Source organism: Ascaphus truei, chromosome 2 (assembly GCF_040206685.1).
Source record: "Ascaphus truei isolate aAscTru1 chromosome 2, aAscTru1.hap1, whole genome shotgun sequence".
Lineage (NCBI taxonomy): Eukaryota > Metazoa > Chordata > Amphibia > Anura > Ascaphidae > Ascaphus > Ascaphus truei.
Genome location: NC_134484.1, coordinates 61,735,317 through 61,801,226, shown reverse-complemented (window position 1 = coordinate 61,801,226; position 65,910 = coordinate 61,735,317). Strand labels below are relative to the sequence as shown.

At 43.3% G+C, this 65,910-nt stretch overlaps 2 protein-coding genes across 2 annotated transcripts; one reads left to right on the top strand and one right to left on the bottom strand.

Annotated features, from left to right (window-relative positions):
• Window positions 1-15,491: 15,491 nt before the first annotated feature.
• SLC25A32 (solute carrier family 25 member 32) lies at window positions 15,492-30,083 on the bottom strand. Its single transcript, XM_075582558.1, has 7 exons — window positions 29,730-30,083; window positions 26,501-26,651; window positions 21,864-21,949; window positions 19,447-19,607; window positions 19,228-19,341; window positions 16,786-16,931; window positions 15,492-16,065 (listed from the first exon to the last, which is right to left on the bottom strand). Exons 1-7 carry the CDS (start codon window positions 29,890-29,892, stop codon window positions 15,930-15,932), a joined length of 957 nt encoding a protein of 318 aa, XP_075438673.1. The 5' UTR covers window positions 29,893-30,083; the 3' UTR covers window positions 15,492-15,929.
• A 59-nt stretch (window positions 30,084-30,142) lies between these two features.
• Window positions 30,143-57,998, top strand: DCAF13 (DDB1 and CUL4 associated factor 13). Its single transcript, XM_075582557.1, has 11 exons — window positions 30,143-30,296; window positions 32,579-32,778; window positions 34,965-35,072; window positions 36,091-36,180; window positions 38,374-38,529; window positions 39,754-39,831; window positions 41,100-41,182; window positions 42,637-42,801; window positions 43,752-43,887; window positions 57,227-57,390; window positions 57,736-57,998. The coding sequence occupies exons 1-11, from the start codon at window positions 30,227-30,229 to the stop codon at window positions 57,821-57,823; spliced, it is 1,338 nt and encodes a 445-aa protein (XP_075438672.1). The 5' UTR covers window positions 30,143-30,226; the 3' UTR covers window positions 57,824-57,998.
• The last annotated feature ends 7,912 nt before the right edge of the window (window positions 57,999-65,910 follow it).

Genomic DNA, 65,910 nt, shown 5'->3' with positions numbered 1-65,910 from the left:
TGTTTCTAGCAGCACATTTTGAGGAGGATTCTTTACTGTCTACATCTGCAGGCGTCTGATTTTATCAGCGATCAGTCACTCACTCACCCACCCAGGCAGTCACTCACTCACCCACCCAGGCAGTCACTCAAAGGCAGTCACTCGAGGCAGGCAGTCACTCACCCACCCAGGCAGTTAATCACTGACTCACCCAGGCAGTCAGTCACTCACCCACCCAGGCAGTCAGTCACTCAAGGCAGTCACCCACCCACCCAGGCAGTCACTCACCCACCCAGGCAGTCACTCACCCACCCAGGCAGTCGAGGGCAGTCACTCACCCACCCAGTCAGTCACTCACCCACCCAGGCAGTCAGTCACTCACCCACCCAGGCAGTCACCCACACAGGCGGTCAGTCAGTCACCCACCCACCCTGGCAGTCAGTTAGTCAAAACCCTGAGAGTCAGTCACCCACCCATTCACCTTGGCAGTCAGTCAGTCAACCACCCACTGTGGCAGTCAGTCAGTCACCCACCCACCCTGACAGTTAGTCAGTAAAGACAGTCAGTCACCCACCCAGGCAGTCAATCACCCATATTTAACCGCTCCCACCCAGGCCCATACTTCACCCCCACCCCCTCACCACAGGCCTTTTGTTTCATTGGATGTAGCATTGGGTATCTTTGTCTTTTGTTGAAAACGTTAAAATAAACAGATTGCACTGTAATGTTTTTTTTCCGTATTACAATAAGAAGAAAACAGTTAAGTAAAAGTTGCACGCAACAATTTTTTTTTCATGGTAGGTGGGCTTTGGTTTGGGCAGGGGGGGGGGGGTCTTTCATTTGTCCTGGGCCCCATCATTTCTGTTGGCAGCCCTGGTCTCAGTGTTTTGCTGGAGAAAGTATGTGTCTGTGGGGAACAATCGTGCCTCTGCCAGGACCCTCATGGGATGGAGTCGCTGCACCATAAGAAGGAAACCCTGCCCTGTTGCTGCTTCGATATAGTACCAGCAGAGAGCCCTCAGACCTTCTGAAAGACCACAGGTAAGCTAAACCGCACAAGAGCACCCCACGTAGATACCAGATCTCCCGTAAGAGGGGGGACAAGTGCTACATAACATATGCAATGTAAAAAATAAAATACAAAATATACACACACACACACACACAAACACCCTCTAAGAATTTTACCACAGGGGTGATGGTGGGGGGGATGCTTAGGGCTGCTCCGACCCCATCTGTGTGGGAGCTGCTGCAGTGAATGCTCAGCCATGCGGGCGGGGAAACAGGCAGGAAGAATTGTGTGTGTGGAGTGACAGCACCACCCCCGCATCAGCCAGACAGCAGCATCACCTGGTGCGGAACTTGAGCCCGACCTGTGGCCTCCACCGGGCCCAATTTCCCTCACCGGCCGGCAGGGCCCCACACATTGCGTGGTTACACCACTTGTACATGTTTTGTCCTTATTTGTATGTCATTCTGTTTATATAATTAGCACATCTCTGTACTCATTGCACCACGCTGCAGAATATGCTGGCCCTTTACAAATAAACTATAAAAATAATAATTCTTTGCCACACTATTTGTGTTCAAATCAAGCCCCGACTCGTTACTTTTCACTTTACTCCACATTTTTGAACTATTTAATAGAAACTGTCTATCAGAAGATTTGACATTTTTAAGAGAATCATCAATCCATTTGGTTTCAGTTGGAATCTTATATTCTTTATCGAATGTATCACATGTATCCCCCCCCTCCCCCCCCGATCTCATCTAGGGACCTTTGTGGGAGAACTACACATATCACTAGGTGTGGTGCGTTACCTGTCAGGTTCACAGGAGGCTTGAGCCTCTGCTGATGGGAACCTGGGTTGTATCCTGGAACGATCTTCACAATAACAGCGCCTCCACCTGTGCAGGATTCTAAGTGTAGAATAACCCCTGACACAGGACCCACATACACAGTAACCACATACACAGTGTATTGGTAAAACAGTTTACTGTATGCAGATAAATAACATAACAACAATAACATCACCAACAATAGTGTCACCACTGTAACACTAATAGCACAACTGCCCGGTCGTCTCACAGGGCCTTTACCCCACACCTTATTCTCCCCCAATACCGTGTACCCAGAGTCCCGCACCCAAGTGTGGAACAGCGCTGCCCACTAAGATGAGGTGTATAGTTGGTGCAGATGCTTAGCTTGGAAATGATCCCTTGATCCAGACGGATGATCCTGCGTCGTGATCCGCCTCAGCGATGGGCAGCTCCCGCCTGGAGTGATCCACCATCAGAATGTCTCTGCCTCTGATGTTACAGATACTAATTCATCAACACAGCAGTGGCCAGGAATTCCACGCTTCCTGGCTGTGACCCTCACTGAAGCTGGCTCTACAGGACCCTGTCCCTATCCTAGGGGGCATCCCTGTAGCAGCCACAAGCTGAGGGTGAGTAGGGCCTAGCTGGGGCCTAAGGGGCGACTTATGACCTAGTGCAGAGGCTACTTGCCTCCCTGCACCTATACACCCTCCCCTCTCTCTGTCCCAGCTCCTACTAACTTCCTGACTCCCGCGCGCAACAATGTATCCCTTTTGCAGCAGGAGAATCTGTAAGTCCTATTGGCTGTAATGCAGCAGGTGATATGGGTGAAAGGGCAGTCCCCAGAGGCTTCTGGGTAATGTAGGTCCTTTAGAGCCTCTTTCCTATTAGGACTGAGTGCGCTATCTGTGCTGCGCATGCGCGACATTGTAATGGACGCCGCTACTCTTCTCTGCGCATGTGCGACTGTGTAATGGTCACCGCGTCGCACGTTCTCCTGTGCATGCGCGAACTGTCTGTAACGGACGTGCTCGCCACAAACCAGGACCGGACCACGGGGATGAGGTGGGGATGTGAATACACCGACCTTAGACCACAAAGTCGGTTCAGGATTGCGTAGTCCGTAGTCAATCGTAGCAGGGTCAGGGTTGGAGAAGCCAGGATAATCCATAGACACGCCAGGGTCAGGGTTGGAGACGGTAGGGTAGTTGATGTCCAGGCTGGAGTTCGGCAACAGGAAGTCAGGTACACACTGCTTCAGCGTAGCAGCTGAAGCACAGGAATGGTGAGGAGCGGGAGCGGCCCATGATAAGGTCTCTGCAAGGGGAAAATGCAGGTCTCAGGAACAAGGCAAGGCTGGCACTGGGGATCCAGCGCTTCAGCACAGGAAGCAGACCTCTGCCTGGGGTGAATGCAGTAGGTCTCAAGAACAAGGCAAAGCTAAGGCAATGTAGCTTGTGGCAAACACAGTTACATCCAAGTGAATCTTGGGTTATGCTCAGCAATGAGGGAAAAGGTGAGGCCAGTATAAGAAGGGCAGAAAGCCAATCCCAAGAGAGGGGTGTGTGGGAATTCCTCCAATGACAGAGCAGAGAAACAGAGCTGCAGTGATTGCAAGCACAGGTGATAGTGCTTGCAATTCCAAAGGGAGGTCTGTCTGAGAGCTCACCAACTCTGCAAGAGTGAGCTCCAAACAAACCCAGGAGTGGATTCTTCACACTGTCATGCCAACCCCAACATGGCCGGCGTACACCTTCTGCGCATGCACGAGCCTTTGTGCATGCGTGAATACTCTAAACATGGCGGCGCCCTGTAACTGATGTCGCCGGGATCCCCCGGCGATGCACTCGCCCCGGCAGCAGCCCCCACCCTGGCGGAGGTAAGGGAGAGGGTGACAAGGAACCAGGGAGCCAGCGGGGACCTGGCTACACGATATTTGATTCAGTAGAACAATTCCTTCCCTGCTGTTTAGACTTGCTCAGAACAATATTTCTGAGCCATTTTTTCTGATGATTGCTATATGCATGGAAATGAGGTGACCGATCAGTTGCGTTGCTAGAAATGAGCGGCCCCCATATTTTTGTAGATTCAAAATTAAATATACCGCAAACATATAAATATAGATTAAATATAAAATATAGATTACTTATCTATATGGGGGTGGACATTTTTGCCGTCCCCGTATTTTACCACCCTAGTCCTGGGCCTAATGGGAAAGCCACCACTGGAAAAGCTATTGAATCTCTTTGCGGATGGGTGCAGAGAGATTCCCACCCTCTACTTTACCGTAAAATAGAGGGTGGGAACCTCTCTGCACCCATCCACAATGAGATTCAATAGCTTTTTTTTCCTCAAATACTCCTTGGCTTTTTTCTCCAAAGTTGTGTAAAATTCACCATACACTTTAAATAAATCAGCAGAGTAATATAAAATAATACTGACTGCCATTTATTTCTCCCTCTCCCCATCCTCTCGCTCATCATACCTCCTCAACGCTCCCCCTCATCTGCACCGTGGATTGTTAAACATCTGCACTGAGATTGTTAAATATCTGCTCTCTCTCCCCCCTCGGATTTAATCTGAGTGCATGTTCTTAACAATCCAACTGCAGTTTATTAATCCACCACGTGGATCGTCAGTGATAGGAAAGGAATACGAAAAAGGCGAATCGCACTTTTTGAGATTGATTCATGGACCAAAGGAACCAGACGATTCCAGGCGGATCCAAAACTTTGGCCCATCTCTCTCTGTGAGTGCGTTACTAGAGGTATTTTAGTACCTGGATCTGCTTTATTTAACCATTGTTTCATCAGCTGCTTTATTCAAATACACAGATCTGACTGGGGAATCAACTGCTGCTACATAGTATGCCGTGCGATACTTCTCTTACTGTAAGTGTCTCAGCTGTTGAGTCAATCACTAAGTGGCTGTGACCCTCTCTTCGCTCCAATTTGAGAGCGTTACCAGAGGCATTGTAGGATCTCCTCATTTGTGTGCTTTACTGATCCAATATATGAATGCTAAGCCTTTACTGCCCCCAGCTATATCTCACAGCTCATTAGCCCCATATTGTGTTATTGCTATACACCTATTAAGATTTATTAAGCAATTGTGTTTCACAGCATTACCACTTTATCATACAGTACCATCCTATTTTTTAATTACTGTTCAGATTGACATACAGTGAAATATGATTTCATTGTATTTAATAAATGCTATGTTTTATTTTGTGGTTGGCAAAAAATGAATTCTTTAAGTTCCTTAAGAGCTCTTCTCTCTGCATAGATTGTTATTGATATGTGAGTATTTATTACATCATTTCTCAAAGTCTTGAAGTACCAATGTATAAAAAGATTCTACAAAATTACCCTTCGTTGGATAGAGAAAAAAAAAGTGACTCCGGTACAAAAGGTGAATGGATAAAAGCCATCTGGCGTGTCTGTATTTACAAATAAACTACAATAAAGGGAACCATCGAGGCAATCAAGGCACCCAATGGCGCTGGACTCAGCCAAGGGAGCAGTGAGGGCCTCAATTTAAAAAAGAAGAGAACAGCAGCACACTGCCAGGGAGCCAGGTGGTTAAAAATCAATAAGTTTATTAATCAAATAAGCATCACCCACGGGGGTAGTGCCACCCTCCTACGCGTTTTTGACTATCACGTTACATCAGTGTCTGTATGTGATTATGATTGATTTATTCCCTCATTACATTTCTTGTTTGGCTTATCTCTAGACTATTCTCTCATTGAGTGCTGGGAACCACTTGCACTGTCATTATTGTTAGGGAGAGGTTAGGGTCCCTCCTGGTTCCCGTTGCACCGCAGCTTATCATAATTATTTCTCCTATATCGATTTATTTGCTCCTAATAAATTTGTTCAGGTAAACAAAAAGGCCAAATGAGTTCAATTTAGATTTATCCGTGTGTTTCATAGTAATACATTACATGGTTAGGTAAATACATTTGAGACATATGGTTCCCTTCAACATAAATATATTTTAATCATAATCTGAGGGAAGGGAAAGCTATGTGCAGCCTGACGGACTGAGGGAAGGGAAAGCTATGTGCGGCCTGACGGACTGAGGGAAGGGAAAGCTATGTGCGGCCTGACGGACTGATGGAAGGGAAAGCTATGTGCAGGCTGATGGACGGAGGGAAGGGAAAGCTATGTGCAGCCTGACGGACTGAGGGAAGGGAAAGCAATGTGCGGCCTGACGGACAGAGGGAAGGGAAAGCTATGTGCGGCCTGACGGACTGAGGGAAGGGAAAGCTATGTGCGGCCTGATGGACTGAGGGAAGGTAAAGCTATGTGCAGCCTGATGGACTGAGGGAAGCGAAAACTACGTGCAGCCTGATGGACTGAAGGAAATTACATTTCCGGTAAGCTAAATATGATCTTTCCTTTCCGCCCATCTAGCAGCCCCATGGGCTTTATTACAGGAATAGCGAGGGATGGAAACAAAACAAGAAATGTATTTATTACAGCCTGTAATACTTTTCTAGCAAAGGTTGCTTATTAGGATTTTTGTAAATCCAACTTATAATGGATATGTAAAGGTATGGATATTTTTCCATATAGCCACCTTGCAGACCTGTTCTGCTGACACCTGTGCGTTCTCTGCCCAAAACGTTGCTACCACTCTTGTAGAATGGGCTTTTAGGCCTGTTGGTATCTGCATATTGAACGTTTGATATTCTAAGAGTATAGTCTGTATAATCCCTCTTGCAATAGTTCTTTTGGAAGCCTTCTCTCCTTTGTTTTTCCCAGAAAACAATATGATCAGGTTTTCTGACCTTCTGAGTTCTCTGCAGGTATTCCATCAGACTTCTTCTCACTTCCAGTGAATTTAGGTTCCTTTCCTTTTCATTTATTGGATGCGGACACAGTGAAGGTAAAAGGATTTTCCTGATTTGTGTGAAAGAAAGATGACACTTTGGGACGAAACTGAGGTATTGTCCTCAGCACCATTTTGTTTTCATGAAATGCAATCTAAGACTCCTTTATTGAAAGGACCTATATTTCACTGACTCATCTAGAAGTTGTCACTGTGATTAAGAACGTCACCTTTAAAGACAAGTTAATCATGTCTGTTTCCTGTAAGGGTTCAAACAGTGTATCGCATAGAACATTTAGTACTAGATTCAAATCCCATGCTGGAATTGGATCTCTGACTCTAGGTCTAATGTCCTGAATGGCTCTGACAAATCTCTTTATCAGAGGCCTATGTGCAATTGGTTGCATCCTGATTGCTCCAATATCTGAGATCTGAACCTTTAATGTGTTCGGTTTTAGACCTTTCTGGAAACCTTCCTGTAAAAACTCTAGGACCATGTTAATGGGCGCTGTTTCTAGATTGCTGCCTTTTGCTCTGCACCATTTAGTGAACTTTTTCCAAACTTTGGAGGTCATCTTTTTACTAGGTAGATACCTTGTTACAATCATTAGTGAATATAATCCTTGCTGCTTTATTATCTGCTTTCAGCTTCCAGACTGTCAATCTCAGTTTTTCTATGTTGGGATGGCATACTGGACCTTGAGACAGAAGATCATCCCTGTTCGTTAATATCAAGCATGGTTCTGCTGATAGATCCAACATGATTGCTGCCACCATCGCACGGTCCTACTTGATCTTTTTGAGGACTTGCGGAATCATTGGCCTGTTCAAAATCCCACTTCAGTGTCTTGTCTAGATGTTCTGGACAGTCTTTCCGGTAGAGGGAACAGAATCTGTTTACTTTTGCATTTCTCTTCGATCTTTGGTCGCCCCATTTGCAACTACTTGAGAAAAAAAAACTTCTTGATGGAGAGACCACTTCCTTGCAAAAATTCCCGATGGCTGAGGTAGTCTTCCAAGATATTTTCTATCCCCCTGATGTGCACTGCTAATCTCGTGAGAGAGTTGGTTTCTGCCCATGATAGTATTTTCATGGCTTCTCTTGAGTGCCAGACTTCTTGTACCCCCTTGACGGTTTGTGTACGTGACTATCACCACATTGTCTATCTGTATTCTGCTAGGCTTGAATTTTAATTGTGCTTCGAAAGCTTCCTGCACTTAGAAGACTGCCCTTAGTTCTAGCAGGGTTGATGGCAATCTCCTTTCTGCGTGATGCCATTGCCTTTGAATAGTGAGTTTCCACCAGTGTTCTCACATTCGAATTGACTGGTGTCTGTGGTGAGCACTGTCCTCTCTGGATTTTCCTTCTTCTCTGTTGTTGCCACCACCTTAGAGTAGTCCTGGTCCATAGAGATAGCAAACGCATAAAAACAAAAAAGAGAAGCGCAAGGAAAACCAATTCAATACAACTGATAATAACTTTATAGATAAATATAAAAGTTCAACACGTACGTCAATATGCAGTCTGGAATAAAAGATGGCACGATCCCCCTCACCCCACCGGATGGTAGGTTGTCCTAATCTGTAGATGGTAGCAGCACCCCATCGGTATGGAGCCGGTTTTAGAGATGACAGATAACACCACTGCCTGGGGCTACACCACTGCCCGCTGCGGAGCTCAAGCAGTGCACCTGTAGGTCACAGAAGGGGAAGGGGGGGGGAGGGCCTGGACCACGTCCTGCGTGTGACGTCACATGTCCTATGTAAGGACAATGTCAGGGTGGTTATCCATAAGGTCTGAGACCTGCCCCTTATATATGGGCAGGTATCTTTCAACTAACTCAGATCTTACTTTGATTGGCAGAAAATCATCTCGCATGTAATAGACTAAAAAAGACCACAATTAACTACATATATGCACACAAACAACAAAGAAAGAGCCAATAACAAATACAAGCAGTTATACACAATTATCCTTTACATGATAAAATACATAATAAATATATACATATATATGTTTTTAAAATAGAAATCCTCCCCTCCTATTCGATCTCCATATAATTTTGATCATACCTGCATTGCACATTTAAGACCCTAAACTCAATATAAATTGAACAAATTCCTTATTATTGAATTCATACATTGTTGAATCTCAAAAGGAGGAGACAATTAATACCACAAAAAAGATATTCCTATATAAAAGTATAAAAAAAATTGAAATGAATTCCATATATTCAAAACTAGTTAATGTTACTGAAGATTCGAACACAATGGCTGTTACTAGGGCTAAGGTGCATTTTGTATATATTTACATATTAAAAAAATATATATATCTATATATATATATAGATATATATATATAATACTGAGTTAAGTTATGGTGAGTAAAAAAAAGTGACAAAAACCCTCCACAGCAAAGCAAATATGCTAATGTAAATACAACTGTATGCCCATCTGCATGTCTTAGGCAGGTCTGCAACCCTGTCTTTCCCCATTATCACCCAGCACACAGCACTTCCACTGACCTGCCTAAGACATGCAGATGAGCATACAGTTGTATTTACATATACATATACATATATATATATATATATATATATATATATATATATATATATATATATATATATATATATATACATATACATATATATATATATATAATATATATAATATATAATATATATATATATATATTCTATACTTCTCAAGTGTGCCCTCTTGTGGCAATTCTTCCAAGTCCCTCAGAATATGCCATACAGTAGGTAATAAAAAGAGGCAGCCCTGTCGGGGATAAAAGGGGATTAATGACAGGGACAGATGTTTAATAGGTTACATGCATGTAGCTGATTGCCACCTTTAAAAATATGGGCAATAGGTATTTTTATTATTTATTTTTAAATTTTCAAAGTAATCAAATGCTTTGGAGGATTTTTTTTTTTACAATTACTAAATATATTATTATTTAAATGTTTTTTTGGGGGTGAAAAAGACCCATTTGGCATTTCTTAATGCCCCAATTAAATTGTTAGCTTTGCACTGAGATTTTTTTCCCTTTTTTACAAAGATGAATATTGAAGATATCATGAAACAGATAAACACATAGCTGGTATTGTATGCTTGAACCCAACATTCCCCCGAAAAAAATGCTAACCATTCGTTTTTCACAAGCAATAAACAAGTAAAACAATTAGAAGGGGATAGCTTCTAAAAAAGATAATTACACGGATTTGTTGTATAAAAATTAAAATGAAAAAATGTACCAGGTATGTTGGATGAACCCTTTAAACATTTAGGACCACAGAACCTGCTGTATATCCCTCACTGTACAGGCATACCCCGGTTTAAGGACACTCACTTTAAGTACACTCGGGAGTAAGGACATATCGCCCAATAGGCAAACGGCAGCTCGCGCATGCGCCTGTCAGCACGTCCTGAACAGCAATACTGGCTCCCTACCTGTACCGAAGCTACTATAGAGCCTGTAACACATGCGTTATTTACATCAGTTATGCACGGAAATGATGATTGCATTATAGTACATGCATCGATAAGTGGGAAAAAGGTAGTGCTTCACTTTAAGTACATTTTCGCTTTACATACATGCTATATAGGGCACACATCTACAGTGCACCTATAGAAATGACATTTAAAATGACTATGCATGCTGGGTGAGTTTATGAAACCTACCGGTTTAAGCTCCTATGTCACTCACTCACATACTATATACAGATTAGTTGGGCATAAAACATATTAAGGTTTAGAAATTGGAGATGCCTATTCATTAAAATGCCATAAGAAATGTTGAATACCACCATCAGTTTTCGCTCTGTGTCACTTTCAGCAATATATAAATTAGCATGCAAGAGTGTTTGTCACAAAATGACTATTACATGGTATGTGCAGAGCCACATCATAATTGATCAGTTATATTTCATCTACCCAAAGACCTGTAAGATGACTAGCTAGGGTGGTTCTCAAACCTCCTCTCTGCACCGTTACCATAGTACACCCCCCTCCCCCCTACTCACGCTCTCGCCTATCCATGTTATTTCCTCCTCTGCGTGGCCCCTTTCTCCCCCCCCCTAACCCCCACTGCCATGTGCTCCATTACCCAGCCGCAGCCAATCAGGATGGAGGAAACTGCCCCGCCCCATAGCAACGTCCCTGCTTTCTCCCAGCTCTGGAAGATCGGGGAAATCCCGCAGCAGCCTTTTGACTCTCACCGCAGCCTCGTATACCACGGAACCACTGTTGACAAAGATTGAGCTAGGCTATGTATATAAAAAGGCAGCTATATACAGTATAACAAGACTATATGCTTATACTTTAGTAAATTATGACGGTTAAACAAATCCATTTAAAATCAGTATTACTAAAACCTCTGACACCCCCAGCTAGGCCATGCTTTAGTGGAAAGAATAATTGTATGGCACTCAACACTAGTGAAGTGAATGTAATCCAATAAAACTCATGTGATATGGAAGTGAATGTGAAAAACAAAAATAAGTGTCTTACATAAAATCGTGATATAAGTGACTCAATAACACAAACTATAAAACAGTGAAATCAAGTGATATCAGTGAAATAATTAATAAATATATATATATGTACAGTATACTCCTCCGCTCGAAAACCCTAAAGCAGGACACGTTCCGATGCCCTCCAGTCAGTATCCAAAACAGCAGGGGAGCGCGGGATGTGTCACCAAAGGAGAAGGCGAGAAATGGACATAGTACAGTATTGCAAACCAAGGAGGATAGGTGTTGCAAAAAAACATTTTATATATATATATATATATATATATATATATATATATACACACACACACACACACACACACACACACACACACGGTGTAATGATAGCATATCCAAAACTGTGGCAAATGTGGGTGGATGGATACTTGGTTCAGCAGTACCCAAGAAAAAGAAGAGACTGGGATAGTGCAGACGGTATTTCAAAAAGGTATACATTTATCAACATAGGCCCCCTTACACTGCTGCCTTACATTAAGGTAGTCACATGGTACGGTAATTAAAGATGTAAACAGACGCCGCGTGACTCCCGGGAGCCGGTTGAGTCGCGCTCTCACCCACTCCAGGCCTCTGCTGCTTCCGGGTTCCAAGATCCGGTAGCCCGATGACGCGCATGACGTCAGTGGCACTTCTCCCAGCGCTAGGCCTCCACTCTGGATGTTGCTGCTTCACCAGATAGCCGGACTCAACGGGTTTTGCTGTGTATCGCTTCCTCAGGAGTCAATACAGCGATATACAGCGAAACCTGTGTGCCTTGATTAGCAGCAGCTACAGTAGGTGGATGTTAGCTACTATAGGATAATAGTGGGAGGATTGTGTTAAAGGAGTATGGAAGTGACTAAAAAGAAAACTTTAATAGACTCTTTGTTAAAATAAAACACACCCGTGACCAAGCAAAAAATAATATAGGACTTTTGTCAAGGCAAAACAACTCAAATAACTGATTTTTAATTTTCTTTAGAGCATTTCCCTGCTTCTGCTGACTTTAGGTACCAGCTTGATACTATCATCACGTTTGACATAACAAGAAAACATGAGGCCATGCCAACAGTCATTTAATACACCCGTTTTCTGTATGTAAATTGGCCGGTGGCAAGTTCCTAATAATTACTGTTAGAGTGCAAAGTGCTGATTCTCCCCCACAGTGTATGTAAGTTTTTATTTACATAGCGCCATCTATGTACATAGCAGTAATACAAGTGACATAATTGAAAACATAATGGGAATTAGCGCTTCAGACATAAAAAGTAACAGGAAAAGGAGTCCCTGCCCTGAAGAGCTTACAATCTAAGGCCTCGGCAGCGCTGAGCGGGCGCACTCACGCTGGCTGCTCTGAAACAAATTGGGGCAATGTAGGGGAAGGAGTAGCTCAGTGAGTAAAGACACTGACTGGCACTGAGTTTGAAGCAAGTCACTTTATCTCCCTGTGCCTCAGGCACCAAAACATAGATTGTAAGCTCCACAGGGCGGGGACCTGTGCCTGCAAAATGTCTCTGTAAAAGCGCTACGTAAAACTAGCAGCGCTATACAAGAACATGCTATAAAAAAAAAAAAAAAAATGCTCAACGCTTAGATGCAAATTTGATTTTGCCGCTCGCAAGCGCGTCATGTGAGCAGTTCGCCCAATGACGGCGAGCCAGCTCTGTGATGTCGTGGCTGCGCTCCCAGACGAGTGCGCACTAGCTGGCCACAAATCGCCCGGCCGAGCAAGGCGCAGCGCACGAGCGCCAGCTCCCTGCCTGGCCGCAGCCTAAGTGGTAAGTAGGGAGAACGTACAGAGACAGTAGGAGGGCGTTCTGGTAAGTGCGTCTGCAGGGGGCCACGGTCGCTGTATGAGGTGTATAGTATCAGCCGATGTATGGGGTGTATAGTATCAGCCATGGAGCTGCCCATATGCTTGGTACTATTTGTGTAGTGTTGACAGACTTATAATGTTCAAAGCTCAGCTGGTCTGGACAGCTGCACCACCAGTAAAAGTTCCATATGTCAAGTCTTGCCAAAAAGGTTTCACACACCCTACAGCCCCTTGCTATCTATCTACATACCTTATCAAATCAGTTGTGGGAAGCAGAATAAACAGCAAGATTATTTTTTCCTAATAGGATTACAATGTTTACATTTCATGAGATTTTCCCCCTTTCCATCGCCAACAACGGCAAATATTTACCACTACAATTGTAATATGTGCTTTCTAGGTATTTGTTGGACATGCATTTTTAAAGCCTTAGTGGTGTACTGTATGTACATTAAATACATCAGTACCTTTAATGGCTAACAACTCATTTGCATTGCATGGTACTGTAAGTTCCTTAAAGCTGCAGTGCAAGCAATATCCTACATGTTTATTTTTTTTTTTTTAAATAAATAAATCAGTTCTGTACTATGAGAAAATACTTTTTTTTTTTTAAATGCTACAATTTTTAAAGACTTTTTAATGTATTCTAATGTAACAAGCACTTTTGTTTCTATAGCAACCATTTACAAAGTCGCATCCCCTTCCTCTTCTGAGGCAGGCTCGAGCCCTGCCCTCTCTCTAGCAGTGCACCAACTGTATCTAGTGCCTGTCTGGTCACATGATCTTCCACACAGAACTTTGCATCTTGGGTAATCTTCTGCAGCCCTAACGGTGATATAAAGAACCCCCGAGCCGAATCTTCAGCGATCGATCACACGAGAACGGATCGGCAACTTCGCTAATCACGTGTCAGTGTGCAGATTGTATTGATGCACATATTGAATGGATTTTTTTTTTTAAACCGGCAGCTTTAGGCTACGGCCCCAGTATCAGCTGCTGCACGTGCATGGGTAAAAGCCGATCTGCGCTTAAGCTGCCAGGGGAAAAGACAAGAATGCGACAGGGGGGCGCGGCCATGAGGTCACATGACTGGTTCGCTCTCATTGGCTGAACCGCCGCCGTGACGTGGCCAGCACTCCGTCGCCACTAGCAAAGACTAAATTCGCGGGGGGCACGGGCAGCTACTGGGGCCGGTCCCACAGAGGGCCATACATTGTGTGCACCGCGCACGTCGTCGCGGACACCGGGACTCTGCCTTAAGAAGCAAAACTGTTTTTTTTCCCGTAGCCTGACTTGAGAAGGTATCAGGATTTATCATCTAAAATAGGTATTAATGGAGTTCCACTAATCAGAGAATGATTGGCATTTCTTGTAGTTCGCTCCTTCTCCTAGGTACTACTAGGGATAGTAGCCCATGAGAATCAACAGTAGCGTTGGCCCTGTCAGCTTTCGCTCCCACACTGTGCCTGCACCAACATAACCCAAAAAGATTCTATCCTCTGCCGTCTTTAATTCATTGCAGGACGCTTCAAAAAAAAAAAAAAAAAAAAAGGAGTCAGGGTTTCCCTACCAAGCTCAAAAATGTTACAGCCCTGGTGGATGGAAAGCTCCTGATTTGTATATCAAATGAAATAAAAGGGGAGTTGCCTGAAAGAATTTAGAGCGATTTTATTCGGGGTATTGGCGAGATTCAAATGTTTCATCTCAAAATTGGAAAAACTTGTACGCGTTTATAACGGCTTTCAGGGGTATTTCTCAAACAGTCCAGGGGGAGCATATAAGGGAAAAGAAGACAGACACTCTAAACATCTGCACTTAAATTGTTTGGGATAAGGCACTATATGTATTCTTGGCTCTTATGTGCAGCCTACTCACAGGATACAGAAGAAATACAGGCACTTGCAAGAAGGGCTGCGACCCGTGGATGTGTGCCGATCAGGACTCCCATCCAATGGCACAGATGGTGGTGGGTGAAATGTGTTTAGAGATAGAAGAACTACATAGCACAGATCAAGAGAGTATATAATGTCATTATGTATAAAATGCGCACTCACAGTTGTGCAATAAAATAAGGGCATGTATCACTCATTAGTGAATGTGTGGGTCACCGCACCGCGATCTCCCTCACCGCCTCCCTTCAGTTTGCCGTATTCCACTGCTCGTGGGATCTTACTGCTTCCAGGAAAGTGATATATCTGCTCACAGTGCAAAGGAAAGAAAGCCCAGATACAGCAACAGAAAAACGAGTCACGTCGTCAATGTCTGTCACTCCACGTACCCCATGATGTCGTGGTTACGTCATACCCGAAGACTCATTTTTTGTTCCAGCTTCTATTACGTCCTTTGTTCCCATGGAGCGCACAGGACGCAATCTGAAGTGAAGGGAACCAGCAGCGGATGACTGCATTTCTGTGTTAAGGGCTGGTACGGTTATGTGACCACGCTGTGCCGGAGGTCACGTAACTCGGAAGGGGTCATACGATATAAAAAATAAATAAAAAATTATTAAATAAATACAAAGATTTCCGCACAATCAAGACTTTTAATTTGACACATTCAATTGCTGCTTGTAAACGGCAATATAATTAAAACAAAAATTATTTTGTATAAAAATATTCCATACTGGGACCCATATGTTCTGATGCAATTTTACAAGAAAATCTACATTTCCGTAGCTTTCAAAAGCAATTTTACAATCACTTTAAAACCCAGAAATAAATAAGAGAAACCGGTTTCCCGTCTTGGGAAAGACAAGTATTAAAATGAAGCCCAAAACAGAAGAGGTTTAAGTCACGTATGTTCTCTGCTCGCCTTCAGAGTTGTTAGCGCAAGTTACAGTCCTGGGGTATCCCCATCACATTGTATTCTGGACAACTTGGACTCAACGTCTTCTTAGCTCCAGGTAACGCCAATTTCCAGCGTTGGAAACAAAAAACATTTCAAATGTTGCAACTTTTGTTTCACTCTTTTTCCTTCCTAAAGTTAAATAGGAAGCGTGATACATTCTCATACACCACAAAGGTGATGCAGCACGCAGGCGTCACGCGCAGCACGTTGGGAATGATTCCTTTGTAAAAGCCATGAACGCCTTCTTTCCTAAAGAAACAGAAGGAAAACAGACAAATAAGCCACCAATAAAGATAATAAAAAAAAAAAAAAAAAAATCAATGTCGCCAAGCCAAACCGGGCTTCATGGTGAAATGCTTACACACCAAACTATTGCATTTAAAATGGGCAAACTATTTTATTAACCCCTTACCTAAACCCCAGATACGGTATAGCAAGCAAAAAACATCCGTTGATGCAATTTACTGAGACAACTGAATTGTTATTGTTCTGCAGCCTTAATTGGTTTCATTCTATGTAATAATATTAATTATTAATAATAGCCCTTCAAGACTTTTTCAAAACAGGACATGAGTTGAATGAACCTCTTCAGCACAGAAGAGACCTTCAATGAACGGGTTACAGCAGCGTTATCCAACATGGGGGGGCCAAGAAGACTCAAGATGGTGGCTTAGGGAGACCAAGACACTAGGTGAAAAAGACAGACGGGGCCCAGAAAATTTGTACTTTTCCTGTATCAATGGTCCATTTATATATTTCATGTGAAATCATTATTTTAAAAACGTTATTTTATTTATCCCTAACACCAGGACTTGTTTCTTTGTGTGACGAATACAAAAACAGGGGGGACAAGGACAAAAATGCTTTCTGGGAGGTGGGGGAAGGGGACAAGGGAGAGAAAAGAGGGAAGATTCAAGTGTTGGGAACCACTGGATTAAAGCTTCATTATGGTAGATGTTTGGTGCTTACCTCCAAGTCCTGCTGATGACATCTATGACTCCCGAATACCTGTTGTGCTGATCCTGCAGACGAGCACGCACTACTTGATATGGGTAAGTTGCAACGACAGCAAATATTTTAGAGAGTGCAGCCATTGCAATATATTCCAAAGTATTCTGGAAATATAACGCCACAAGTTACCGGTTCATGTCGTTTAATGGCACACTAGGATTGCGGTTCTGTCTTTACCCCAGAAAACAACAAATATCATTTGAGGCGTTCTATCTTTCAGTGTGGCTATTGCAAATGGGTAAAGGAATAGAAAAACAAGAGGCAAAATGTGCAGCCAAGTCATTACGGATAACGCAACATTTTTACTATTACATCAATAGCATATTCTGCCATGTAATTCCACATTTTGAACCTAAATCTAACAAAGGAGCCATTTAGTTGCATCTTTTAATAAAAAATACAAATGATTCAAGCCTGTCAACCCCATCATGGAAAATTCCATGTCAGCAGGAACATACTCTAAATGCATATTATTTCTTAGAACACACACACACACACACACACACACACACACACACACACACACACACACACACACACACACACACACACACACACACACACACACACTTTAGCCAGTAACTACTGCCTAAAATTGCCAAATGCAGTATAATATTAAATCACTTGCTAATTTGTGTTAACAGTACATTAAAATACAGCGGGTGGAGGTAAAATTGCGTTCGCCTCTAGTATGGACTAGATAAGCGGTGCGCAAACTGGTGGACGCGAGAATTTTTCGGTGGGGGGGGGTGCGGGTGGTTACAGAGGCCCTGCACTCTTCCCCATGGCGTTTAAATTAAAGGCTGGGGGAGGCGTATGGGCTGTTCCATAGAGGGCGCGCTTGCTGCGCCGTGCACACACGCGGCAATTATAGTTGGCTGAGGTTAGTCAGCCTTTCTATAATGGTGCAGTGAGCGTGGAACCGGCCGACGGGGGGGAGGGGCGGGTAAGATGAGGAAAATAAAGATTTTGCGCCGCTACAATGTGTGTGTGCGTGCGCGTGTATGTACAATGTTAATAAATTTATTCCAACGTATTTATTATAAACACACACACACATTATTGTTACAAATATGAGGAGGGAAGGAGGGAAGAAGAAGAAGAACTGTCCATGTTTGGTGTTACATTTTATGCACATGGTCAAATCATGGAGTATTTGCATCAAGGCAACTTTGGAGCATTTTAATTCTGTGCCGATATATCAAAGTACTTTGCTCCAATTATGCCCAGATTTGCACTAGGCATTACATGACAAGCATATTATACCCAAACAGCTGTCTTAGTATGTTTACTGGCTCTGCACTTCTTTAACCTAGGCTGTGTGAAAACTGTGCAATACGGCAGGTTGCAGCTTATAGAGATCTATGTTCAATTAGATAAGGAGCAAAAAGTGACAGTGAGTGCTCATGTCATTACCCAGAATCCCTGGCTGCAGTGAAAGCACTGTGTGCTAAGGGATAATGGGCAAAGGCAGGTTTGTGGACCTGTCTCGACATGTGAATGTGCTCATAAAAATACCACTTATTTTCAATAAGATGCATTAAAGTCTGCATCTCTGTGCACCATTCTACAAACCATTTTATTTATACAAAAAGAAAATCCACCAGATATGAGTGTGTAAGTGTTATGTTCTGCTCAAGTATTTGCTGAACACACGGTGAGCTCACACAAAAAGGAGAAGCCATACGACACAAACAACCTCAAGTTTAACTAATACATTTAAAATACTTATACATACAGTAGGTGTCAGATTTTGGGATTAAAAAAAAAAAAAAAAAGACCCCTTAAAACCCAGATAAGACCCCTTAAACAGGCCACTGGAACTAGTTCACTTTGGTCCTAGGAGGAAATGCCCCTTTAAAATCCTGTAGTGACACAGAGTCCTGCTTCTAAACACACCTATCGCCGCATTGATTTACATAACCTAGGAATTCACCAATCACTGATACAGAGTATCGCATCATATTCGGTGTTAATGTCATCTCAAGACAATAGCAATTAAACATCAGATCGCTAGGATACCGTCTCATCAGAGCTTGATGAATCTGTCCCATAGTATTTACGGAGCGTGCCCACAGACAGCAGAGAATAGCAGGCAAGAGAACTACTGTAATTAGCATTTTCCAATTTAACCAACTTGTTCCTACATTATATATAGGAACATGGTTTAATTAAAAAAAAATACAAATAAACCACGACTTCACTTTGCTGAAAAAGGAGAGGAACAGATTTATTTTCTGAGACTCACTGCATAGACAGTAAGAGAAAGCACTACATACAAGGGCAATAACAAAGTGCATTATAAAAGGGGGGCCTGGATTAAGACCGGATGAGCCATTTTCCCCAAATGTCATTATTTAATCACAGAACACACTAAAGTCTGACATATGCATTTCTTACCAGTTTTGTGTCGCTTGGACGGTTGAGATGCTTGTTGTAGTCCATCTTTAGTTCCTCATATGCCATGAACTGAAGGGCCCCATGGGAAGTTCCCAGCAGTCCTGGTACAAATCCCTTTAAAAACATACAAGACAGCGACTTTGAGTGCTGGAATAATAATAGCGCAAGTCCAATCCCATCGTATACGCCCAGCAAGACAGAACCATAAAACCACTTTACCTTGTACAGCCCAGGTATGCCCTCATTCCTATAAATTTTTGCAAGAGCATCGAACATTCCTCTGTATTGACGCTTTGATGGGTCAGCACCAGCATCATATTGAAGAACCAAACGGGTCTTTGTAACCCAAATTGGGTTTGTTAAACACAGAGTTAAGGCACCTGGAAACCGAAGGCAAACAGTAAAACGTTAATACATTATATGTGTGCCTAAGGCTGCGTTTATAGTGCCGTTGCGACCGATGACGTCACCCGTCGCCGAAAGTTGCACTTGGGTTTGGAGCGACGTCGCCGGTGATGAGGCCAGTGACGTCACGACGGGGCGGGCAGAGTGCAGTAGGCGCTCTGTGATTGGTGTAGAGACAGTCACATATGGCAACTGTCTCTCCCAAAATCAAATTTCAATGGCTTCAATTTTTTGTGCAGCTCTGTCGCGCTTACTATAAGCGCATGCGACGGATCCAATGCATTTGTTTTGGCGCGACGTCGCATCACCGTCGCTATAAACGCAGCCTTAAAAAGATAAAGATGCAAAGGGGTTTTAGACTAGACTAATCTTCCTAATTAGCCCCCAAAAAATGAACAAATTAAAGACAAAATAGCATAAAATTTAAAAAAAAACCTCTTAATTATCGGATAACAGAAGTAAAATAACCTGCATTACTATTTTCACTGACAATAGTATATTTAGCATTTCTAAACATGAAAGATTAGTAACATGCTAAACAAGAAAAGTCTTAACTTGACCCCTCAACCAGCAGCTTTTGAGGTAAGACAGACAATTGTTCTTGTCCAAGCCTGTCTGTTCCTATTTTACAGAACTCGGTTTTCCAGCTTTAGTGATGGTGTCATGTGACCCATCTCTCCTATGCAAAGTAAGCCATTGGAGACCAAAGAGTTGCCACAAGGCAGATATGCAATGCTGAAGCAGCACAACAAGATGGAGCTCCTGATCCCAGTCTCTCCTACAAGATGTGAACAAACATGCAAGTCATCACAAACGCATGTGAAACTCGTAATGGGATAACTTGTTGCAGCCAACTCGCCACCAGCCGTCTTGCCCCCACCAGTCACCGAGGGCAGCTCACCGCCGGCTGTCTCACCACTAAGGTAAATTATTAAGGGATCAACTTTAGGGTAAGGTTAGGGGGTTAGACTAAGGGCTTAAGGTTAGGGATTTTAGAGAAAGGTGTGAAGGTGAAGATTTGTGTAAGCAGAGGTTAAGGTTAGGAGTTTAGCGTAAGGGTTTAACAGGTTTGGGTAAGGACTTAACATTAGGGGATTTTTGGGGTAGGGTTAGGGGTTCTTACCTTCGTGATGAGACAGTTTGCGGCGAGTTGGCTGCAGCAAGTTGTCCTAGACCGTGTAAAACATGCCATGGCCTTTTTGCATCAGTGAGCTTTTTATCCTTGCTACAAATATGATAAAGACACACTTTGAATTGTGAAGGTTTTCCCAGGTGTCAGAGCAGGACATGGGAGGGAACAAGAATTCAGCTTTGTGTACGGACAAATTATTGAATGAAGAGGTAGATTTTATAATATATACATATGCTCAATTAACGTGTGGGCCTCGTGGGCTCAAAGCCAACTTTACCACTTCGTCAAGTCAATTTACTCAACCACGACGCACATTTCCATAGGGGCTTTGCAAAACAGTTTGTCACGCTTCATCTCACTTACAAATCGAAATGATCTTACATTAAAGGTTTAAGAAGAAATAGAACAGAAGTCAGAACATTTTATAATTTCCCCAAAAATGGTTAGTTAGTTTACAGGGGAAAAGAAAGAAATCAGCCCATATTTAAATAAATTAGAACAGGGGAGCGCAAACTTTTGAAGCTGCGCCCCTCCGTCTTCCCGTCCCCGGCTCTCACGCCACCCCCCCCCCCTACCTTGTATCCACGTCAAATGACGTTGCGAGGGTCATGTGACCCGCTGCATCATTTGACGTCACACGGTCCCACGGCGTCATTTGATGCTGTGTTGCCATGGCGACGCGTCACACAGTCGGCTGAATCCCGGTAGGTGGAGTGTTGCAGGGGCCTCATGCGATCCCCCGGTATTTAAATAAAATGCCTGGGGGAAGAGCGCGGGGCCTCTGCAACCGCCCACGCAGAAAAATCTCCCGTCCACCTTGGGGGACGCGCCCTGCAGTTTGCGCACCTCTGAATTAGAAGATAAAACATTAAAGTGGCTTCAGGAGCATGCTTATAAAAACACTAGTTTTCATGTACTTGAATGCCCAGTTTGAAGGGACTTTTACAATCCGTGAGTCTTGGGGCCCAAATCTATCATGAGATTTTAAACATGTTTATCCCCATCACTGCTGAATGCCTATTAGAAACCTTGCTGCATCATTCCATCCGTTCCATACTCCTACTATCCTTGTCCCACCATTAGGAATAGGTTTACACACCAGCTCCAGCAGCAGAGAACAGGTGTTCTGTTGCACTGAGGTTTTCCGTTCTCCCTTCCTTCTTGTAGGCTTTGATGGCACTATAGCTGGGATAAAATAAAAAGAAACGTGTAAATCCGGATATAAAAATCAGTGCCTTGTATTGAAAGCGTTGCAAGGATCCATACAGCTATACTTCAATAAACTCTTATTTCACCACAACAGTTTGACACTATTTCATATACATTTGTCATCGGAGACGGCAAACAAACATTTTGGGGGCTATTCATTAATCTGCCAATGAATGTCCGTGCACTAGCGCCCCGATCACAGTACTGAATATCCCCTTTGATTTAGATGTTTCACTACATCCATAATTTAAAGTAAATGGCGATTCATTTATAAGAGTCCTATAAACTAGTGTCTGACCTGTATCCGTGGTACTTCTAGGAATCATGACCTTAAGGCACCCTTTAAAGCAGGGGTCTCCAAACTCAGTCCTCAAGGGCCGTTACCAAGCCGGCTTTTATGGATATCCCCGTTTCAGCACAGGTGGCTTTGACGGAGCCACCTGTGCTGAAACAGGGATATCCATAAAAGCCGGTCTGGTGGCACCGCTTGAGGACTGAGTTTGGAGACCCCTGCTTTAAAACACTGGCTACTCACCAAATGACAAAAATAATAACAAAGTGCGTGTTTATTATTGCAGGAAAGGACTAAAATGTCATTAAAATAACCAAGTTAAATGACACCAAGTAATGGATTACATGGGTTGAACTTTGTGCTGCTATGTTCAATGTTCTGCATCGCTCGGCTATCCAAATGGTACTTCCTGTGAAGCAATGCATGAATCTGCCTGTGAAAAGGACAATTTGACAGGTGTTTGACAGGAATGTAATGTAAATATTAGGTTTTCCTTTCAGACTGAGCATTTGCATGATTTTATCATAACATTTTATGTGGATATATTTTAAAATAGTTACATTGAATCTTTACCACGTCAAAGTTCTAGGGCATAGCCTGTTTAGGACAAAAAAAAGTCCATCCAGATCCTTAAAATAAAAAATAAATAAAAAAGCACAACTTGTCCTTAAAGCAGCAATACAGTCAACTTAAATGAATATATTTTTTAAATGTATTGCAGGTTTGAAGCAGGGAGTCTCTGGAGCTGAACCCTTTCATTTCAGCTCCGGGGACCCCCTGCTTCCAGAGATACTTGCCTCCGTAGAGAGTGCCGGTATCTCTGCAGAGTTTAAAGGTCCAGGTTAGGCGGGCCAATAGGGAGCCGCACCGAATAACGTCACGGTTTCCTATTCCTAGCCAGACATACACACCTGATCTCACGCATGCCTCCCTGCCACCTCTTCTCCTGTAAATGGTGTTCACCTTTTCATTTAACACCGACTTTCTTTAAATTTTACGCCACAAATCAAGCATCCCAATAGCCTGCCCTCATGGCTATTGTCCCACACCCACAGTCGCTCCTACCACCCATTGTGACCAAGCACTGCCATCTACAGCACTTACTCCCTCACCTTCTGTCTCTGTAAGTGTCCCATCATACCACTTAGATTGTAAGCTCTTCGGGGCAGGGATTTCCTTTCCTATTGTCTGATTTTGCTGCACTTATTGTATTATTATAATTCCCTGTACTGTATTCTTTGTGAAGCGCCGAGTACACTTTTGGCGCTATATAAAGACATACAATACGCCCGTGTGATATTTAAACGCCGCCATTAGATGAAGGATCACAGTTCCTCTGTTTGCAGGGCTACCAGTACAGAGGCAAGTATCTCTGGAAGCAGGGGTCTCCGGAGCAGAAATTAACGGGGTTCAGCTCCAGAGACCCATTGCTTCAAACCTGCAATAAAAATGTAATAATATTATGTTTAAATAAAGTTAACCCATATTGCTGCTTTAATTACGGTTTCTCACTCAGATCCAATAATTACTCTGGGGTCCTCTGATTTTTTTAAATTTTTTCTAAGAGAAGAAGAAAAGAAAGTTAAGTACAGGAACATTTTTGGGAAGACTCTTAAGATTGTCAAATACCCCAAAACTACGTACAATGACATCTTACAGAAGTTAACAGGCGGCCAGCAATGAGTAATCCAAAGGTAGAGAAAAAATAAAATAAAAGAGAAAAGAGCACACTGCCAGGGAGTCAGGTGGTATAAAAAGAAGGTTCTATTTCTTCAGCACAAGAGCAAAAAACCATCACCCTTGGGAGGTGAAAAAAAATCCTCCTACGCATTTCAGACCCGAATGTCCTTTATCAAGGAGTATACCATCTGACTCCCTGGCAGTGCGCTCTTTTCTCCTCTACCTTTGGATTACTGCACCTACGGCTGGCACGCCACCCTGGACTTGCTAAGGCTGAAGGAGAGGGTAAGATTTTTCCAAGTTATTTGTTAAGTTATGATCAGATATGGATGATTACCAGTACTTGTTATTTTTCCTCCAATGAGGTTACATCAAGGTGATATCTAGCATTGTTGATTGTTCCCTTCAGGAGAAGCGATTTTGTATTAGGACTGATCACTCACAGATCATATTTTAGTCCATACCAACTCCACAGTACAGTCTGTTTTAGGAGTCCGCATTGGATATTATTGCGTGAAAGTTTCACCATCTTTGGAGCACCCATCTCCTGCATATTCTGAACGTTCTGCCAGCAATGAGTTGCCCTATTCATTGCATTGCCAACAATGTTTTATTTCTTAAAAGGATTAGAACATTGTAGTTAGAGTCCTGCTTTATCAGTAAGGCGGGCGGGAGCGCGTTATGCCGTGCGCGACAGTTTTAGTTGACGGAGGATAGCCAGCCATTCTATAATAGGGCCGCACGCACGCATGGCAGGGAGCTTGGAGCGGACCGACGAGGGAGAAGATGATGAAATTAATGATTTCGCGCTGCTACCGGCACTGTAATGTATGTATGTATGTATGTATGTATGTGTCAAAGTTAAATAAAAATAATTTTTTTTTTTTTTTTTTATCACACACACACACACACACACACACACACACACACACACACACACACACACACACACACACACACACACACACACACACACACACACACACACACACACACACACACACACACACACACACACACACACACCATTCCAGAATGGGATGAGTGGACGCAGCTGTTGTGCCGGATACTTTTGCTGCTGCCATTCGGCCAAAAGTAGGCATTTAGAATTAGGGTTAAAGGTTCTTTAGGGAGAGGGGACAGGGGGTAAGGTTTGTTGGCCAAGGGCTTACCTTACCATGGCGGAGAAGCGGCGAAATATCCTTGAGGTGGCGAAATGCTGATGGCGAAAGGACCACGAGCAAACATCCCACACCGCATAATTCAAAGACCCATAAGGATCTGCAGTAAGTCTTGTGCCCTCATTCAATGACATAGTTTTGGCTACTGGCTCCTACTCGTTCCCTCCCCCCCAAAAAAAGGTATTGCTTTGTCTTTTGAACCCTCCTTTTTTGTTTTGGGGTACAAAACAAGCTGGTCAAGGTTGCCTAGATGGGTTATAAAAAAAAAAAAAAAAAAGTCCCATTCCATTTTATTGTTCACTTAGTGAAATATAGAAATAATTTTTTTTCTAATATAGCACCCTACATATAATTTTGCAGGCCTATCTTACAATCTATGTTTGGCACCTGAGACACAGGCATTGAAGGTGACTTAGTAGATAGGGAGGAAGGGGAGTGTGGGGAAAGGGAAAGGGGAAATCCTGCTCAGCTCAAACTATTATTTACATACTAGAGAGGTGCTATCAGGGTTGAAACATACGTGTAGGGGGGGGAAATGACAAGAACCCTAAGTGATGCACTCAACTCTACTGAATGAAAATAATAATTTTTTTATTAATATATATTTAAGCAAACATAAAAATAAATGTTATTTAAAACCTAAGTGATGTACTGAGGAGATCCTAATGTTGAATCTCTCTAAATAGTCAGATGGCATAAGTATATATCTTTAAATAGTCATTCATGCTAGAATAGGTATGCAGTTACATACAAATATGTATCTCACAACACTTTGAACATAGTTGCTCTTTAAAGTTGACACTTTGTAAAATCCTGAAGGATATGGGTACATAAAACTGTTAATCCTAACAGGTGGTGAGATATAGTAATAACTGGGAGCACTAGTTAATATGACACTGTATTACAATGCTTGTTTGTTACACATGGCATTGGTGCCTGCACAAAAAAAACTAAATGCAATCCCAGACAGGAAGGAACCCCTGTAGTAGTAAACATAAACTTGGGACAAAAGTCGCCGTGAAGCTGGTGATAGTGAGTATAATACCCTAATGGCCGATTAATGATTCAGCAGGGCATTTGCATACCCCAATCCACTCACATACACACACGGTATTAGTATACCGGCAGACACTGCCTGTAAGGTAATCGCAACTCTGCATGCACTCGTGACGGACGCTGACCGGCAGGGTAGGAAAGCCTGATCGTCCCTATCACTTGCTAGTGGGATCCACAGCTGTGGCCCACATCAGAGTTTAACTGCCACGTTCCTATTCTAGCTGACCGGAGACAAACTCCTGTGAGTTTGCAGTACATAAGACGTCGCTATGACGTCATCCTGACACAACTTTCTCCACTTTCTCCACTTGCACTTACAAGAAGAAGTAAAGTCCCCAGGAGGCACCAGCCCCCCACATATTTGGGGTAACTCCCTGGTACAGGCCACGCAGTCCTTCACGCTGCCACACAGTGACCAAACAGTGCAAAATGCCATTGTATTTGGGTCTTAAGTCCAGGCCGTCACTCACTGTGAAGACAAAAAGGGAAAAGACGTATAAACATCAAGTATCAAACTCTTCAACCCCATGACAAGGTCTTTACAACACACAAACTTTAATGCTAAATCCCAACCCCCTAAAAACATGCAAGAGGAGAGGCGAGCGCAGAGAGGTGACAGGTGAGGAGGTGGGTTAGAGAGGCAGCGTTGATGTACTGTTGGGCCAACCACAGAGGCTGAAAGTAATGCTGCAGGAGGTATTTGAAGCAGCCTACAGTTTACCAATGGATCTCTAAGCCCTCTTTCCGGTTCTACTTTTCCATTAAACTATAATTTGGAAGTTGAAATGCAATTGTATGAATAATAAGTATAAATGTTTGTACTACTAATGGAGATCAGATGGAAATGTACCCATCCCATCCCTTTTTTCTTTTGTACCCCTCCCCCTCTAAATATAACTTGTAAAAAAACAAAAACAAAATGCAAGTTTAAAAATATATATATAATTTGAATAGGAATCCTCCCAAAATCTCAGAGTTTTATTCCTGAAGGTTTAGATCCCTATTTCCCATACGATTCTTATTTCCCCACCATAACATGTCCTAATACAGCACCCTTTCTTCTTCCCACTGTATCCCCAACCGGTGATCATACAGCTCCCTCTCCGCATATTATCCCACAGTATCCACACTTCTATATGTAATCCTCACTGCCCGGCTTCTAGGGAGCTTACACCGGTGTGCTATGTATGGCTACTTCGCAGTGGGTTACCTAGATTCAGGTGGCTAGGAAATGAGGTAGCAAGGTTGTGGAATAATGGGCGCAAGGAACGTTTGTCATTCAACAGTCTCTTATAGGAGGTCGCCATGCACAGGGACCGCACACCACACTTTTAAACAACGTTGTACTGTTTTTTTTTATTGTTATCGATGCTTTATGTGGTTCAATGAAGGCCCACTCAACACTCAGAAGTATATATCTTAGTTGCACAACTATTCTGAGACCCGGCGCCCCCCATTCTTTTCTGTTCGGGATACACCTGTGTATTATCCCAGTAACACTAGGCCTATTTGTGAATCCTAGCGGATCCTGTACAAGTGACCCCAATACCTTTGGTCTTTGCAGGAACTGCCACTTCGCAGGAGCCGGAGGCTTCAACCGTGGATTCATGCAGATTCCCGGTTAGAGCCGATCCGCCGGCGCCCAGGAGTCCTCGTTACTGACACCCTCCATGGCATGCCGTTTTCCTACTTCAAAGCTTTTATTGGACTCCCTTAATCTTCTTCTTCGAAGATCCTAACTTAACTATGGTTACGGAGTCAAATGACGCGGTGGGGTCACATGATGTCGTGACGTCAGAGAAAAAGTATGGGGTGGGGGGAGCTGACAAAAAAGTTTGCGCACCCCTTAAGTACAGGGGGGGGGGGTGGGCTGGTCTGTACTAATGTATTGTGTGAACATCCCTCGCTCTCCTCATGTCCTCTACAATCTACCTTCTCACACACTTTTCTCTCCTCTTATACACTCTCCGTGATTCATGATCCCATGGCAATACAGAGTGGAGCCTGGTACATGCCAACCATACCTGTAACCCTTTAGAGGAGGGAGGGGAAAGATATATACCCGCCTCCCCATATCATCCCACCGTACCCTCAGCCCTATGCGTGATCATACACCCCCTCGCCATATCAACAAACAATATCCCCAGCCCTATGTATCATCATATACACACCCCTCCCCATATCATCCTCAGCTCTATGTATGATCACATACACACCCCCTGCTCATATCATCTCACAGTATCCCCAGCCCAATGATCACATACACACACCCTGCTCATATCCCCAGCCCAATGTATGATCACATACACACCCCCTGCTCATATCATCCCCAGCCCAATGTATGATCACATACACCCCCCCTCCCCATATCATCTCACAGTATCCCCAGCCCAATGATCACATACACACCCCCTGCTCATATCATCCCCAGCCCAATGTATGATCACATACACACCCCCTGCTCATATCCCCAGCCCAATGTGTGATCACATACACACCCCCTGCTCATATCATCCCCAGCCCAATGTATGATCACATACACACACCCTGCTCATATCATCCCCAGCCCAATGTGTGATCACATACACACCCCTGCTCATATCATCCCCAGCCCAATGTATGATCACATACACACACCCTGCTCATATCATCCCCAGCCCTATGTATGATCACATACACACACCCTGCTCATATCATCCCCAGCCCAATGTATGATCACATACACACACCCTGCTCATATCATCTCCAGCCCAATGTATGATCCATACACACACCCTGCTCATATCATCCCCAGCCCAATGTATGATCCATACACACCCCCTGCTCATATCATCCCCAGCCCAATGTGTGATCACATACACACACCCTGCTCATATCATCCCCAGCCCAATGTGTGATCACATACACACACCCTGCTCATATCATCCCCAGCCCAATGTGTGATCACATACACACCCCCTGCTCATATCATCCCCAGCCCAATGTGTGATCACATACACACCCCCTGCTCATATCATCCCCAGCCCAATGTGTGATCACATACACACCCCCTGCTCATATCATCCCCAGCCCAATGTGTGATCACATACACACCCCCTGCTCATATCATCCCCAGCCCAATGTGTGATCACATACACACACCCTGCTCATATCATCCCCAGCCCAATGTATGATCACATACACACACCCTGCTCATATCATCCCCAGCCCAATGTATGATCACATACACACACCCTGCTCATATCATCCCCAGCCCAATGTATGATCACATACACACACCCTGCTCATATCATCCCCAGCCCAATGTATGATCACATACACACACCCTGCTCATATCATCCCCAGCCCAATGTATGATCACATACACACCCCCTGCTCATATCATCCCCAGCCCAATGTATGATCACATACACACACCCTGCTCATATCATCCCCAGCCCAATGTATGATCACATACACACCCCCTGCTCATATCATCCCCAGCCCTATGTATGATCGCACCCCCCCTCCCCTCCCCATATATGATCACACAGCTCCTCTCCAGTACCTGCGAAGCGGATCTTGACCAGGTCAAGCGGGTGCAGCACTAGTGTGGATAGGACTCCCCCGCTCAGCCCAGCCACCAGGTTCTCATAATGGACGTGCCTGAAAACCTGCCTCACCATACCGGCTGGGGAGGAGGGGAGTGCGGGGCCCGGGGGGGCCGCCATGTGGCGGAGAGGAGGCCGGTCACCTGCAGCTCTGCCGCCCAGGAGACCCGGGTTTCATCAGGAAGAGGTGTGTGTGTGTGTGACCTCCGCTTGTAACCCCGCCCTTTGCTGTCAGCCACGGCCTCGCTTTCACTACGAATTGGGATCGTCACAGTTCCGCCTCCTTCAACACTGGACCGTAGGTTGTGGGCAAAACGGCGGTCTGCCCTCAGACAAGATGGCGGCCGCGGAGTCCGGCAGGCTTCACGCCCCCATCACGTGAGCCGTGACCCCGGTGTTCCGGCTGCACACGTGTTGTGTCTGTGTGAGTGAGGTAAGCTGCATCACCGGCATCATGAAGGTGAAGGTTCTGAGCAGGAATCCGGATGATTACGTGCGCGAGACCAAGACGGACCTGCAGAGAAGTGAGTGCGGGGCACACAGGGCATGCACAGCCAGGCGTGAGAGATACATATCCTGCTGCCGGGGAGGGACACGGGGGGAGGAGGAGGTAGGGAAGTGCTGTATACAGATCAGGCAGCCAGTGTGTATTCAATCTCATTAAAACTGGAGGGGGAAATAAAGAGGGTAGAGATGCTACATGTGTGTTTGTATATGCATATTTATTTGGGTGTGTAATAATACCACATGTATGTGTTTGTGTATTTCACAGAAACATGTGTTTCACATGTATGTGCTCTCACTACAATATATATATATATATATATTATATATATATAATATTAGTGTTTCTCCCACCCAATCGCAGATAGGGGCCAGTACAGGGTGTGTGGAGCATATACCTGCTGGCAACAAGAGGGCTGAGTCGTCTGCCGGTGGTATTGGGGACACAGGAACAGGCTTCTGGGGTTCATACCCACATATCTCCTTAGCAGTGCAGCGCTTCCATAGGCTCCAGGAACTGAAGGTGATCTCCCACGGTAGAACTTATTACCTCTCCCCCCCAGTTAGATCACGCACCAGGCAGGAGGTATATTACTACACTCTGCAGTAACAGTTACACAACAGTCTTCTGCCGAATACAGTCTGTCAGGTCAGCTATCACTGAAGATGGTCCCTGGACCGTCACTACAGGCCAAGGGCACCCGCAGCCATCTTGGCTCTTCCCCACCTCCCTAGCAGAGGCGGAGGAACACACTCAATCTCCCCCAAGGGGAAGAGGAATAGAGTAGGCCCAATATGCAGCCTCTCCAATGTGCGACCTGCCTTCCTCAAGTGGGGAAGGTACAACAACTAACTTTAGGGCGGTCCTGCCCTTAAGTACAGCCAGGAGACGGGCATCCCGGTGTCCCAGCTACAACAGGATGTACCACCCTCTGCTGTCACTCAAGTGCAGTACCAAAGTGGAGGGGGAAAACCCCCATAGCAACTACTGGCAAGGCCTGCTTGTACCAGGACTTACTGCTAGGAGGGAACAAACTAGTAGCCAAAGGTGGCATGGCTATATATATATATATATATATATATATATATATATATATATATCTATATATATATATGTATATGTATATATGTATGTATATGTATGTATGTGTAGCCCTCTTTCCCTCTAATGTGAAGGGTCGACTATTGAGCCTCTACTACTGGGAGCCTGGGGTAACGAATATACTGAGTGACAGCGCCTCCACCTGCACGGGATCCCAATTAGATGGGATAACCCAGTGCAGGAACTGTTAATAACAGTCCACAGGTTATAAGAATAACAATAATAACATTTACTGTGAGCAATAACCATAAACCACATACAGGCAAAAGCAATACTAAAGGTTACAGTTAAACCTCGCCGCGCAGGGCGTTGTCCAACCATTGTGTATCCCCACACCATGTCCACAGTACCAGAGGTGTCCCTTGGTCATTTCACCCAATAAGTGTCCCCACAAGATGCCCGCCCCTCTAGGCGTGATCAGTGCCTTATTATACCGGTGTTAGTGCACGTTTGGCGAACGGTACCTGCCGGGTGTCCCCACACCCGGGTGCGCTAACAACGAGAAGCAGGTGATCCGCCGATCCAACGATAAAGGAGCGCTGGGGAGTTGAAGGGGGAGGGGGTGAAAGGAGCGCTGGGGACTGAGGGAGTGCCGGGGATCAGGGGGGGGGGGGAGGAGTGCCGGGGATCGGGGGGGGAGGGTGGGAGGAGTGCCGGGGACTGGGGGGGGGGGGAGAAGGAGTGCCGGGGACCAGGAGTGGGGGGTGGAAGGAGCGCCGGGGAATGGGGGGAGGGGAAGGAACACCCCCTCCCGCCCGGCAGCCAGCCACGGGTACAGGGGACGGGAGGGAGGGACACCGCGTGACAAGCACATCCCGGGCAACGCCGGGTATATCAGCTAGTTCTATATGTTCATCAATACAATCTGCACACTGGCAAGTGATTAGCTAAGTTGCCGATCGATCCGTTCTCCTGCAAGCAAGCCACAACCTACGCTTACATGTATTCATCACACTTGACCTTTCTTTCTAGAACCTATACCATGTCTCAGATGTGACACATGCCATTTTATAAAGAGAAATGTAAAGGGTGCATGTTATTTTAACTTGGAAGTGTCAATACTTTTTTGTGTATATATTATACCATTGAGAGTGTTTGTATATATGTGTGTACATTGGTAACATAGGAAGAGCCGCAGAACTCATGGGGGAGCAAGCATGTCAGCGTTCAACAGCAAATGTGCAACTTCTTTGATTCCAGTTCCTAGGAACTATGACCCAGCCTTACACCCCTTTGAAGTCCCTCGGGAGTACACACGAGCGCTCAATGCCACCAAACTCGAGCGAGTATTTGCAAAGCCTTTCATCGCTTCACTGGAGGGTCACAAAGATGGGGTGAACTGCATGGCAAAACATCCCAAGAGCTTGTCCACGGTGCTCTCAGGAGCTTGTGATGGAGAGGTAAGATCTGCTATGGAATCCATTAACCTTGTCTAATTCCGTAATATGTTTTTTGCTGATCTCTCTGACAGTGGAGGAATAAAAAAAGGACATCAACCTCTCCAGTCCCAGGAGGGCACCTCACATCATGCTTTGTTCAGCAAGGCATCATGTCTGTCTAAGGGGTTAAATCAAAATTGTAATATTATAATAATTTCTTATATAACATTAATATTAATGGCTGCGGTGACTATAAAACAATGAGCCCCTGTACCGAGGAACTTACAATCTGTTTGTGTCTGAAGCACAGGGAAATATAGTGACTTGGTTATGAGCAGAAGCAGGTGGCTCAGAGAACCAAAAAGATATCTCATTGCAACAGCTGTGTATTGGAAGCAAATCATGTATGAGAGCTCAGAGCTAAAGAGAAAGCAGTTCAATAATTGATCAATGATCCATAATCCGGTCGTATGAACTATAATGGAGTATCTGATCTGTGCTTGGCGTTTATGGTACTCGGCAGTATTATTTATTTATTTATAAAATGTTTTACCAGGAAGTAATACATTGAGAGTTACCTCTCGTTTCCGAGTATGTCGTGGACATAGTTAATATGACAAATAATACATGGTTTACAAATACAGTTACATAAATGAACAGGGTATACAGTATATACAATACATTGCGTGCACAGTTAGAGAAGATGTATATTATAGGCTTATGTAACAGTTACAGACCAGATTAAAATGTGAGACAGCCTTAGATTTGAAAGAACTTTAACTGGTGGTGGATGTGAGAGTCTCTGGTAGGTTGTTCCAGTTTTGTGGTGCACGGTAAGAGGTGGAGGAGCGGCCGGATACTTTGTTGAGCCTTGGGACCATGAACAGTCTTTTGGAGTCTGATCTCAGGTGATAAGTGCTGCATGTGGTAGGGGTGAGGAGCTTGTTCAGATAGGTGGGTAGCTTGCCCAGAAAGTATTTGAAGGCAAGACAGGAAAGGTGAACTTTGCGCCTAGACTCGAGTGATGACCAATCTAGTTCTTTGAGCATTTCGCAGTGATGTGTGTTGTAGTTGCATTGGAGAACGAAACGACAAATTGAATTGTAGAGGGTGTCAAGTTTGCCAAGGTGGATTTGGGGTGCCGAGCCATATACTATGTCTCCATAGTCGATAATTGGCATTAGCATCTGCTGTGCGATACGCTTTCTGACCAGGAAACTTAGGGAGGATTTGTTCCTGTAAAGTACCCCTAGTTTGGCATAGGTTTTGAATGTCATGGCATCAATGTGCATCCCGAATGTTACGTGGGAGTCAAACCATATGTCCAGGTATTTAAAACTAGTAACAGGAGTTAGGGTGGGGTTAGCGTTGGTTCTGATCTGGAGCTCAGTCACTGGAAGCTTTAAAAATGTAGTATGTCGAAGTTGCAATGCAGTGAAAACATAAATCAATATAATCTCCACCATGTGTAAACCTTTAATAAAAGACATATTTAAGGCCGGGGTGCCTGCAAATAGCAAAAGGAGCTAATATCGCCAGAATATATAATGCATACTGCTTTTATTTAGAGCAGGGGCGCGTGAATTCTTTTTGCGGCGCCTCCCTAACCCCCCCGCCTTACCTTCTCCGTTGGGCGCCCCCCTACTTACCTCACGCACGTCAAATGACGCCGTGGGATCGTGTTACGTGACCCGTGGCGTCATTTGACGTGCCGTTACCAGGGCAAGTGTGAGGTCATTTGACGCCGCGTTGCCATGGTCACGCATGCTGAAGCTGGCTGAATCCCGGTAAGTAGAGGTTGCAGAGGCCTCGCGCGGTCCCCCCGGCATTTAATTTAAATGCTTGGGGGTGAGAGCGCGAAACCTCTGCAACCACCACCGCGCCCCCCCCCCCCCACAAAAAAAATCTGCCCCCTAGTTTGCGCACCGCTGACTTAGCAGCTCAGAAGTAATCGGGGAAAGGATGCAGTATGCAGTGGCTATTCAATGATTACAGGGTTTCCATATAGTCCTTTTTATTTGTGGAAAATAATATTTTTACATGATCGTGTCCAAAATAGAAAATTGCTGGGTTATTTCCTCAACTTACTGTACTATCATTTCAAGATAAAACTGTGAACGTAAATGCAGTTTGTATTCATTTAATTTGATGTAACTGTACCTAAACCATTATCTGCTTTTAATTTTTTTTTTTTATTGTTTCTTTAGGTTAAGATTTGGAATTTGGTCAATCGGGTGTGTACCCGCACAGTGCAAGCACACGAAGGCTTCGTCAGAGGGCTCTGCGTTCGATTCTGCGGAAGCTCCTTCTTTACAGTATGTACTGTACGCCCATGAGATGATCTTCTTTGTTCTGCCCTGGACAATAGTGTTCTAATACTGGGGGCAGTCAGACCCAACGTTGGTTTATTTTTACCCAACACAGCAATAGCAAACCCCACTACGAAAAAATGTAATAAAATATGTTAGCTCGGTGATCAATTACCAATGTATTACTGGATGGACAAAGTATCAAAGAAGTGTTCAGTGCATGTGGGAGTAATGTTGCATTTGGGAGTAATGTGAAGTTCAATAATGCTGAAGTGTTTATAAACCCTGATGAACGTAAAGGATAAATTCCACATTCGACTGAAAAGGGCCCTGCTGGCCGTTTGAGTATATGTAGAATGTAACCCATAAAACTTTGAGCTGCTGTGACAACCTCATTCTCTAACACCTCCAAGCCTAGTATGGATGTGCAGCCAAGCTGGGAGAAGCGGTGGCCTCTCTTGTAGCACTAGAGGAGAGGATTCTAGTATATCTTGTCTGGAGTTTAGTGAGTTGTGGTTAATGTTTAAGAACATACACTGTTTTGTCCATCGCTAATTAAATAATAAGTAGATACACTTGAATCTATGGCCATTATTCTGTAAAGTGCGAATAACTGCTGCTATAATACGGGAAGGCCCATTGCATCAGTCCACTGAATAAGAGCCTATATATCAGGTATTACCCCAACCTGTACGATCCTGAAGCATTGCATGTACGAGTGGTTGAGTTTTTCTGTCCATCTTTAACTATAGATCAAGAATAATTAAGGCCCCTGTCAATCTTAAGAGTTTAAATAGTAAATTTGTATACAATAACAAGCAGAGTTTCAGGATATATTTCAGATTTGTATGTGTGTGTATGTATGTGTATATATCCTTGTTGAAGGCCTAGCCATTTGCAATAGAAATGTTGAACAGCCATTTTGTTACCCGCAACCTATCGTATATCAAAAGACCAACAGAATAAAACCTATGCAGGGTCTATTTTGTTTTAAAATAAATTGTCCGCTTCTGAAATATTTTAGGTGGGTGACGATAAGACCGTGAAGCAGTGGAAGATGGAAAGCCCTGGTTATGGAGAAAAAGAGGAACCCATACATACAATCCTTGGAAAAGTAAGATAAGATGGTGCTTTTTTTTTTTATATATATATTCTAATGACACGACTTGGATCTCACCCCAATCAGTCCACACATTCCTTGTAACCTTGGGAAAGTCATTTTCTCTCTCTGCTGTGGGCATCAAATTTAGACTTGTATGGTCTGCAGGGCGTGTTGGTTGTGCCTGCAAACTTCTATGTACAGTGCTGCATACATTGTCAGTGCTACAAGAGGACAAAATATTACCAGCATTATAGAGCTTGTGAAGACGCACATGCAGAGGGCTGAATATTCCGCCTGGAATTGAGTAACTTTTGCCACTTATCTTTCCATAGCTAATCTATTTTAATCTTATTTGCATCACCTGTTTTTTGGCGATTTTGTAGAAGTTAGCTTCTCTCTCTCTCTTTCTCTCTCTCTTTCTCTCTCTCTTTCTCTCTCTCTTTCTCTCTCTCTTTCTCTCTCTCTCTCTTTCTCTTAATCTTTTACCTGTATGCTGGTTTATTGATATGCACATTTCTGCTGGGGGAGCACACCTGCTGAAAGGGAGAATGCTGGGCGGGTTTACACGAGTATTGAGGCAGGAGGCATTTCTTCAATTGGTTTCTAAAAAATACAGGTGTGTGAAACTTTCTCATGAGAGCGCAAACCAGGCACAATTTTGCCCCTTTTTGAGTCTCGAGAAAAGTAGCGTCTGAGTACACGAGATTCGTCAATCGTGAAGGTCAATGTGCATTGTAGTTTTGTTTAAATGTGCTAATTTGCAATATTCTGTTAACGCTGAGACTATAGATAGGGCACACACCATGTCTCGCCTCACTGACAGGTAATATTTTGCTGAAGGCTTGCTAATTAGCCCCTGGAAACTCTGCAAACCGTTTCATAGGGAATCAAACTTGGGAAAGAAGCTGAACATTTTTGCAAATGCATTTTGAACACTTCCACACATCTCAACTGGGAAATGGACATGTGGTGCTAAAAATGTGACTAGTCCTTTTAGCACCTGCTTTAAAAGGCCACCAGTGGGAGTTTTCTAAGGGTTTTTAAAAATAAGCCCTGATAACCTCACCATTCTTTCCAAAGTTAGTCTTGGACTGTTAACATTAAAAGTATTATTTCAACTGGGTTATGCTGACACCGTTATTGGTTGGACCCCCCTGCCATTGCTATTTAAACATCTTCTCTATATACCTGTGTCCCTGGGCAGTGCGCTGCTTTGTGCATTCATTTGCATTTTTTTTGGATTACTTCTCTCAGAAGCTTATTATGATTCAGAAATGGGATTGATGGGCGATGAAATGGTGCAGTTTTGGGAAAAGGCCCATTCCAATGGGGAATACTGGGACTGTTATTACTCTTCTCAACTTTATTTGAGCAGGGGCAACCTTGATGGATTTTAAAAATCTCAGCCCTCCCCTCTTACTCTTCAGACCTCACTTTTCCCTCCTCTTCCCCTCCCCCCCCCCTCCTCGCTTAAACATCCTAAACACTCACTCGCACACCCACTAGACACAAAGCCATCACACTCCTCCCCCACACAAAGCCCTTTCCACACACCTCAAACATGTCCGCTGCTCAGCGGGTGCATCCTGGGCGATCTGGAGATGGAGAGGCTTTTCTCTCTCTCCGCTGGGCTGGGAGTGGAAGATCGCAGCCTCTACATCCTCTAGGCAGCGCTGGATGTGCTTGCTGAGCAGCCAGCAAAGTTCTTCCCCTGGGGTCGGGGCACACGTGGACTCTAGGCTTGTTATTGGAGTTTGTAAGACACTCGGGTTTTGTGCATGTGTTTTATTAATGCAATGAGCACCATTATCCTTATTAATATAGTGTCACATATTTGATCGTGTTGTACAATATAAAAGACAAAACTCCCATGACAAACATTTATCATAGTAAGAGTTATTTTAGCACAGAAACCGATAGCAGTTGGGATCCTAGAAGAGTTTATAATCTAAGACAGAGGTGGACAACTTCAGTCCTCAAGAGCTATCTACAGTACAAGTTTCAGGATATCCCAGTTTCGGCACAGGTGGCTCAGTCAACGACAGAGCCACCTGTGCTGAAGCAGAGTATCCTAAAAACCTGGACTCTTGGTGGCCCTTGGGGACTGGAGTTGGCCACTTCTGATATAAGTAGTTTGCACGCCCTTGTCTAATAATCAATCTGTCCGTGAGTTGGTTCATTATCCCTCTGGTTTTGACTTTGCAGACTGTGCTGACGGGGGTCGATCACCATTGGAAAGAAGCAGTCTTTGCCACGTGTGGGCAGCAGGTGGATATCTGGGATGAGCAGAGGTCCAGTCCCATGCGGTCCTTTACATGGGGGGTTGACAGCATTTCCAGTGTCAAATTTAATCCCATTGAGGTAAGAGCATTGTGCTTCTCCGCATATACAGTATTGCAGGGAAAAGAAGTTAATCACGTAGGGAATTTTGTTTTGTGTATGTTTAAGAGCCATGTATCGTAAATGTGTGTAGCCTAAAAGTTTTAGGGATGCCAATGAAAGGTGCAAACCCATTTTCCTATTACATCTCCCCCCCCACGCCCCCACCCCAAGAAAGGATACTTAATCATTTTGTATTTCATTTTCCTAAAATAAACTTCTTCCATTAAGGGGAGAGGAGTTTTTTCTTTGCACTCTTACCTGCTGCATATATGTAATAAAAAAAAGCCTGTAGAAAATATTTAAAGGCTTGTTTAAAAGCAACATCACCAAGCTGTCCATGCTGCTCGCCATTTGAGGCGTGGGTTTGGTTTTTTATTTAGCTTACTTGAACCAGAGCTGATCTGTGGGGTCCCACGATTCCCGATTGACAAGCAGGTTTGTGCAGCAGACAAAAATACTTGCCCGGTGGACACCAAATGACCACGGGGTCAGGGCTTGCGCTGCAACGTTCGTTTTGTGACCAAACGGCCGTATGTGTTTTTGGTTGTGTTTTAAAACCGGCACAAAAAAAACACTACAAAATGGCTCAGGGACCATAGATCGGCTCTGGGGGCCCCCCTAGTTTTTTCTTAGAGGAGCTCCATTAGGCCGGGTCCCCAGTGGTCACAGCGGTGCGCGCCGGCATGCGCGGCGCACACCGGACACTCGCCTCTAGTCACGCAGGCCCCAGTAGCTCCTCCTGTGTGTGCTCCCCTCTCACGATGGCGCGTCCGCCGGCAGGGAAGACAGGAAGTTTTTGTCTTCCTGTGCCGCGACGCAGTCACGTGCTCGGCGGGCAGCCAATGGAAGGGCAGATATGCCCCGCCATGGCCGCTCCCCCCGTCATCATGACTCTAATCCCCTCCCCCCTCCCCCCCTTTGCGCATCCTGTCGCTGCCCTACAGACCACAGTTCGGGGCTGTAATCTGTAGCACTGGGGCCGTAGCCGTAGCTTTGCGTAGAGGTGCAGCAATAAAACCAATGCAGTAAGTTGCTGTAAATTTGGCCTATTTGAAATGGAAGATGTACTCACATTGACTTGTGATTACAATGCAAAGTGTATTTGTATTTTTGGGGGATTTGAATGCAGCGAGTTACACGGCTGGGTTATTGTTTAAAAAAAAAAAAAAAAATCTAATGTAAACCGTTTGGTTTTTCTTTCAGAGGCATATTTTGGGAAGCTGTGCTTCTGACAGGAACATTGTTCTGTATGATATGCGACAGGCCACTCCATTGAAGAAGGTACAGTAGGTTATATTAAACCCTCCACAGCCAGTAGTGATGAACACAAAGAAAGACATTACAGCCATTTTTGGTGCTTTAAAATGTTTCTATTTCTATATACTTTATTGTATATGATGAGAGATTGTAGACAATGTTTGTAATTCCAACTGAGAAAGCAGTAACTTATCATTATACACTTTTTTCTAATGTACTTTAAACCTTTTTATTGTTACTGGGGACAGTATTGCACCAATTCCAAAAGGCCAATGCAAAATGAATTTACCAGCAGAGGTGGTGATGGGGTATAAGGTAATGGTTCTGCAGTAATAGAATTACATGCATGAAATAAGCTGATGGGAACCTTTGGGAGGAGCGGGAAGCATGGATTCATTTATTTTTTGTGCTATTACAAATACGAAGATTGAGCCATCAACCAATAAAGGAGCCAGAAGCCCTGACTTAAGCTGTAATCACCAAAGTATCATGCTGTGTTTGGGAAACAGGATTTCTATTCCCCCCTCCCCTTTTTATTTTTATCTATCTATCCCCTTTGCTGCCTACAACACACTGGGGCGTATTCTGTAAACTGTCAGAGTGCCAATTGGGCACTATAACATGGGAACTCCCAGTGACTTGAAAAATATTTTCCGTGCAATACTGCCCCGATCGGCACTATCGCAGTTTTTGAGTTACTCAATGGGGGAAGTAGGATCTATCTTAAGAGCTACATTCCCCTTTTCATATAACATAAGACCTAATTTAAACAGAACCTTTTTAAAGAGCGTTGTGTCAATGTTGCATCAAGTTTCTGTTCTTAGGCTGAGTCCCCGCTGGCGCTGAGCGGGCGGTGCTTGGCGAGGTGACGTGTGTGTATATATATATGTATATGTATGTACATGTGTCCCCGCTCACGCGATGCGCACGTAGGTATGCGCGTGCACACACGCTCAGCGCTTAGATAAATTAAACAAATGTAACTTTCCCGCTCGCTCAACTATTCGGCAATGACGCCCCCCTCCCCCCCCCCCCCCCCCCGCGGGCGCACGAGCAGACGCAGGACACCCGGCTCGCATGCTTTGAGTGCCAGCACGCTCAGTGCCAGCGGGGTCTCAGCCTTATGGGAAAGTTTTTCGTGTTGATTAGGGTTTAATAAATAAAATAGTTCATTTTATTCCCAAGAGGAAAATGCTAGGAGTAGTTTTTCTAGTATTCTAAATGAATATGTAATATCTACCTAATCTTTTATATTAGAAGCATACAAGACCCTTCTCTCTTTCCTGTGACAGGTTATATTAGAAATGAGAACAAACACCCTCTGTTGGAACCCTATGGAAGCCTTTATATTCACAGCAGCCAATGAGAACTACAGGTGAGTGCCGGGATTTCCCAGCTAAGAAACAGCAGCCGGTCCCTGGGTAATGGGCTGTAATTCTGAGAACATTGAATCTAAAGGAACAGATTTACTATCCTCTTCCTCTGCTTTTCATAAAAATAAGTTCATGTAGAGTATACGTTCTTTAAATAAAAATAAAAAAAAGCACATTTCCTGTTTTAAATTTTGTGATATATATATATATTTATATATTAATGCAGCAGTTCAAGCTGCCGTTTAAAAAATGTATATATATATATTTGTAAATGTAAATGTGTATATATATATATATATATATATATATTTATTTGCATCAATACAATCTACACAATGATAAGTGATTAGCTAAGTTGCCGGTCGATCCGTTCTCCTGTGATCGATCGGCGAAGATTGTAACGATTATATTACAAAGTGATACGAAGTGTAACACATTGTTGCAGCTTTCAGCTCGGCAATTGACAGTCTGCTGTTTAGAATACAGCAACAGATCTGTTTTGTGATACTTTGTTGCCAATGGGCAGAGCTCAAAAAGGTTGCCTGTGTCAGAACCTGTTTCAAAACAGGAAATAGATGTGACTTTCTAAATGGTTGCTATAGCAACCAAAGGATTATTCCCCGCCTTTTTTCCCCCCCCTTCATTAAAAGCCTGAAACGTTGGTCTTTTATTCTCCTGTGTGCTGGCCATTCAGTAGAATGAGTCTGGGGATTTCGCCTCTATATAAATTCGTATGGTCTGCAGCTTTGCACACTGTCTGATACAAGTTCTGACTCGGTCTCACTTGTGCTCTATTAATTCAAGGTAGTGCAGAAATCCCCTCTTCCAATTAATAAATTTTATATTTTCCTTCATCTGAATCACTGGAGCAAAACCATATTTCGCCAATCTCTGGAGACCCTGCCCCCTGTTCCCAAAATAGTTAACCCAGTCTGGGAGAACAATATGGCGGCCAAGATCCGCTTCATTCTGGCAGCCAACACAAAGTCTGCTGTCGGAGACCTCGACTGCCATCTTGGTTTATTTAAAAAAAAAAAAATATATATATATATATATATATATATATATATATATATATATATATATATATAATATATATATATATTATTCTGATGGTAGATTGCAAAGTGAAGTATTTCGGGTAGCGGGGAATCCCTACAGATTGTAATGTGGTTCAGCTCTAGAGGATCCGGATCCAGTAAAGTTAAGCAAAACAAAATCATGCAGTGGGGGGATTGCTGCTTTAACCCACTGACTGACAAAGCATTAGTGCTTTGATTGAGCCACTGATTGAGCCGCCCGTGATGAAGCAGGGATATCCTTGAAACCTGAGATGTTGGTGGCTCTTGAGGATTGGAGTTAGCCACCCCCGCACAAGCCTTCTGGCAGGACTGTGGGCAAATACTGTTTTATGTATGTTTTCTGAAGGCTGTCCTTATAATTCACTTGTCTGCAGCTTGTACACGTATGACATGCGCTTTCTGGAGAGTCCAGTAAAGGTGCACATGGATCATGTATCGGCCGTGCTGGATGTGGATTACTCCCCTACCGGGAAAGAATTTGTGTCGGCCAGCTTCGATAAATCCATTCGCATCTTCCCTGTTGATAGCGGTCGCAGCAGGTTAGTGCAAAGAATAAATGATAAATAAAATCAGACGTGTGCGGGAGTGCCTTGGGGTGTGTGAGATAATGGAATAAAAAATGTTAAAGAGAAAAAAAAACAAATTTCAATGATGCTCTGTATGAAACAGGGAGTTCACCAAATGATCAATATAATATCCACACATGCAGTCCAAATGGGGACGTTCAGTTATAGGGCACTGTAGTCGGGACGCTTGGGGAAGTCTTGCTGCTGTTTCCTCTAGAAAGTAGAATAGAAGTAGCAGTCCTTCATAAACTTTTTTTTTTCCTTTTCTTATAATATAGTGCATGTGAGTAGCTTTTAATGAGAAATTGTTACCTAAGCTGCCGATTGATCCGTTGTCCTGTGATCGATCGACCAATATCCTGCTTGTGGGGCTATTGAAAAGTCTGTCTTTGTGCTGCAGTCTGTGAAATGCTGCAGCTGCAATGTAACATTATATTACTAAGTTGCAGTTTTCAGCTTTCAGCTCGACAAACAGTCTGCTGTTTGCAACACACCAACAGATCTGTTTGTGATACTTTATTGCCAAAGGGCAGAGCTCAAAAAGGTGTGTCTGAGCCTCTTTCAGAAGAGGAAGTGGATGTGACTTTCTAAATGGTTGCTTTAGCAACCAAAGGGTGATCCTTTTTTTTAAATCTCAGACCCCCAAAACAACTCTTAAGTGTGGCTGTAATATGTGCTTTTCGACATTTGTCTCATAATGAAAGGGTTATTACAAATTCAACCAACACAATACTCATGGTACAAAGCATATTGTATGGCTGTGTGATTTCTGTTGATTGAAATTTCCAGAATATGTTGCCAAGTGGAACTGCACCTGTTGATTTTAACAACTAACCAATAAGTCATTGTTATTTTTGTAAATCTCTCTAGTGTAGGCAGTGTTCTCCGCACACAATGCTTCATGTCTTGTACTTGTCTCGCAGGGAGGTTTACCACACAAAGAGGATGCAGCATGTTACCTGTGTCCGGTGGTCTGCTGACAACAAGTATGTTCTCTGCGGTTCAGACGAAATGAACATCCGTATATGGAAAGCCAATGCATCCGAGAAACTTGGTGTGGTAAGGATCCTATTAATGTCCAGGAGGGCGATACGTCTGCTGTGCAGCTGCAATGGCAGTGCCGTAACCCTAGGAACAGGCGCACTCAGCCTCTGTATAATGGTGAATCATATCTCATAATGATTCATGTTTTATTTCATTAAACATTAAAATGAGTCCACGTCATACGCTACTCCGTGACCTGATGAAATGGATCACGGTTACTTCAGAGTCATGTTGTTACCAAGGGTAACACTTGACTTCACAATGTGTGTTGTTGGCAATGCTTTGTCGTGTTCGATGGAATATGTGTCTCGCCCCGGGTAACAAGATTATCTGTGAATAAATGTGGTCTGTTTAATGTTAAATGGGTAGTCTTGGATATTGACCTGTTTCAATGTTCGAGGAAACAGACAGTATAATTGTACTGTGGTACTGTAGCAGTACTGGATTCACTACGCTGCTTCCAAATATAGTAACTCATGATTACGTTTTTAGTTGGGGTCTGGTTTTTGTTTTTTACACCAACCACCTTTTTGGTCTCTGTTTTGAGCTTTTGTGTCAATCGAGATGTGCAGGAATGACTGGAGCGTGGATGGGAAGTATCTACATTTATATATAAATAGTTAAAACCCTCATAGAAGTATTATATAATCTGATATAAATGTACATTATGTGCCGGCATGCTGCTGGTCGTGAACATTTGGTCGCGGCCGTTTTGCTGCGACCAAATCACCACTAATGTTTAGCCGCCACTGCCTCGCCGCAGGGACAGCTCTCCGCGCTCCTAAACTTACCCGTACCCTAAAAACCCTAATACTAACACTACCCCTACCCTAAAGACCTTAAACCCTTACCCTAAAACACCTAGCCCTTATTGGCGAAACATCATGCGGCTGAGTGTCCAGCCTTGGCCAAACGCCCGCGGAAACGGCCTTATCCACAAATATATATCTATACTATAATTTTAAGTTGGATTCCGTTTGTTTGTTTCTTTGTATGTCCGAAGCATCGAAATCTCCGAAACGGCACCACGTAGCACAACAAAACTTTCACTGGAGATCCTGCTGCGGATTTGTAGGTCAACGCAACTATTTTGAGCTTCCAATGTGATTTACCGCCCAAATTATGGACATTCTAAGTTTCCCTCGGCTGTCCAGCAAAAATGTTAGGGGGGGGGGGGCGTGGCTACGAAGGGAGTGGGCGTGTCCTTGCCTGGATTGGGGCTGTGTGTGTGTTGTAAGATGTGCAGGGGGGAGGGGAGGAGATGTGCCAGCTAGCGGGGTGACATGTGCCAGCAGCGGGGGGAGATTTACCAACGGGGGTGGCCGGGAAAATGTGCCGACAGCAAGGGGAGGTTTTCCCAAGGGGGGGGTGGGTGGGGAGATGTGCCGGCAGCGAGTGGACATGCCACAGCAGCGCGGGGAGATGTGCCGCCAGCGGGGGGGGAGAAGGGGAGGGGGGCGGAAACATATTCCGGCAGCAGGGGGGAGACACACACATACACACACATACACACACAGAGACAAATCTCACCCTGCACTACATCCAGCGGTGGGGGGGGGGAGGTGCTGGGGAGATGTTCAGGCAGCAGGGGGAGGGGGGGACATGTATTCAATATTACATTCCCCGGGCGAAGCCGGGCACAAAAGCTAGTATTTGTATAAAATGAGTTAGAAAAAAATAACGGAGTTACATAGTAGATGAGGTTGAAAAAAGACGTACGTCCATCAAGTTCAACCTATGCTAAATTTAGACAACAGATACTTAATCCTATATCTATACTTACTTATTGATCCAGAGGAACGCAAACAAAAAACCCCAGTGTCATATAATCAAATGATGTCTCATAAGGGGAAAAATTAATTCCTTCCTGACTCCAAGAATTGGCAATCGGATTAATCCCTGGATCAACATATTTCCCATGTATACTTATTTGGTATATCCCTGTATACCTTTCCTATCTAAAAACATGTCCAACATTTTTTGAAAAAATCTATTGTATCTGCCATCACAGTCTCCATGGGTAATGAATTCCACATTTTAACTGCCCTTACTGTAAAGAACCCTTTCCTTTTGTTGCTGGTGAAATCTCCTTTCCTCCAACCTTAAGGGATGGCCCCGAGTCCTTTGTACTGCCCGTGGGATGAATAGTTCTTTTGAAAGCTCCTTGTATTGTCCCCGAATATATTTGTATATAGTTATCATATCCCCTCTTAGACGCCTCTTTTCTAATGTAAATAAATCTAATTTAGCTAACCTCTCCTCATAAATTAGATTATCCATCCCCTTTATTAATTTGGTGGCTCTTCTCTGCACTCTCTCTAGTTCCATAATGTCTTTTCTTAGGATTGGTGCCCAAAATTGTACTCCATATTCAAGGTGTCGTCTTACTAATGCTTTGTAAAGGGGCATAATTATGTTTACTTCCCTTCCATCCATTGCCCGTTTGATGCAAGATAAGATCTTGTTTGCCTTTGCAGCTAATGCATGACTTTGGGCACTATTGCTAAGCCTGCTGTCTACAAGCACTCCTAAATCCTTCTCCATCAAGGATTCCCCCAATTTATCCCCATTTCATTTGTAATTCGCCTTTTTATTCTATTCTCCCAAATGCATAACCTTACATTTATTTGTATTAAACCTCACCTGCCATTTACCTGCCCACGTTTCCAGTCTCTCCAAGTCCTTCTGAAGAGAAATTACATCCTGCTCTGATTCTATTACCATACACAATTTAGTATCATCAGCAAAGATGGAGACTTTGCTCTCGATGCCAACCTCAAGGTCATTAATAAACAAGTTAAAAAGCAGGGGTCCCAGTACCGATCCCTGAGGTACTCCACTCACGACTTTAGCCCAACCTGAAAAAGTTCCATTTATGGCAACCCTCTGTTGTCTGTCCTTTAACCAGTTTTCAATCCAGGTGCATATATTATTACTGAGTCCAATTTTCTTTATTTTGTACACCAACCTCTTGTGTGAAACCGTATGAAAAGCCTTTGCAAAATCTAAGTAGACCACATCAACTGCATTACCCTGGTCTAAATTCCTACATACCTCCTCAAAGAAACAAATAAGGATAGTTTGGCAATATCTATCCTTCATAAATCCATGCTGACTATTACTAATAATTTTATTTTCCATTAGGTATTCCTGAATATTACGCCATATTAAGCCTTCAAGAAGTTTCCCCACTATTGAAGTCAGGCTTACAGGTCTGTAATTCCCCGGTTGTGATCTAGCTCCCTTTTTAAATATAGGCACCACATCTGCTTTACGCCAAACTTGTGGTACTGAGCCTGTGGAAATGGAGTCCTTGAATATTAAATATAATGGTTTGGCTATTACTGAACTTAACTCCTTCAGAACTCTTGGATGTATGCCATCGGGGCCAGGTGCCTTATTTACTTTAATTTTTTTCAAGTCGCTTATGAACTTCTTCCTCAGTTAACCAATTGTTCATTAATATGGAGGTTGTGGCTTCCTCCTTCGGCACTACTATTGAACTTGATTCTTCCCTGGTAAACACAGAGGCAAAGAATTTGTTTAATACCTCAGCTTTTTCCTTATCTCCAATAATCTGCCTACACTTCTCACACTGAAAGGGTCCAATATTTTCTTTTCACATTTTTTTGTTATTAAGGAACTTTTTAGGGTTGATCTTACTTTCTATTGCAATCCTTTTTTCATTATCCATTTTTGCTAATTTGATTGCCCTTTTGCAATTTTTTGTTACATTCCTTATAATTCTGATACGATGTCTCCGTCCCTTCTGACTTAAAGAATCTAAACGCCCTCCTCTTCTTGTCCATTTCCTCCCCTACCTGTTTATTTAGCCACATTGGTTTTGACTTATTTCTTTTATGCTTATTACCCAAGGGTATACACTGATGAGTGTGCTTTTCTAACAATGTTTTAAAGACTGCCCATTTATCTTCTACATTTTTCCCTGCAAAAACATCATCCCAATGTATTACTTGTAGATTAGACCCCAGTTTATTAAAATCTGCCTTTCTAAAGTTTAAAGTCTTTGTTGAACCCAAGTAATCTGTTTTTTGATTTATTTCAAATGAGACCATGTTACGATCACTGTTACCCAAATGTTCCAGGACTTGAATATTTGCTATTACTTCTACATTGTTTGATATGACCAAATCCAGTATTGCCCCTCTCCTGGTTGGTTCCTCAATAATTTGAGTCATATAATTGTCTTTGAGCACCCTCAAAAACCTGTTCTCTTTTGTTGTAATGCTAATCTCATTGCCCCAGTCTGTCTGGATAATTAAAATCCCCATTATGCAAACATGACCCAGTTTTGATGCCTTCTCCATTTGCAAAAGTATTTTAGCTTCCTCAATCTCGCAGATATTTGGTGGTTTATAGCATATTCCCACAACATTTTCTTTATACTTTTACCTCCACTGCTAATTTCTATCCACAAAGTCTCTACATTTTCATCATTCCCTTCATAAACATGTTCCCTTATAATAGGTTTTAGATCTGGTTTAACATATAAGCATACTCCACCTCCCCTTCTATTTGTTCGATCCTTCCGAAAAAGGGAATAACCCTCTAAATTAACTGTCCAGTCAGGAGTTTCATCCCAGCATGTTTCAGTAATGCCTATGATGTCATGTAAAAATCATCCGCCTTCTCGTAGAGTTGGGATTGGCTCAGAGCGTGACATTAATGGTGGTCTTTGGGGTCCATGAGTTGTCCAGAGACCACAGTTCGAGAACTACTTGTATAGGCATTTTAAGTAGATCTGCTGTCCTGTCGGTGATTTCCATTGCTTATTGAGTGATCGCAGGTAAACATAGTGGCCGCTCTTGATGACACCTGGGAAAGAGGCGGCATGCTACTGCAGATAGAATGCGTGGCAGCCAGTATGGGGGGGGGGGTGGTGGTAGCTCACCATTCACTGTCAGCTAATGTCCTGCATGTTAAGATGACTCTTATTGAACTGTGGGAGTTATTCAGAAGTGTATTTATTTTGTTTTATTTACACTGTAGTGATTCAGTGGTGTGATTGTGATTTGTACATCTCGACCTTTTTAATATATTGAATTAGGAAAGATAAAGTATCATGTAGTACCTGCAAAGTTGGTAGAGGACTTTTACTATAAATTTGTTAAGATCTTTGCGGAAAGGCTAATAGTTGTACATCTTCCTTTGGTTTGTTTTGTTTGTTTTTTGGCTAATTGACTCGCACATAAACCACAATCGGATTTTGTCATAGGACCCAATTTGTTGTAGATGGCAGAACATAACTTTTCTTCTGTCTGACCCATTGACGGAAAATAAAATTTGGTGTAAAGTGCAGTTACAGATGTGTAATCGTCATGCGACAAACCACAATAGCAAGAGCGTATCAACACAATATAACCGATGTAGTGCTTTCCGTTCAGACGTATACTTTTCTGTCTCGCTGTTTCGGATAGCGCGCAGGTCTTTAGAAAGCAGCAAAACGGTCAAAATCCTTTGATTTTGATTGAAAAAAAACCATGTACGTAAAATCAAGCAGTTGTGTAATATTGGATAATACAATTTAATTTTTTTAATTCCTCGCCGCTCATTATGCCCTATTTAGTGAGTTTTTTTTAATGTATTAAACTTCCTTAGATTGTTTACAAAAGCATAGCACTTCCTCTTCTGAAATGGGCAACCATATTGTGAACCCTGGAAAGCAGGATCTTTGCAGATCGATCGGCAGCATAGGTAATTACACTTCTTCGAAGCAACTGCTGCATCTTAAAAATTATTATTATATTTTTTAAATGCAAACTGTATTGCCACATTGATCACATCCGCTGCGTCACAGAGTTTCACACAGCTGCAGGCGGTTTCTGGGACACCTTTTATATAGTGCTAATTTTATTTCCCAATGATCAGGTCATTGCTCACCATGTAACACACACTAATTACATTCTAATTTGTATTCATCATAGCAGGATTCCAGTTCAAAGACCCCACTTGGGGGGAGGAGGGGGCTCCCTTGCAGATGAGATGAGAACACAACATGAACTCGGGGGTTCCCTTGTGTAATTTCCTGTGCGTTACTGACCCGACAGGCTCTGGGTCCTAGTGATGTTCGGGGAATGTCATTTGGTATTTTTTCTTCATCGGAATGGAAGTGTAGGTGAGGTCATCACGTCACTGGGGGGGCCCTGACCACGTGATTGTTACCGAAAAGTGATTACGAGCCCGGGAGACCAGTGTATAGCATTTTTATTATTATGAACGCATTGTATAATTGTGATACATGTGGTCATACTGTGGAAGTAAGGGTCAGGTCATTAGATGCAGTGACGGGGTTAGTCACATAATGACACACGGGTCTGTTCTGGAAAGGGATTTTTGTTTTCATAAACAAACAAGTGTCCACACCGTACATCCCCCTAGGGCAGGGGTGGGCAACTCCAGTCCTCAAGGGCCAGGTCAGGTTTTCAGGATATCCCTGCTTCAGCACAGTAATTTAACCACTGATTGAGGTGGTATCTGAAATTCTTAGAGAAGGGGCGGCCAAACTTTTTTTTTTTTTTTTTGCGCTATGTCTTTGCCTGCTGTCTTCCATTGTGCGTACCCCCTACCTAAACCCGCACGTGTCGAATGCCGCCACAGAGTCGTGTGACGTCACGTGACCAAGGCAACCGTGCCCCCGCGGTGTCATTTGACGCTGTGTTGCCATGGTCACGCGTCCTGAAGCCAGCCGAATCCCGGTAAATAGAGGTTGCTGAGGCCTCGCGTGGTCCCCCGGCATTTAATTTAAATGCTTGGGGGGAGAGCGTGGGACCTCTGCAACCACCCATGCCCCCCCCAAAAAATATTGCGCCCCCCAGTCTGCACATAGCTGACTTAGAGTACAAAGCGTAACCCCTCGAGTGCCCTAGCGATGTCTACTGGATGTTGGATTTGCCATTAGAGAGGGACGTGGTAAAACGGGATAAAATACATTTATAGTGTAAAGAAAATGAGGAAGAAAAAAAATCAGCATGAGATTTCCCCCAGAGGTGTTTAGAGGAGCGAATGTTAAGCGAATGTTTGGGCATTTCGCCACATCCATGGGTGACGGGCATTGTGACAACCCAGCAGGGACATATACTGTAGGTCTAGTGAGGTGAGGATAATGTTAAAGGATGTGACAAGATTGTCAGGTTCAGAGGAATAGAAGACAGGTTAGAATTGAGAGTACATGTCAGAGGTGATGGGGTAGGAGGAGTGGTGGTGAATATAAAGCATTACAAAGTAAGCAGACTTCTGACTGATGTGGGGCAGTGAGTGGTATAAGTAATATGCTTCTCGGGGAAATTGGATCAGTTAGAACATTGTAATAATTCTTGTAATTTATCCATATGAGCAGTGGTTGACAAATCACCAAAAAATCTACTCGCCACACAAAAAAATCTACTCGCCACCTAGTACCAAACGTGTGCTGCTTGGGCCAATATTTACTTGCCCGGGGGTTAAATCCACTCGCCCGGGGCGAGCAAATGTATAGGTTTGTCGAACACTGCATATGAGAATCGCATTCCATGATTTACTCAACAATTCCCTTCATTCACTCCGTGTCTTTGAAACATTGAATGCACTGTCCCTGCAGATAAGACGCAGTCACCTTTGATGTCACTGGACGTATTAAACAGTTTGGATTGCATTGAAATGTGTTCCTTATTCCTCTGACTCCTGCTTACCTTCACTCGTCACCAGTATGTTTTACACGGCAGAACTGAGAAAGGGATGTTATTGCAGGAGTGGGATTAGTCGTGAAACTCTGTGCTTCACAAATCATTGTATTTTTGTTTGCTATAGCTTATATAGTTAATATATCCTTCGAATGCTAACTTTAATGTTACGGGTGCAGCCTTTATTGAGAACTACACAGCGCTCTTTACATTGCTTTTGCAATGTACCATGCACGCACAGTTTTTTTTGGTCTACAAAAGTGTTTAGGTTGTACTAAATCAGCAACAGCACTTTGCTCATCCTCAATTAAAGAAAATCATTGCTATTTAATTAGAATAAAAGCCCTCTAACTTGGAGGTTGTTGACAGTTTGCTGCACGATGTGAAATTGTGGGATTTATTTAGGCTGGCTCAGGAAAATGAACATGATTATATGGAGGGCCACATTTAAATGTTAATGGATGCTGGATTTGCCCAGTGATTGAAGTTGGACATTAAACTAGTCATTTAAACAGGATTGAATGCTGTGTCTCATGACTCAAGGTTTTCAAGGGGGACTTTTTACCGTGCTGGCAGCATCCGTCCGTTCAATAGATGATATACCAATACCACCTCCTCTTTTAGTGTTTTTATACAAGGTAATACAGCACTTCCCAGCACTACAGGGCATAAATGTCAAGGGCCTTTCATAAAAGTGTACACTTTCATTGTATTTGCATTATTTGTATAGATTAGATTGTAATCTTTTTATTAGATCAACAGGAACGTTTTACAAGTTGTTGATTGTGCTTTCAATAACATACACTTCCAAACTACACATTTTCACACAACCCTCCTACTTAGGACCAAAGTAAAAGCACGGTAGTGACATGTAAAATTGATGCGTAATAGGTGACGGTTTTACCATGAGGCAGCAGTCCCTGGCGATCGCAATTTTTTTGCGTGCGTATTATTATTTGCTTAATTTAATTGATCTCTTGCTTTGTGCAAACCTGTTTTTATTTTTGAAATCTGATGTTTCGCTCAGTAAGCGTTTAAAATAAGTGTTCGGGAGGTTAAAATGAAGCCTTCCCCAGACCCCATAGCAGTGTTAGGTGACCATTGTAACCACAGAAGCTAAACATTAAGAAAATCATGATTTGGAACATTAGAAAATGGGTTATCTCATTATTTTCCTAAGGGCAGGACATGCTCAGGGGGCAAACTACGAATAGTTCGAGTTAACCTATTATAGGCTTTTGGAGGGATTGCTGCATTAAAGAAGCAGAACATGTTGGGGGGGAAGAGGGGGGTTAATAAGTGTAAAGCAAGGGCCCCCCAGAGCTGAACCGTGGTCATGTCCAGGGACCTCCTGCTCCCAGAGATACTTTCTTCCGTATGGGGTGCAGCTTCCGGGGATATAAAGGTCCTGGTCATGCAGGCCCAACAAGAAGCCTCAAGGGATGATGCTTCGGCTTCCTATCGGCCCGCTGGATATTTGTCACCATTTATGTTCCCCCCACACACCCCAGACGGAACTGCTACTGGCACCACTAAGGAGATAAGTATATCGGGAAGCAGGTGGTCCCCGGGGCTGAAATTAATACAGTCCAGTCTACAAGTTTGTTTATACATTTTTAGCTTGCTATCTGGAACTGACATTTTAAGCCAACATAGTTTCCTTGCAGATTTGTAATTTACATCCAATATGACAAAAATACACACTACTATGTATTTCTGTCATGTTGGATGTAGCAGTGGGCTTCTCTGTTGTTTGTTGTATGCATATGCCACGCTCAATAGCACTCCTTTTTGACACTTGCATACAGATATATTTTGTGTGGGCTCAGGGGTTCCCAAAAAGAGCTTGCTGGGGTTCTGTGAGAGATCTCTAATTTAGTAGAGAAAAAACACACAGTAAGTTATAGTGACAAAATACTCCACCATGCAGCAAATAAAGATACAGCTCAACCCCGTTATAGCGCGGTCCTCGGGGGCCACCCGATCCAACCGCGCTATAACCGGGGTCACGCGATTTTTTTAAAAAAATGGCCGCCGCGTGCCCGATCAGAGGGAGGAGGGGGGAAGAGGTGGAGTGAGGCGCCGGCAGCCCTACATGTCCCCTAGCAGCCACTGTAATTCTCCCAGCATTCCCCGCACTCCCCTCAGCAGCTCCGCCCCATCCAACCACCGATCCCCCAGCCTTGCACCGATTTTTTTTTTCCCCCTAGCCTCGCACCAATCCCCCAGCTTTGCACCGATTTTCCCCCCAGCCTCGCACCGACTCCCCCCCCCTAGCCTCGCACCGATCCCCCAGCCTCGCACCGTTTCCCCGCCAGCCTCACATTGATCCCCGCCAGAAGCCCCACGATGCCCCAACAGCTGACACCAGGTAGGTGGGGGGGAAAAAGGGAGGGGGGGTGTACTGGCTGAGTGTGTGCTGAGTGGTGTGTGCAAAAAAACCCTTTTTGTTTGGTTTTTTAATTCGGGGTCTACGTTCAAACCGCGTTATAAGAGGATCGCGCAATAACTGGGTTGAGCTGTATCACTTGTGAGCACATTAACATGCTCAAAAAGGTCTGTGACCCTGCCTTTCCCCAGTATCTGTTGGCATACAATGCTTCCACTGTAGCCAGGGATTCTGGGTAATGACATGCAAATGAGCACTCGCAGGGTGTCATTTTTTGTAAACCTGCTTGTCGGCAACACATTTTATGCTTTGCAGCAGCAAGCGCCACACGTCAATAGATTAGGTAAATGGGCAAATCAATTCAAATGTATTAGAGCTCACAAAGAACACAAAATACAGTATAACCTCTTGAGCTTTGTTGAATCTATATATATATATATATTCAACAAAGCTCAAGAGGTTATACTGTATTTTGTGTTCTTTGTGAGCTCTAATACATTTGAATTGATTTGCCCATTTAATATATATATATATTAAACTGTTGTATGCCTGTCTGTCTGTCCTGTGTCTCACTGTCCCTAGGGGCAATCACATTGGACTTTGGCCCGTCACTCTGCCTCAGGCCAATGAGATGACTCCCTTGGCCTGCCCGCCCCCGCACACCTCTCATTGGCCTGAAGCGGAGTGACGGGCCAATGGGCACACACACACTCTCTCTCACTCTCTCTTCCCCCCTCTGTCCCCCCCCCGCCCCCCATCACGTGCACCGGCTCCCGGACGGAGGGGAAGCGCGGCGCGGCCCTCCTGCCACAGCAAACAACTTCAGGCTCCTCCCCCCTTGCTCTCAACCGGCTCCCGGACGGAGGGGAAGCGTGGCACGGCCCTCGTAACCCAGCCGCCAACGCTCACTTACCTCCCCGGTGCTCCCTTACCTCCCCGGCCGCTGGGGGGGCCAAGCAGCCTCCTCGGATCGGCGCCAGTCCCACTCTCCACCACCTCTCACTCCCGTCGTGTGTGTGGAGAGGGACATTTTACTCCTGCCAACAATTTGTGTCTCACTTTCACCCCTACCCCTGCCCTTCACACACCCCTGCCCTTCACCCCCCTACCCCTGCCCTTCACCCCCCCACCCCTGCCCTTCACCTCCTCCCTACCCCTGCCCTTCACCCCCCACCCCTGCTCTTCACCCTCCACCCCCCACCCCTGCTCTTCACCCTCCACCCCTGCCCTTCACCCCCCCTACCCCTGCCCTTCACCCCCCTACCCCTGCCCTTCACCCCCGTACCCCTGCCCTTCACCCCCCCTACCCCTGCCCTTCACCCCCCCCACGCCTGCCCTTCACCCCTACCCCTGCCCTTCACCTGCCCCCCCTACCCCTGCCCTTCACTACCCCTGCCCTTCACCCCCCCTACCCCTGCCCTTCACCCCCCCTACCCCTGCCCTTCACCCCCCCTACCCCTGCCCTTCACCCCCCCTACCCCTGCCCTTCACCTCCTCCCTACCCCTGCCCTTCACCCCCCCCTACCCCTGCTCTTCACCCCCCACCCCTGCCCTTCACCCCTACCCCTGCCCTTCACCCCCCACCCCTGCCCTTCACCCCTACCCCTGCCCTTCACCCCCCCTACCCCTGCCCTTCACCCCCCCCACGCCTGCACTTCACCCCTACCCCTGCCCTTCACCTGCCCCCCCCTACCCCTGCCCTTCACTGCCCCTGTCCTTCACCCCCCCTACCCCTGCCCTTCACCCCCCTACCCCTGCCCTTCACCCCCCCTACCCCTGCCCTTCACCCCCCCTACCCCTGCACTTCACCCCCCCACCCCCTGCCCTTCACCCCCCCACCCCCTGCCCTTCACCCCCCCACCCCCTGCCCTTCAACCCCCCACCCCCTGCCCTTCACCCCCCACCCCCTGCCCTTCACCCTCTTCACCCCCCACCCCCTGCCCTTCACCCCCCCACCCCCTGCCCTTCACCTCCCCTTTGCATTAGGTTTTGTGACAAATTAGGTTATTAGGTTTTTTTTTTAAAAATGTATTAACTTTGTTTTTGCTTATAAGGAATTTAGTTTTGGTGCTATTCTTACCCTTTTCACCTGGTAAATGTGTAGAAATGATGGCTACATCATGTGGGCCCTGGGGGCACCTGACCTTACCTTTGCTGTTTGTAAGGGGTCATCCCTTAAGGTTGGAGGAAAGGAGAATTCACCAGCAACTCCTTCTCCTAAGTGTCACTTTTATGCCTGAAGCACTTCTTTACATTGTTATTTGTATTATTTGTTATTTATATGATTGTCACATGTATTACTGCAGTGAAGCACTATGTACATTAATGGCGCTATATACATACGAAAGGGTTCTTTACAGTAAGGGCAGTTAGAATGTGGAATTCATTACCCATGGAGACTGATGGCAGATACAATAGATGCTTCATGAAAAGGTTGGACATCTTTAGAAAGTGGAGGTGTACAGGTTTTTACCATACAAGATAAGCAGAGAAAGTATGTTGTTCCTGGGAGAAATCTGATTGCCGTTATTGGAGTTCGGAAGGAATGAAACTTTTTTCCCCCTTAGACAGGGATTGGATAATGCTTCAGTGTTTTGTTTTTGCTTACCTTTGGATCAATATAAATTTAAAAAAAATATAGGATCAATATATTAGCCGATGAAGTCCAACCTATGTTGAATTTAATGTTTCTCATCCCCACCCTGATTTACTACTGCTATTCTTTGCTATATCCAGAGACCTTTTCAGTTCCTGTGATATTTAGGGCCTCAATCTATATATTCTGTGTAGAGGCTGATCGGGTAAATTTGAGATTTGCAGCCAAAGATGGTACAAACAGCACTTTACTATAGAGAATTGCCCACTAAGTTGTGTGGCTTTCTGGCAAGTATTAATCGACATCACTGGCACATGATTTTCTGTCCTCCCATTAAGTGATCCAACAAGGTATCTTAGATTATTGTAATTATTTTTAGGGGACGATAATGCCAATACAGATTCCTAGCGTTTAACTAGGGTTACCATACGTCCTTATTCAAAAAGGTGGACACCAAAAGCCGACAGCGTGAGTGATGGGCGCCGACCACGCATGCACGGTTGGCGCTCATCGCTCGCGCGTCGACTTCCGTTCGTGCATGCACGGTCGCCGTTCCCGGACCTTACATCACAAAGCCGGACATGTCTGGGAAAATACGGATGTATAGTAACCCTAGTTTCACGTTTCAGATTCATTAGTAGAACATTCCTGGGCAGGATTGCTGCTCTAATGGACACTTGTTTTCTTTAGTTGTCACCACGCGAGAGAGCTGCTCAGAACTATAACCAGAAGCTGCAGGAGAAGTTCCAGCACCACCCGCAGATCAAACGGATAGCACGCCACCGGCACCTCCCCAAAACCATCTACAGCCAGGCAAAGGAGCATCGCATCATGAGGGAAGCTCGCCGCAGGAAGTATGTAGTAGTATTATTATTATTATTATTATTATTATTTTTGTCGTACCACAAAACCAAAGCAGATCGGGAATATTTGGCCCATCAAAAGCAGAGCAGGGATTATCGAAGGTGTAATTACAGATGATGAAGCATTATTAACGAGCATAAAGAAATAACCTGTCATCTCATTAGCTGGTCATGCACTGTAACAACATCTTGGTAAATGACTGTCTTAACTTTTCAAGGCGTTTCAAACCGGTTCATATAAAAAGGAAAAATCAGCTCTCCGATTTTCACCCGTCTGCTTTTATTTAAGGCGTTACATTTTTGCTTCCTCTTCTCATCCATATTCTCGCCTTGTAGGGATGTGAATCGTCGCAAACACAGCAAGCAGGGCTCTGTTCCACTTGTATCGGAGAAGGAGAAGCACATCGTGGCTGTGGTGAAATAGCAAGCTGCATCTTTCCAATACTGTAATCACATCAGTATCTTGTACAGAAAATATCATCATCCCATGCGCTGGACACTAATCCTGGTATAGAAGTGTAGGGGGCGGAGGAACTGTTTCTGAGACTGTCTGCATTTTGCTTATTTGAAATATTTTTCTTAAGAGCAAAAAAAAGAAAGGACCATTTTATTTGAAAATCAAAATGTATTAAAATTTGGACAACACTGCTTCACGTTTATTTCCGTATCAAATTTACAGATGCAATGGAAATCGTCTTAAAGCATCACTCTACCGCGAAAGCCTATGAGTTTAATATTCATCTTGCCCACAAAGCATCCCCTGTGCCTTTTTTTAATTTTATTTAAATCCTTGCTTTCTTAATCTGTAGTGTCTGACAGTGCTAGGCTCGGGAAGAGCTCCATGTTTCACTGTTCATATCTGCTGAACAAAGCATTGGCTTTTGAAAATTAAAACATCCCCTGAAAGGGCAAAATTACATACTTTACAGTAAATATAAAACGAAAAATGTTATTGTTACCTGCAGTTTTAAGTAGTGAATAACTTTAGGCTATTGCAAAGTCTTAGAGTTTAAGATGTTAGTTATAGATAAATATATTGATGCACTGTGTTTTAATGAGCTAGAAGTAAAACAAAATAGAAGACAACATACACACAGATGTTTTATCTCTGCATGCTGAGTTATTGATGCCAGCGATGTTTAAGCCACACTAAGATTCTTAACATGAACCTAGAGAAATCACATATGTTTTGTTTAAAGGGAACCCGTTGGTAAGCCCATCTGCCTGGTCAGGCCCAACGTCTGGGTTCAGCTGGCTAGTCCCCCTGGGACTGTTGTCCTCTTGATGATGATCCCCATCCTAAAAACTATTCTAAAGGCCAATCTCACTTCTTTAAGCCCTAGCCTTCCCCCTGCCAACTATGACATAACTGTTATGTAGCACTACAGTGTAACAGTTATGTTAGTAACTGTTGCATGAAGCACTCAATGGGTTAAATACCTAAAATACAAATCTTACAACTCGGGTTATTTTATGTACATGTCACAGGCTTTGGCAGTCTGTGTTTTTGGGATATCATTGGATATGTTGACATATTTTGCCCAACACTGACATTAAATTCTATAGAAACATAACGTTATCTGGCAGAACAATGAAGCCTGTGACCTCTGTATGTTTGCCTGACAGACCATCTACACCACTGTTTTTCAAGTGTGGTTCTTAGGAACCCTTGGGTTCCGTGCAAATTTCAGGTCATTTGAAAATTTGTACCAAGTACAGAATAATTTGCAATGCATCTGGTCTCTGATGCGCTATTAAAGAGGGTTGGAGGTTCTTTACAATGTATCTGATATTAGACGCTCTTAGAGTGTTGGGGTTCCTTAAAATGCATCGGATCTCAGACATGCTATTAGAGAGGGGTTGGGGTTCTGCAGAAGTTCACAATATAATTATAGGGTTCTTTAACAACAACACAAGTTGAAAACTACTGATCTACACACTGGTTCATCCTGATCTCTGTACTAGCAATCGCAGAAGAGAGCGTTTGAGTTCTGATCACACCTCTGCTCCATAATCCTCAGATGGTGTTTTAGTAAATCTACTTTACTTGTACCTTTGCTGTGAATAATGAAGAACTCGTTACTCTGTAACTGGCAGGTCAAGTTCTGTATTTCATCTTATCGGGTTCATTGTTTCTAGTCATTATAAACAACCCTGATAAGAAACCTGCAAGCCATATAAAATAACAAAATACTATGACAAACTTGCAGCACTGCTTTTAAAAACTCTTTATCAGATTAATTTCTGTCACTGACAAACATTTTTGTGGTTCGGAGAACTGTAGACCTGCAGTGTTCCTCAATGCCAACACTTATATTGCTGCATATATAATGCATTGCTACATTAGCTACTGTAGGGTCAGTAATAGGTAAAAAGGAATCTCTTATGTCATCTCACTTTGCTGTGATCTGTTTTCTCGTAAAAGGATCCTGCTCTCCATCAATATGCCAAGTTTTGTTTCATTAAAACCTCCCACATTGTCAGCTGAGAAATGTTCACATCTGCTTTTCATCAGCTGGGTGTACTTGGAAGTTTATTTATTTAAAATATTCCATAAAACATAGCATCCATCCTGTCAAAAGCCTTGAGTGATCAGCGAACCGAATCTAAAATGCCCATATATTAATAGTAAGGTGGAATTTATGTGCATTTTTCGTCTATGTTTTTTTCACATTTCGCTTAATATGATGAATGCTCATCTCTTCACGTCCAAATATGAAAACATCAGTAATGTACAGAGAGGAAAAGTCAGCTGTTCTATCCAAATCTTTTAGAGAGCACCCCTATATAACGTATTAGTACATTAACTGCAGAAACACCTGCAACGCATGATGTTATTTCAGGTACTTTCCAGATCTTTTTCAGTAAGCATCTGAACCTGCAATGAATTAGTCACTCAGACAGCACAAGAGGTTCAATGTGTAGTTCCTATAGAATTTTAAAGAACGTGCCAACTTGAATAATACCGTACAGATAGCAGAAGATAAGCGTTTAGGGGCATACAGTATTGAATGCTCCGTAATTTTTTTTTTTTTTGGTATAGCAAATAAATAGAAGTAGTTTATGAATGCATCTGACCCTGCAGGGCAAAACAAGGATAAATATAATTCAAGTGACAAAAACCCAGACGGCGATCTCTCACTAGAAATTACAAATTGATACATTAAAAGATGAATTACGAAACAAAAAAAAGAGATCTGAAATATAGTTTACTCAAAAATCAACAGCAAAAAATGCCATTGTCAATGGATTATAATGTAAGATACAGTGGTTGCAAATGTGTACAAACAACAAATACAAGCAATAAAATAAATACTTCCTTACCCACAGGAAAAAAGTCAGACTGACACACTTGACACACAATGTGTCTTTTTTTATTAGTCGGTGAGAGATTCCTGGTTATATACATTTTTTTGCTGCTGTTTTATGACTAGAATATATTTTGTATCAATTTAAAAAAATCGTATGTCTTTTAGAATAATACCTCTTAGTAAATATGGGCCTAAACATCACATGCCTCTGTTACTATTTCTTTTAAGAGGAACTGGGAATCATTTAAAAAAAAAAGTGTTTGAGTGCTTTTTTTACAAGCAATATTTAGAATGACTGGGAATAGGATGCAAAGGAAGTAATCACTGCAGAACCGCTTGTTAAAAGCCTACAATAACAAGAAAAATGTGTTGAGAAATTCAGTAGGGGGTGCTGCACATTTAATTACACAAGACTCCTTACAATATGGCATAGGAGAAAATAGAAATACTTTCTTTTACTGCAGCATAATATATGGGTTGATTAAGATTACTACGGTAAAGCAGTGCTCCTTACTGATTGAGAAATGATCTTCGGATATTTATATAGAAACGCGCAGTCACTTTCTTTACCAGAAACAAGACCTGCAAAATAATATTTGCTAGGATTAACAATGACTGCATTTTGTGGAGTCACGTGCTTTATTTGCTAAGTTACTTGTGATGGTATAGTGGGTATGGAATATCGGTACGGTTTTTATTTTCACACCCCAATTCTAACTACTTTGTATTTTTTCATGCAAAAATGACTGCTACTATTTAATTTGCAATGTTACAATTTCACTTTGCATTTAAAGAAAAAAGGGGCTTAATTTTAGAAAGTATGAATAGCATGAATCTTGGGAAACATGAACTTTAATAAATGTAAAAATTGCACATTTTTTTTTACCAATTCGACTATTGGCCAAATTGCATATTTGCTGGTATTTATTATGCGATATTGCTCAGGAATAGGCACGTTCTGCAGATCATTAAATCCTGATTGTGAGTGTACAATTTACAATTAGACATACTGTACACAATATTAGCAAGCTCAAAACCCAGTCCCACAGTATTATATATTTATATATTTAATTGTGCCAACTGCAATACTATAGTACTGGGAATATACAACAGTAAACAAAGAAGTCCCAATGCACATCCAAAAGGGTCTTCTAACATGATGTGGTGGTACTGTAGCTTGACATATTGTTTCGCCAACATTCAACTACATTACTTATGAGAAGGAAAAACATAGAAATTAATCAAATAAATTGTCATATTGGATGTGCATTGGGGCGTCTTTGTTTACCCTCAGCATACAATACACAATGCTTCACTTTTTAGCTTCCAATACTTTTGTTAAAGTCTTAATACCTAGGTTATTGAAGAAAGGGACCAGGAAACAATTTCAACTTTTTTCATCATTTAGACCTCATCTTCCGGATGTTGGCTTCTAGCTCTGCACTGTGAGGCTACAAACCAGACACACAAGAAGAATCCTGTGGTAAAGTAAACACTCAAGTGTATCTACTGTACATGATTCACACAGGTTACCCAACATAAGCTATTAACCAATAACTCAACACTAACCCCCGGGAGGCCTAACCATCCTCTCCAGGTCAATTATAACCTCCCACCCCCTCTGTAGACTAATGCCCAATATCTATTGATTTTTTGGCATTAACATAAGAAAATACACGTTTAATTTTTTTTATTACAAAACTAATGATACATTTTAAACATAAATACATTGGTTGCCACTGTGGATACCTAGGCCCTCACAATGGGGAGCCCAGATATCCACATTGGCAATCAATGGTCACCTGTGGTACAAAAAATACATCAACAATATTAAAATACACTAATACACCGCCTTCATTACCTTACTGGCTAACTGGTAAGGTAATGAAGGGGTTAACCCCTCCCACAACCCCCCCCTCAAGTGCAACTACCCCCATCACCCACCCACCTACTCCCAACAAGAGCCCCCTTCCCCCACAGTAAAGGGCAAATGTGGAAAATAGGACATTTGCCCATTGAAAAGCATAACAAAACATTTAAACAAAATATATATTATAATAAATAATAAATACTAAGCCATTAAACTGGCACCGTGCCTACCTAAGCCCTCAACGGAGATCTAGTTAGGTACATTGCCAATCAATGGATACCCTAAATAAATTAAAGTGTCAGCTTCACCCAAAGCAATGCATCCTCAGTTTCACCCAAAGCAATGCATCCTCAGCTTCCCCCAAAGCAATGCGTCCTCAGCTTCACCCAAAGCAATGCATCCTCAGTTTCACCCAAAGCAATGCATCCTCAGCTTCCCCCAAAGCAATGCATCCTCAGCTTCCCCCAAAGCAATGCGTCCTCAGTTTCACCCAAAGCAATGCATCCTCAGCTTCCCCCAAAGCAATGCATCCTCAGTCTCACCCAAAGCAATGCATCCTCAGTCTCACCCAAAGCAATGCATCCTCAGCTTCCCCCAAAGCAATGCGTCCTCAGTTTCACCCAAAGCAATGCGTCCTCAGTTTCACCCAAAGCAATGCGTCCTCAGTTTCACCCAAAGCAATGCGTCCTCAGCTTCACCCAAAGCAATGCATCCTCAGCTTCCCCCAAAGCAATGCGTCCTCAGTTTCACCCAAAGCAATGCATCCTCAGCTTCACCCAAAGCAATGCATCCTCAGTTTCACCCAAAGCAATGCATCCTCAGTTTCACCCAAAGCAATGCGTCCTCAGTTTCACCCAAAGCAATGCATCCTCAGCTTCCCCCAAAGCAATGCGTCCTCAGCTTCACCCAAAGCAATGCGTCCTCAGTTTCACCCAAAGCAATGCGTCCTCAGTTTCACCCAAAGCAATGCGTCCTCAGTTTCACCCAAAGCAATGCGTCCTCAGTTTCACCCAAAGCAATGCGTCCTCAGTTTCACCCAAAGCAATGCGTCCTCAGTTTCACCCAAAGCAATGCATCTCAGTTTCACCCAAAGCAATGCATCTCAGTTTCACCCAAAGCAATGCATCCTCGGTTTCACCCAAAGCAATGCATTCTCCATTTATAAAAGAGCAGTCTCCGGTGAGTAGATCTTCTTTCTTCTTCAAGATGCTGCTTGTAGCTCTTCTTCTTGTCAGATGAGACATATAAGGCCTGTGACGTCACATCTGACAGTCACATGGTACATCCACCCATCCTATTATTTAAAGTAATATTTTACTGTATAATGGCCAGTATATTGGTCATTATAGACATAGAAAAGAGGGTAAACGCCAACCTGGTCTAGGTGATAAATTATTTGCGGGATTACTGCTATTCATCCCATTCTGATCAACAGTGGAACTTGATACATGGCATTTTTATCTAAAAATGCGGTATTATGTCTATTTTATTATCGATCTGATAAAAAGGTACTTTATTTTTGAGGGTGCAACATTGATGTATTGCATGATAAAAATAAGGCACTTTTTGTGGTGCTATTATTGCATTTTTAGGATAACCACAGCTTGATGTATCCAGGGCACTGACTGCAAAAGTGTTCAATGTTGACATCGAGAAAGGAGTATTTCTTTTATAGTATTTAATTTGCTTTGATGTCTATGTTCAAGAGACAATATATCAGCAAATATATATATGTATATAGATATGATTTTTGTATGTACATTTTTAAGTGCTTTAGAGTTTCATATCCATGGTCATTAAGTTCTTGAGCAATTCATTAGATATTAATCATGCCCAGTTAAAATGCAGTATTCATTTAAACATACGCCATCAACATGAATCTCAGAATCTACAAGATAAATCTATTCTTCCAATCACGAATTAGGTGGGAAGATATAGATATCTGTTTTGATGTATTCCTGTTGGATGCTGACCAACAGTTTACGCAGTCATCCCACCCGCTGTTAGAGCAGGATATGTCGTTGCTGATCTCCTCTTCCCCCTCTACCACCTGCTCTCTTGACCCCATTCCCTCCCATCTCCTAAAACCTTTTGCTCCTACTGTAATCCCTATGCTCCCACAAATTTTTAACTCGTCCCCTGTGGTACCTTTCCCTCCTACTTAAAACATGCAACAGTTATACCATTAATAAAAATAACAAGCTTGACTCTACCTGTCTTTCTAGCTATCGTCCTGTCTCACTCCTGCCTTTTGCCTCTAAGGTCCTTGAACGTCTTGTATTCTCTCGCTTGCTACATTTTCTCACCACCTATTCTCTCCTAGACCCTCTACAATCTGGCTTCTGCACTGCTCACTCCACTGAAACAGGCCTCACTAAAATAACTAATGACCTCCATGCTGCCAAAGACAGAGGGATACACAAAAATAGGAGCGCATGAAAGGAGACAAAACCGAAATTATTACATACAATCTTTATAAGTAAAAAGACAGAATATATAACACCACATACAGGTAAAGATCACAATGATCTATGACATCCACAAGGGATGAGGACCTGCTATATAGAGCCTCACAACAAGATATTCTAAACGATCCCTAAGAGTATTAACAGGGAAAGAGTCAGGGGCTAGATGATAGAAACCACCCAGACCTCAAGCTAATAGAACTCCTGTTAGCGTCCTCGTGGAGTATCAAGACTGCAGCCCAGATATCCGTCGTCACGGACATCGCGTCGCTGCGTGATGTCACTTACGCGTTTCGTGTCATATGACACTTCTTCAGAGGGAAGTCATGTGATCCCTAGGTATCACTTAAATACCTGACTAGTAAAATCCTAAGCCAATTGGGATCACGAAACTGAATAGAAAACACAGCCTTCCACTCAGTATTCACAATATTACTAACATTACAGTACATTACAAAACTTTATACAATTGACGAACAATCCATTATAACATTAAACAATAAACTATATATCTCATCACAATTAAAATGCATCATAGATGCATAACCTAATCATATTAGAGTATTTACAGTATACTTATTATTATAATTACATTGGTTGATATTACTAACTAATTAATCTTGCATACCATATGTAATACCCATATATACAAAAAACACTCAAATAAACATTTTAAATATTTCAAAAATGTTAAAAATATATATATTTTTTTATTTCTTTATACATTCACATAAATATCTATTATTTAAAAATATTACAGTATTTTATTAAAAAATATTGAATAAATAAAATATCATAAAAAAGAGAGAGAGAAGTCTTGAATATCTAACCTAATATTATATAAGTCCTCACCCTATATCAATAT

Coding starts and splice junctions, on each gene's coding strand:
- SLC25A32 (XM_075582558.1), bottom strand. CDS start 29,892: ATGGCGGCCCCCCCGGGCCCCGCACTCCCCTCCTCCCCAGCCGGTATG. Junction 26,652..29,729: donor GGTCAAGATCCGCTTCGCAG/GTACTGGAGAGG, acceptor TTGTCTTCACAG/TGAGTGACGGCCTGGACTTA. Junction 16,066..16,785: donor GTCATCAGCAGGACTTGGAG/GTAAGCACCAAA, acceptor CTGTTTCTTTAG/GAAAGAAGGCGTTCATGGCT.
- DCAF13 (XM_075582557.1), top strand. CDS start 30,227: ATGAAGGTGAAGGTTCTGAGCAGGAATCCGGATGATTACGTGCGCGAG. Junction 38,530..39,753: donor TCAAATTTAATCCCATTGAG/GTAAGAGCATTG, acceptor TTTTTCTTTCAG/AGGCATATTTTGGGAAGCTG. Junction 43,888..57,226: donor CATCCGAGAAACTTGGTGTG/GTAAGGATCCTA, acceptor TGTTTTCTTTAG/TTGTCACCACGCGAGAGAGC.